Genomic DNA, 72,089 nt, shown 5'->3' on the forward strand with positions numbered 1-72,089 from the left:
TGAATCAACTCAGGACCGAGGATTTCTCTATCTTTAAGCTTGAACCAATTCAAGGGCGTGCGACATCTTCTTCCATAAAGAGCTTTATAGGGTGCCATTTTAATACTTGATTGATAACTATTGTAAGCGAACTCAGCAAGTGGCAAATACTTTTCCCACGATCCCTTTAATTATATTACGTAAGCTCTCAGCATGTCCTCCAGAATTTGGATAGTCCGTTCAGACTATCGATCTGTCTGAGGATGAAATGCGGTGCTAAAATTCAGTCGAGAGCCTAACGCTCCATGTAAGGTCTTCCAGAATCTCGAAGTAAATCGAGGGTCTCGATCATAAACTATAGAAATAGGCACTCCATGCAATCTAATGATCTCTCTAATATATAACTCAACATATTTATCCATGGAGAAATCAATCTGCACTGGAATGAAATGAGATGCCTTAGTCAATCTATCTACGATCACCCAGATTGAATACTTTTTGTTCAGAGTTAAAGGTAACCCCGTTACAAAATCCATTGTTACGTTCACAAATTTCCACTGAGGAATCAACATTGGTTGTAATAGTCCTGATAGAACCTGATGCTCAGTTTTGACTTGCTGACACGTCAAACACTTGGATACGAATTCCATAATGCCCCTATTCATTCCAGACCACCAATATCGATTCTTGAGATCCATATACATTTTGTTTCCTCCAGGATGATCGCCAATGGACTACAGTGAGCTTCCGTTAATAAATCCTTCTTCAATTAATCATTATCCAAAATCACTAGCCTTCCTCAATAATATAGTTTCCCATTAGCTTTGATTTCATAATCTTTTATCTCCTCGTTCTTTACTTGTTATAGCTTCTTCATATATTTTTCATATTTTGCTTGCAATTCTTTAATTCGATCTAACTATGATGGCTTGATAGTCAACTCTGCACATATTGCAACATCTCCCCTTAATGATAGTCTGGTATCCATAGCTCATAAGGCTAAAAATGTCTTTCGACTTAAGGCATCCGCTACCATATTTGCTTTCCCCGAATGGAAATCAATTACAACATCATAATCCTTGAGAAATTTCACCCATTTTATCTATCTTAAATTCAACTCCTTCTGAGTCATCAAGTACTTTAAACTCTTGTGATCGGTATATAAGTAGCAACGTTCACCATACAAGTAGTAATGCCAAATCTTAAGAGCGAACACTACTGCAGCCATCTCCAGATCGTGTGTCAGATAATTCTTCTCATACGGTTTTAATTGCCTTGAAGAATAGGCCACCACCTTGCCTTCTTGCATTAACACGCATCCCAAGCCATTATGGGATACATCACTATACACTACGAAGTTCTTGCCAGACTCAGGTTGGACTAACACTGGAGCTTCTATCAAAATCTTTTTTAACTTTTCAAAACACTCTTGGCATTCCGGAGTCCAAGAAAATTTTATTTCTTTTCTCAACAGCTTAGTTAGGGGTAATGCTATTATCGAAAAGTTTTTAATGAACCTTCGATAATAACCAGCTAACCCCAAAAAACTTCAAACTTCTAACACATTCTTTGGAACTTCCCACTCCATAATAGCTTTAATCTTCTGGGGATTCACTCGAATTCCTTCCGCAAAAATCACATGTCCAAGAAATATTACCTCATTTAACCAAAACTCACATTTCGATAATTTAGCATATAATTTCTTGTCTCGAAGAGTTTGCAAAACTATTCTCAAGTGTGTACTATGATCTTCATTCATTTTTTAATACACCAATATGTCATCGATGAACACCGCTATGAATTGATCCAAATAGGGTTGAAATATTTAGTTCATTAAATCCATGAGAGCAGCTGGTATATTTGTATCTCCGAACGATATCACGATAAACTCGTAGTGGCCATACCTCGTTCTAAATGTGGTCTTTAGAATATCTCTCTCCTGAACTTTCAACTGGTGATATCCAGATCGCAAGTCAATCTTAGAGAATACTGAAGCTCCTTTTAACTGATCAAATAAGTCATCCATCCTAGGAAGAGGATACTTATTCTTAATGGTCACTTTATTGAGCTGTTTTTAGTCGATACAAAGACGCATTGATCCATCCTTCTTTTTGATGAACAACACTGGAGCTCCCCATGGTGAGACACTCGGTCTTATGAATCCTTTGTCTAACAACTCCTGCAACTGTATCTTTAACTTTTGCAACTCTTTTGGAGCCATTCTATATGGAGCCATGGCAATAGGCGTAGTTCCCGACATTATTTTGATATGAAATTCTACCTCTCTGTCCGGAGGTAAGCCCGATAACTCTGCAGGAAATACATCGGGAAACTCTCTAACTATGGGAATTTCCTTAATCGTCTTCTCTTTGACCCTAACATCCAACACATTAGAAATAAAACCATGACATCCCTGCTATAGTTCTTCACCGACATCACTGAGATTACATTTGCCAATGGATTCCATCCTTCACTAAATACCACGTTATTCTTTTCAATCTATAATCAACATTAGCATAATAACGATATAACCAATCCATTCCCGGTATTACTTTAAATTCGTCGAAGGGTAATTCCATCAGATTAGCAGGGAATTCAATTCCCTAAATCCGTATGAGACACCCCTGACATGCCATATTGACCCAAGCACTGTGCCCTAAAGGATTAGTCACTATCACCTCACTTCTTGTAGCTTCTAACTGAATATTCAATTTTCTTATTAACTTGCTACTAATATAAGAATAGGTAGAACTAGAATCGATCAGTACCAAAACACTCTTGTCATACAATTGAAAGATACCTGCTATTATTTTCGAGTCATCTTGATCCTCATTCGTTTTGAGGTTGTACACTCGAGCTGTGGAGCGTATCTCTTGTTGAGCAGAGGACTCTGACTGGCTCCTTCCTCTGCCTCTACCTATTCCTCTCTGAGTAGCAGGAGCAGACCTCTCTGGCTGTACAGATTCATCATCTATCATGGGACAATCTCAAACAAAATGCCCGGTGTCCCCATATTTAAGCAGGCTCCAGAGATCATTCTGCATATCCCCAAGTGATTCCTTCCATAATGTGGACATTATCTGATTTGGCTCTGGTTAGCTCTCCCAGCTCCAGATCCCACTGACTGTGTCTGTCGTCCCCTAATCGAATTTGATCCTATCGCGGAGGATGCCACTAACTCTGATCTCTTGAATGACGCCCCTTTTCGATGGTGCAGAACTCGATGACGCACCTGTCCTTTTCGATGTCTGAGCTCTTGAATCTCCAAATCTCTCATTCTGAGCCCTTTCCAGAGCTTTTGCACGGTTCACTACTTCTTGAAATGAAGACAAATTCAATACAATCAATATTTCTTTTAACCTATAACGTAAGCCTTCCATAAACCATTCACAAGCATCATTCTCTGTCGAAATAAGCTCAGCAGCAAAATGACTCAATTTATTGAATTCACACTCGTATTTATATACGGTGCGATTCCACAGCTTCATGTTCATAAACTCTTATTTCATCTGTCGGGTGAATTGATCTTTAATGTATTTATGCTTGAATTTTTCTAAAAACAATGACCAATTTACTTGATCACCAGACATTCTCAATGTAACATTGGTTCACCAAATTCTGGCTTGCCCTCGAAGCAAGAAAACTACCCTATCCAGCTCCTCCGAATCGGAGCAATGAAGTCTCTCCAATACGATTTTCACATCATTGAGCCAAAGGTCCTCAGCAACAGGACCTTCTTCGGCTTTACCTCAAAACTCTGGAGCTCCTAAACCCTTTAACTTTTTCATAACATTCATTCTTAGTGTTGAAGTACCAGAAGGTTGGAAATGCACCAATACCATGTCCAGCATCCTAAAGAATACATCTTGGTTAGCTACAGGAACTCTAGAAGGTGCTTGTTCTTCACCTTGCCTAGCCAGGGCAGGTGAATTGTTGCTCTCAGCGGGCCTATCATCTCCCGCTTTACTTCTAGAACTATCATGTCTGGACATCTATAAAAACATAACCATATCGTTCTATTAGCAAAACAACATACTCATTATTCTATCAGATTAGAAGTTTTTGCTATTTTGTTGGCATGTACACATTATAAGACACTCTAGACCCTGGTTTATGACGAGAATCGACTAAATCGTTGCTCTGATACCATTAAATGTAACACCTCCAACCAGTACCCGACCCGGATACAAGTCTGAGGTGTCACATTGACTTTTCAACTTTGACTCTTAAAGAAAATCAAAGAAATTTTTAAAACTTTCATTACAATAAAAGTTGTTGACTTACAAAAGCTCAACTAGAACCATACAAAATCGATCAGAGCATTCGTAATTAACAATTTGAATACATGCCAACACATTAAATACAACAAAACACATACTTTGCCAATTACTTCTGATTTGATCTTCTAGTAATGATGTTGTTCTTGCCACCCCTATTTTTGATCTTCTCATTTCTTGGTACCTACGTGTAAATCACTTACACTCTAAGTCACAGACTTAGTGAGGCATAATATGAACACATAATAATAATAAAATCATGAACACGTACTACTATCAATTCATTATGACATTGCAATGTACATGTATATACTATACTATGACATATATAAATATGATATGCACAAATGAACATTAATGTCTTATAAGAGTTTTCATTCAATTTATCTTTGGATGCCCATGTACATTATTGAGAACAGGAGGTACGTGGGTACACTGAGGTTGTGCACAATGTTGTCAGCACAGCTCGAATAATTCCCACTAGGGGCATTGAATATTTGTCCCGAAAGACACTATGTCCCGAAGAACCACTACGTCCCAAAGGACCACTATGTCCCGAAGAACCACTATGTCCCGAAGGACCACTCATAATCCCTCGACACTTAGTATGCCAATTATACCTACAACTCTCATATCATATAACATGGGCTTAATTATAAGTATTTGTCACATTTCAAATCACTTCTATCTTTCTCATATAAACACATCACATGCACATATATGATTCTTTATATTTTCATACATAGCTTAGAATTATCCTTTGATGATATCATTCATCACACATATTGTCATATTATAACATGGATGACTTATGCATGTAATTACTATAACCAATATGTATATATATATATATATATATATGTATACATGTACATGAATATGAAATCATGAACTCAACTATAAGAGATAGACTTATCATAAGTCTTATCTCCATACCCTTTATCTAGCATGTGCACTCACCTTAGCCTTGCTTGCTTTGACTTGATCCTAATTCTTTGATTGTTCCAGAATAGGATTACGTTCTATATATACATAATAACACATTGATACATATCAGTATTCTAATTGGTATATTATAATCTTCTATTTCTTAAACTAAAAGAAAGACTACTTTCATATCTTATTTAAGGTAGGTATCAGTACACTCTCTAGTGTATCGATACATCCCTTGACGGGTGTATCGATACACTACCTATGTATCGGTACCCAAATTACATTCAAATTTTTCATTTTAAGGGGGTATCGATACACTCGTGAAGGTATCGGTACCCCTTTAAATATTTTTTTTTGCATTTTACTCATGATGTATCGATACCTGTTGAATGGGTACCGATACACCATAGCCCATAATTACATTTTAAGCACGAAAATTACTTCCTTCTAGCTCAATTATGTCATATTTCAACCCCTTTCATATCCTCAACTTACCTACACCTACTTAAACCAATTAATACTCATTCAATACCTCTTTAACTTCAAAATCCCATCATCCACATAGCATTCAAGAATCACACTAAAATTCCAACATATTTTAAATCTAATTCTAACACTTCATATTCTATAATTAGATTGATGACAAGTCAAATCCAACTTCCAATTCTAATTATGAACTATATTTCAAGATTTCATTCAAGAACTCTTAATCTTTAATCTCTCCTTACTCCATCATCTTTTGATTTTAAGATAACTTAAGCTTTCCTTAAGCTTAGTTATCATCTAATGATCATAAACCAACCTTGAATTCAACAAGAAACCAACTAACCAGAAAACTCACCTTTGTTTTGGCTCTCACGTATTAAGGAAGAAGAAGAGGAAGAGAACTCTAGAAGCTTGTTTTGCTTCCTTCACTTCCACATGGTTAATATATAACCATAACCCAATTAAATTATTTACTTGCCAATTACCATCTTGTCCTTCAATTCCATCTTCCATGTAATTAAACCCTATACCAAATTTACAATATAAGTCCTTACTCTATTCAATTATTATACTTTAGTCACCAAATTCTGAAGTTTAACAATTTAGTCACTAACCCGATATTGAGGATGTTACATCCAAGCTCCTAGATCGTTGGCTTTAATGAAGAGCACCATCCTATTCTTCCAATAGGCATAATTTTCTCCATTGAAGTAAGGTGGCTTGTTGACCGATTGTGAATCTTTAATGTAATAGGCACCGGAGGTTGAAGCCATTTCTTTATCGGTTGCGTCGGGAATCGATAGAGCTTCTTCAAGGATCGTTTCAAGGATGTGAAGCATTGTAACGAGTCAAGCTCTGATACTACTTGTTAGGATCGGAGAGGCTCAAATCAAACAACCGAAAAATGTGCAAAGGGGGTGAATTGATAAAAATTTGTTTAGAGAGTAAGGAGAGTAAAAGATAAGACAATAGACACAAGAATTTATAGTGGTTTGACTTCTCAACTAAGTATACCTCCACTATCTTAGCTCCTCACTAAGAATTTTCTAATAAATTCACTAATTTGTTCTTTCTTTTTCAAGGATCAAGAGTAACCTTTACAACTCACTATCTTTTCAATTGGCTAAGATAGAACCAATCCCCTTTTACAAAAGGAAAAAAAAGTAAACAATAAAACTTCTCAAAGGTAGGGTGTTTACAAATTTTAAGCTCACTAAAACACAATATTTACAAGAAAATAGAAAAATAAGAACGAAAATTTTTTCTCTTGTGTTTGATTGCTTGGATATGTGTTCTAACCCTTCTTCAAGTGTCTTGAACTTGTATTTATATGATGGAATGAAGTTGTGGCTGTTTCTAGCCGTTGGGGATAAAAACTCTACAAAATAAAACTACCCAGTACAGAGGGTATCGGTGCTCCTAAAGGGAGTATAGGTACTATGATAGGGAAGCGGTGGTGGATTGATGAACGTTGCTCTTGTTGAAGAATCAAACCTATAAAGCTCTAGACTCGATGAAGAACAAAGGTGATGAATATGGGAAGGTGGTGGCAGTCGCTAGGATTGTTTAGGGTTTCTTTTATGTGCTGGAATCAAGATAACACGATTAGAATAAAATAAACAAAAGATAAATAAATGAAAGATGAAATAAGATAATAAAGAAATCAAAATATCTCCCTTGTTAAGGTGAACGATAAAGATGATTGATGGTGCAGATGGATTTGTGGACAAATAGATGGATAAGTGTCCTATCGAGCCCTCCTAGTCGCAATGAAAAGGCAAACACAATAAATGGCTCTAACCAACCCTCCTAGTCGCGATGAAAAGGCAAATTGGAGTGTGAAGATTAATCTCCCTCACAAGAACTTGAAAGAACTCCAGGAGAAGAAGCTTCGAAGGCACAAGGCAATCAACACTTGTAAAAACAAACTCTCGTTGTATTATTGATCAAAGAAATCTGATTTACAAAGTAGAATGAAGCCTCCTTTATATAGGGGCTAAGTTCTAAAGGTCCTAAATAACTAATGAATAAAATAATAATAAACTAAACATGTCTTAACTCTAATTCCTAATAAAAATAATAATAAAGATAATATTTTAACCCAACCTTAATTCCTAATAAAATAATAAATCTAATCCTAAAAGATAATGCATCATCATATTAAGTTATATTACAAATAATCAATAAAATATTGAAAATTCGTAATATTTACAAAATCCCGTATTAATCCCGTATAGGATTTTCTGCATGCACTGTCTTCAGTAAAATGGCCATATCTTGAGTTCCCGATATCGGATTGATACGATTCAAGAACCGTTGGAAAGATAAGAGACAGACGGTTGTATCTATAGAAGATATGTTGACCAAATAAGATCAATATCCCATTCAAAAAGTCGTCTCAAGTCTGCTACTGTTCTGATCTTCTTTTCCAAAGCTTGGACGAGTGGATCATTTGGAAGAGTTATTACTTCTTCATTTGATGTGAGCCTTGTGATGCATGTATCATCCTCCCTTTCTTCAAAAAGATTCGACCTCGAATCTGAAACATTAAAGGGAGCAAAATTAGAATAGTTTAATAATTCATTCACATTATGCTTACCGAATAGATATGCTTTGAATCTTCGAGACTTTGTTCTTCTAATAGGTTCGAGTAGAAACATTAGTCCAAAGAAGCATGTATTATGGACTCTGGTGCATGTATCATTCCCCCACTCCTCAAAAGGATTCGTCCTCGAATCTGAAAATCCAAAAGAAAGAGATTTAGATGTGTTGAAAGAAAAACTTGTGAAACATTTACCAGGATCAATGTGATGTGTCTTATGCGTTTTAGTCGAGGTTTCTTCTTTGTAGGAACTGATTTCTTGTAATCTTGAATCCTCTTTCCATACAAGTCTTGCAATATGATGTTTTGGTTGAAATTCAACATGGCGCCGGCCACTGTTGGCTTTCTGTATGATTATTTCAGATAATTTCTCCATGGTTTTATTCGTGTGTGGTGAGAATGAGTGTTTAAAAACCATGTCAACTGGTTTGTTAAAGTAATCCCTTAAGTCTTCTAAGTGTGGTTCATGAATTAATGATTCCCAGGAGGATATTTGTGGACTGTAGAACCTATTTAGTTGGCAAGGAAACTCATATACAAGATAAAGCTCATTAAAAGCACTTTTAAAAGTATGGGTAGAAATATCAGAAATATCCGAGTTATCGTGATATACATCTTTGATATGTTCAATTCTCGGAATAGTAATATGAGTTTGATAGGTAAGAGTATACCTTCGTGGTAGTGTATCGTCAACTGTGTTTTGCTTACCTCGGTATGTTACGCACTTAAAGGAGTTGTGTTTAGTATGGATGACAACTTCACGAGCCTTACCTTGTAAGAAGGAGAAGAAGTACGTTACAATGTCATTAAAATGAGTAATAAAATACTTACCTTTGGACTCTCGTAAATCGTGACTCTTCATTAATATGACATAGTGATTAGGGCTTTCAGTTGGTAACCCGTCAGGAGGGTCACCTAGCACTATTCGACAACTCTTGGCGATGGAAGATGGTGTGGGCTAGTCTCGTGTTGCTTTTACTTTCTCATCATTTACATGGATTCCCTGTGCACGAACTATAAAGCATGTGGAGTTGTTCAAGTCATGTTTCGTCATTAAGATGACGTTACGACTAAGGCTTTCATGGATGTATCATTTTTGTAAAAAATCTAACTCTTTGGTTTCTTCGAGATTGTATGTTTGACGAGGTATGATGGAACCTTGAATTAGATTGGTTTGGTGTTGTTTTCCTTTTTCCAGTGGTAATCCGTCAGGTGGATCACCTAACACTTCTCGAAAATCCTGTAACAAAGATGAAAACACACTAGGCAAATCCTTGTTAATGTTAGAAATCGAAACAATTGATTCTCTAAAGCGAACAAGGATGAAAGGCTGTTTGTAAAGAAGGTTCTCTCTAAATTCTTTTGTGCTCACACGTAGATTTTGAGTCACTCTTTTCTTCTCACAATTAGGTTCACTCACCTCCCATGGGTCATTATGCTTTTGGCTTTTGTAACTAGTGACCTCTTTTTCTTTTGCCTCTTTCTCAACTTTTTCTTTTTTTGATTTCCCTACCTCCTCACAAATTTGATCTTTAGTGGCTGGAAGTGTGTCATTCTTTGCTGGTCGTTCTTTCTCCTTGTCAGGTTTGTCATCTCTTGGCTTTTTCAGAGAAGATGGAGCAGAAGATGAGGAAGGATTTGAATGATTACCTTGGTAAGAGGATGAAGTACCTTGGTAATGTTCTCGAAATCTCCTCTGGATTTGTGCTTCGATTGTCATTGCTTTCTTTAGTGTATCTTTAAGGTTTTCGTACCCATGGAGGTCAAGAATATCAGTGATGTTTGAGTTCAAGCCGACGACGAATCTTGACACGGTGACGTCTTCTTTTTCGGTTATGTTAGCCCTATTGAGTAAGGACTGCATCTCCTTGTAGTAGTCTTCAACTGAACTTCTACCTTGTCGAAGTTAGTGTAGTCGTAGTTTAACTTCTCGTGTATAATGTGTCAGTAGAAATCGCTTCCTCATGGTTTGTTTGAGGTCGGTCCAAGAAGTGATTGTTGGAATTTGGAAGTTCTGGATCTTTTTCCTTGTTTGCATCCACCAAGTTCGAGCATATCCTTCAAATTGTATGGTGATGAGGTGAACTTGTTTAACTTGGGGGCAGTCATGGTATGCGAACATGAGATCAACTTTTCCTTCCCATTCGATGTACCTGTCTAGATCGTTGTCTCCTTTGAAAGACGGGATCGTGAACTTTGGTTTTGTAAAGAGTTTGGGTGCTTGGAAACATGGTTGTTCTTTCCCGGGTACCAAAAGTTCAGCATTGTTTGGTCTTGGATTATGGTTTGGTAGATCCAGTTGTGGTTCTTGTCGTTCTCTCACGATTTCATCAAATCTTTCAACTTGAGTTATGAGTCGGGCAAGTGTGGCTAAGATAGCCGTAAGTGTCTTGTTGTTAGTGTCGCCCATTCTGAAATCATAACACTCAAAAGAAAATTTTAAAGTAAAATAAAAATAAAAGAAAGAAAATTCAACAAAGCAAGAAACCTCACAAGTCACTCCAAGAAAGTAACACAACGAGAGGCAAGTAAGCCGATCTTGTACTCTTTAAAACTCACTTTACCAAGTAGTCTTTCACAGTTCGTATCGGAGTTTGATTACTAGCAAAGGCGATAAGAAAAACCTAAAAGCTCTAAGAGGCCAAACAAAGGTTAGACTCCAAGAGAACAAGAATGCAAAGAAGGAAGAAGTATGCAAACTCTTTAGTCCTACTAACACAAGGAAGATAATGTGTTAGATAATGAAAAAGAAAAATAACAGGGAAAAACAAAATAACCTAAAGCACTAAGAGTTAAAGAAAAAAAGGGACCAAACCAGAAAACCTAGAAAACGCTAGATCAACTTGAGCAACATTTTTGAGGGGGTCACCGATGTCCAAAAATTCTGAAAAATTTCTTGAATGTTTTTCGATGCGTCAAGAAACCACCTGTAAAATTTCAGAACCAAATACCTTCAGTAGTATCCAGTAGACTCTGTTGAACGGTGAGTCCTCAAACAATCTATTTTTCTTGATCACTTTTTTCGAAGTTGTTCTTGATCTCCAAAAATTCTGATATTTTGTGTGAATGATCTCCAATATATGAAGTTTCAATCTGGAAATTTTCACCACAAAATTCCTCCTGTAAAATTTTCAAGAAATTCGACAAGATTCTAAACCGAATCTACCGATGAAACTTGAATGATGTATTTGAAGGCTCCAATGAACTCCGATTGGGGTGAAATTTGGACTGGGGATTACTCTTAGAATGAATATAATTTATGGATAAAATCAGTCCTAAATACATTCGTTTGCAAATTTTTTTAAAATTTTGGCTTTTTTTTGCCTTTTTTTTTTTGAAAAAAAAATAGCAAACTAACAAGAAGGATTTAAATCAAAATTAAAATTAAATAAAAAGAACCTGAAACGCTGAATCATTTGTGAACTAGCTCCGTTGGGATACCTTGACGGTTTTGTGTGCAAGAACAAGCAAGATTGCTTGTTTCTCTCCAAGAATCGGCCCAGCTCTGATACCAATTGATAGGGAAGCGGTGGCGGATTGATGAACGTTGCTCTTGTTGAAGAATCAAACCTAGAAAGCTCTAGACTCGATGAAGAACAAAGGTGATGAATATGGGAAGGTGGCGGCAATCGCTAGGATTATTTAGGGTTTCTTTTATGTGCTGGAATCAAGACAACACAATTAGAATAAAATAAACAAAAGATAAATAAATGAAAGATGAAATAAGATAATAAAGAAATCAAAATATCTCCCTTATGAAGGTGAACAGTAAAGATGATTGATGGTGCGGATGGATTTGTGGAAAAATTGATGGATAAGTGTCCTATCGAGCCCTCCTAGTCGCAATGAAAAGGCAAACACGATAAATGGCTCTAACCAACCCTCCTAGTCGCGATGAAAAAGGCAAATTGGAGTGTGAAGATTAATCTCCCTCACAAGAACTTGAAAGAACTCCAGGAGAAGAAGCTTCGAAGGCACAAGGCAATCAGCACTTGCAAAAACAAACTCTCGTTGTATTATTGATCAAAGAAATCTGATTTACAAAGTAGAATGAAGCCTCCTTTATATAGGGACTGAGTTCTAAAGGTCCTAAATAACTAATGAATAAAATAATAATAAACTAAACATGTCTTAACTCTAATTCCTAATAAAATAATAATAACTAAAGATAATATTTTAACCCAACCTTAATTCCTAATAAAATAATAAATCTAATCCTAAAAGATAATGCATCATCATATATTAAGTTATAATTACAAATAATCAATAAAAATATTGAAAATTCGTAATATTTACAAAATCCCGTATTAATCCCGTATAGGATTTTCTGCATACACCGTCTTCAGTAAAATGGCCATATCTTGAGTTCCCGATATCAGATTGATACGATTCAAGAACCGTTGGAAAGATAAGAGACAGAAGGTTGTATCTACAGAAGATATGTTGACCAAATAAGATCAGGATCCCATTCAAAAAGTCGTCTCAAGTCTGCTACTGTTCTGATCTTCTTTTCCAAAGCTTGGACGAGTGGATCATTTGGAAGAGTTATTACTTCTTCCTTTGATGTGAGCCTTGTGATGCATGTATCATACTACCTTTTTTATTTTTAAATCAACTAGCCGTTACTAGCCATTGGGGCCTGATGGTATCGATACTATGTATATGGTATCAATACTATTATACAAAGTAGTATCGGTACCCCTTTGGGTATCGGTACCATTTCTACATTCTGGAATTTGAGCAATGCTGGTAGTATTGATACTACCCAGTGAGTATCGGTACTTCCCTTACCTTGGTATCGGTACCATAAGAATAATATCGATACTGTTCATGAGGTATTAATACTGCTTGTCCAGAAAATTGTTTTGTGCTCAATTCCAAATTTTAAGGATTTTGAATTAGTTTTGAAAACTTTGAAAATCTTTGAATAAATTCAATTCAAGTCGAAAAACATTTTGCCTTAATTGTTATATCAAAATATAGTTCAACACTTTCCTTTTTTACATGGCACCATTTTGTCTTATCACATTTTTGTCACTTTTTTACCATTGATTATTCAAATAGCGGGTGCATTATTTGCCCTAATAGAGCAACATGAAATTTATTTTGGGATATATGACAAATGCTACAGTGCCCATAGAACTCGTCATGCCGACGGGACGAGTTTCATGGGATATATTTTTTAATGGGGTGTGTCACGTGGGTGCCACAACCCGAATTAATTTAATATATCTTAAGGGACTCATCATGTGGGCATGACGAGTCCCAATACAAAATAACTTTTTTTTGAAAATTTTAAAAGTATTGAAAAAAATATTATTTTATTACTGATGGAACTTGTCACGCCGATGTGACGAGTTCCAACAAGTATAATTTTGATTTTATTGACCGTTGGATTGACTGTTTTTGAATGAGCAATTTTTTTTTTAAATTCAATGGAACTCGTCACGCTGACTTGATGAGTTCCAACGGCTAAAAATTTAACATAGTACATAAAACACTCCTTTCATCTCTTACACACACAAAACACTCATTTCATCTTCAATATCTTACACAATAAACTCCTTTTTTCTAACTAAGTACATTTCAAATAATGAGCAACAAATTCTTCACAATTGTACATTATAATGGAGAATTTCTACAAACAGATGTTGGTGTTGTGTTTAAGTCACACATGCCCATCAATATGATGTTCCATGTAGATGTATCTAATCACCAAATGAAGCAAAAAATTGAGAGAAAACTTGGAGCTTATGTTTTATGTTAAAGTTATCGGCACCTGATCTCCTTAAATCCAATCACATATGGAAAAATCCAGCTTGATGATGACAATGATGTCGCTGTTATGGTTAGACTTCATCAATCATCAAATAATAATATGGTGGAGTTTTACGTTGAAACCACGATTACAACTGATATTTCGACCTCATCAGTACCAACTCGAAGAATAGAAGAAGCATGACCCTCTGAACCACATGGAAGTGATGCTGATGATAACCTTGTTGTACGGTTCGGTGAAAGCCTTGCTGAATTTAACGAGGATGATGAAGATATTGTTCCATTGTTAGACGATGATGATACACCATTAGTTGATGAGTCCGATGTTTTTGAGGCTGCTTCAGAGGGATAAGGTGTGGATGTTGAGGCTGATGTATGGGAGGCAGCTCGGTCAACGAAATATGAACATCATCAAGATGCAACATTTCTTCTCTTGAGGCCATTTCAACACAAAATCTTCAACACAAAAGTTTTTGCTCTCAATAGAATGTTTGATTCCAAGTGAAAAATCAATCCAACCCAAACATCTATTTATACTACTCTACCCAACGACTAGTTTTTTCAAATTGAAAATAGCCTTTGGAACTCGTCACACCTATTGATTTTTTTAAAAGTTGCCCGTTCAACAACGGTCATCCCAACAATAAAAAAATTCAAAATTATTCGAGTGACGAGTTCCATCAGTAATAAAAATAATATTTTTTCAATGCTTTTAAAAATTTCAAAAAAATATTTTTTTATTGGGACTCGTCATGTCTGCGTGACAAGTCCCTTAAGATATATTAAATTAATTCAGACTATAGGACCCATGTGACACGGCCCATTAAAAAAATATATGGAACTCATCACCCCCACCTGACGAGTTCCATGAGCACTGTAGCATTTATCGTAAATCTCAAAATAAATTTCTTATTGCCCTATTGGACCAAATAATCCACCTTATCTGCCCAATTCCACCTAATTAAAGCCTATGGTTTGCGTTTCTTAGGAAAACTGTAACTTTAAATGTTTAATGGGGAAATTTTGTTACCCTTATAATTCTATCCGACTTAACATGATCAGTCTTTACTTAAACTATTAAATATATAGGTGGATAACACTTATGATTTATATCAATAATATTAATATAAGTATTTATCGTCCCACCAAAATTATAATTTTTCTAGTAGTTAATTTTTAAAATTTTGACCATAAAACATTATAAATAATTAAATTTTATAAAATATATATTTAAAAATTATTCTATTAAAAGTTCATAAAATATATTTTTATACTTCTTGATAAAAAAATTAATAAGACACATCTTTAATGGAACAAAGGAATAATACTTCTCGTCGTGCCATTTACAATCTAAATCACTTACCTCATTTTTCATAATTAACTTTCAAATAACTGCACACGTTCATATTTATATATAAAAAAAGATTTATCATTGAAATTCTCATAAAAAAATAAAAATATATAAATAATTTTCATTAGTTTCAATTGGTATGATCATACAATATCTCTTATTTATTAATCGACTAATTCAGATTGAATACTGTAGACGTAAGAGTGATCATCCCAACTCAATTTATTTCATTCATAAATATCAAAATTCGAACATCTGATTATATTTAAAGGATCTAAGATATCATCCTATTAGACGTATTGATTATTGGTATAACTTTTATTAGTTGAAATCATAAATATAATGAAAAGGATTCATATAATATTTTGTCGTAATCTAATGGTGTCACGTATATGGAACTTGACGTTTTTACTTACAAATATCAAATTAGTTAACGGAGTGCGAGTATAAGTATTAAATTGAAACGAAGAAAAATTAGATACTAAATTAAGAGAAAATGCCATGTAAATGGGTCATACAGATATTTAAGCCACTTAAAAGTGTAATAGATGGGAGCACATTACATAAAAACCGGATATTTATGGAACTTTCCCAATTACGGGTCCGACCCGACACAGAAATTAAAAAGGGCTGTCCAGCAGCAAAGCGTAAGCGAGAGATAAAAGAGGTAAAGGGAAAAAGGAAGAGCCAAATTCGCAAGGTTTGAAAATTGGGAGGGAAGAGAACATCTGCAATGGCTAATACTACTAGTACTAGTAACAGTAGGAACCTGTCGAGCTTGGTTCACGAACTTCGTGAACGCATTGCAGCAACTTCTTCCACTCCTCCAAACAACACTGACAGTAGCTCCGACGATGATGCTTTGGAGACTAGATTCCGTGCTGTTCTTCCCAATCTTCTCCACGCTTACGTTGTTCCCTCTTCTTCTGGTACTCTCTCCTTCCCGAAACCCATTTTCCCTTCTTTTTTGGGCCTCTATGTCTGCATGAAATGTGGGTTTAACTTTCTGGGTTTTCTTCTTTCTTTTTGCCTTTTCTTTTTATGTTCTCTTGGCTAATAATTTAGTTTTTCTCTCGTATTTAGTGGGTTTTCATGAAATTGGCGACTTAAATTATAAATGGTTTTATTTTTGTTGCTGTTCCACATGTTGCAGCCAACGAACGAGAAGTCATAGCTGTGTTGAAGCTCATTTCTCACACAGCAAGGAATTTTCCTGGAGTTTTTTATCATGGAAAAGCCAGTGCTGTGCTGCCCGTGATTGGTCGGATATTGCCATTTTTTTCTGAACCTGCATTTAGGTTGACGATTCTATTAAATTCAGTTGTTCGATGCAATTTTTTTGGACGTCTCTTCGTCACGTATTTGTGTTTTGTTTAATTTTCAATTGCATTTTCATAGTTTTTCTTTATTTTATATATTTTCCTGTATTTTCAACGATTATCTGCATATTTCAGTTCTCGACATGGAGTAATTTTTGAAACAGTTGGACCTCTTCTATCAATGCTTCGTACTGGATCTCGAGATGCATATCGGATGCTTTTCATTGATGCCATGTGTGCCATTGAAGGTAAAAGGAGTTGTAAGGACTTCAAGTTATATTCTGTGGTGACTGCTTTCTTATGTAATTGACTAGTTCTATTTTATGATCTGCATTTGTTCTAATACATGGCGACTCCGTTATTTGGCAGCCTGACTATAATGTATGATGTATCTGAAAAAGTTAAAAGAAATCTAATTCAGCTTTGTGTTCATCCAGATATTTTGTATATAGCATCCTTTTCTTTGGTAAACTCAAGAATTACAGAAGCCACAAGATTAACTTTAAAGTGTTTCCAGCTGTCCTTTTCTGGAAATTTAAGTGATTCAACATGTCTTTGCGTTCTACCAACAAGCAATAAACCAATTGATGGCCCTGGCATTTTGATTAACCTCTTGGGAAGAAACAGGTGGCAACCTTTTGCAACTTGGATCATAAAGTTTCTTACCAAATGCTTAGCTGAAGGAACCCTATACGTGGAAGGACTCATGAATACATCATTTGTTTTTGCTGCATGCACCCTTTTATGCTATGGAGATGCTGATTTGCAAATGGTAGGTTACGTGTATGTTTGATATGAGCTTGAATGCAGTTTTTACATCTTGGTTTAGTTAGTTTTTTCACATGGTTTCTACCATCCACTTGTTACGGTGGCTGACAATTTAAATTTTTTGGAAGGCATGTTTTGACTTTGCACGTGTCATTGGATCAGTGATGAGTTATGATATTGTTCCACATGAGAATTTAATCCACTCAATGTGCACCATATTAGGTGAGGACAAAGAGGGACTACCTGTATTCAGGTTCGCATTCTGATTTCTGATTCTTTTTTGTAGAAAAGTATAATTGAAGAATAAAAGGTTCCTACGAAGCCTCAATCTAAATGTGTAGGAACCATGTGAATAATTATAAATTCTGATGCAATGATTAACTTCTAATTCTTGAGACTATAACCTTATCCTGTATCATATTAATTAGGCTTTAGAGCTTGATGAGTAACATATATTGTGTCCGTTATTTACTAACTTTGAATGGCAAACTTCCTACTAAGATGGTTTCTCTGTGACCTATTTTATCAGTTACAAGTATCTTGTTCGGAGTTGAGTGCTTATCGTTAATTAATGAGAATAATAAATTGTACTTTATCTGAAAGATTATACAAGGTAAATGGTCAATTCACATCGGCACCCCATGAACAACATGTAGATTTTGGTGTTATAATTGTACAAGGAATTCTGACTTTTGGCTCTTGTTTGGGAAATGATGATCACCTTTTTGAAGACTTGGACTGTGTAGAGGTTATAACTAGAGCTCTAGCAACAAGTAATTACATGTATGCTTGAATCTGATTATTTATTCTTCATGTAAAATTCTTATGCTAGTGACATTAGGTGCTGATAGTTTTTTATAGTTGTAATTCTTAGTGTTCTACTGTGATTCCTTTTCAGGAACACTGCATATGATTCCTGCTTAGGTGGTTGCCTTAGGACAGTGCACACTAGCTGTCCTGATGATGTTGTCAAGCTAACTGCTGAAAATTTAGTTAATGTTTTCCATCGCTCAATGTGGAGAACCAAAAGCATGGAGCTTAAGGTAAATTAAGTTTCAGGAATACAGTTATTATTTATAATCAAACAATATATGCATCCATACAACTATCTTCTGAGTACTCATAGATCTATATGCATTTGCAGGTTGCATTGTGCACTGCATATATAAGGATTTCAAGAACTTGCCCCCCACATATATGGAATCCTGAATCCCTTATTAATCTACTTTGTTGTCCAGAGCCATGCATTTTGTTGATTGATTGTCTTGAGGTTGCTCTATCCATTCTTTATCCCCATGTTGGGGGGAGAGCAGATCATAATAACTTGGTTTTATCAATCTCAAGTGATAAACTAATGGCAAGTCCAAAGGTTGGGGAGAAAAGATGTATCATTGATGCTGATGATTTCAACGTTAAACGCCAAAAGATGGATGGAGAAGTTAAGTTTTCTAACATTAATGTTCCAGGGGATATTAAAATTACTGATATAGTTTCTTATGGAGGAGAAGGATATGCAGACTCTATGCATGAGTCACTTCTTTTATTTGTTAAAACTTTAGACGCTCCTAGTGCAAAGAATGACGCTTTAAGACCAGAAGTTGCGTTAACAGCTCTTAGCCAGCTTTCCATTGCCTTCTGTAGACATCCTCAGACCAATATGTCACTCTACATCTTTCGTCAGATGCTGTCTTGGATACCTTGGATCTGTGTGCAGGTAACCTCAGATATGCAAAATGAAAAATTATTGTCAGCCTACTTGTTTTCTTGGTTTTCATTTTATTTTGTTGATGACATGCAGGCAAAGCAAGAGAGTGCCATCATGGTTGATATTTCCATGTACCTGGAAGGAATTCATAGTATGCTGCTTATAAAAGGTAAGACAGTGGATTGAGCTTTGTCAGAAGTTTCACTGAAACTTTAGTTAGGAATATGTTCTACTAACAAGCTTGAAAATTTAATGCGCCTTCTAAGTCTCTAAATGAAGAAAATAGCTTCCAATATATTTCAGTTTTGCTGAGTAAAACTCATACTCATATATCTCATATCTGAATGCACCAAGAATACACATCTCCAAAAATCAAGTTTATTATAGATATGCATATAATTGAAATTAAACCTTAATCATTTAAGTTCTCTGATTCTGTCCACTGGTATAGTTTCTGATAATCTCTCTTCTTCTCTGTACTAGTTCTTGTAACTCATTTCAATCCTACTAAGCTTAATCTCAATCAGATTTGTTGTGACATATGAAACTTGAATCACTTTCCCCTTTGTGAAAATGTACTTCAGTTGAAGCTTAATTATGGACATATAATTTGGTACTTAATGTGGTTTTTTTTTCTACTTTTCTTAATTTGGGTCCCTATTCTTTGAAGAAAATCTGTTGATGAGTGAGAATGATGAGGCAGACATAAATGTGGTGCTAAAACTTCCATGGACCCATGCTCGACTGGTCCCTAAGCTTCATCTTCTGTGGAAAGGAAAAATCATCTCTATTCAAGTTGCATCAAAGCTTGGTCCATCATTTAGTTCTAGAACTGGTTTTGAAGTTCTGGACTTAGCACTTCATGATGAAGTTGAAGAAGTAAGAAAAGAAGCTCTTGTTTCTATGCCAGTTATTGTGGTCTGGTCTGGTCTTGATACACTAGCAAACATGTTCAGAAGATTGGGGTAAGTAAGAAATGGGACTTTTTTCTTCATTTGCATATCTGGCAGCATTTGTATTGTTTGATTTTTATAATGAGGTTTGGTTATGTACTCTGAACTTTCATTCAAATGCTATATTAAAAACACAATTCATACTAATGATGATTTTTGCTGCAAGGAAGTCATATCATTTTATGCGTTATGTATAAAGGCTTACTGTTTCCAAAGTAACTAGATTCCTGCATCAAGAAGTTTGATAATTCTTCGTTAGACTATTATTAGCCTGTTCAACTTATTGTTGGACTATTAAATTTTTTTCATTTTGTTTGGAAAATTCATATATCAACCCATTTTTTATGATCTCTTTACATCTATTCGGTTGCATTCCTTTTTCTGCATGTAACACTCGTAATTGAAGTAGTTACTCTCTACTCGTGGCATGATCATTTGTTGTTCTAATTGGAAAGTTATCGATGCGGATTAGTTGTGTGCTACAAACTGTTGGTAATAGGATGTTGCATTGACATGTGAGTAATTTGAGATCAGTTAACACCAATGATAACCGATTTTCCAAATAGTTTAATATTAAACTCTCCTTTCCTTTGTAAGTTTTAGGATCCTGCCTATCATGTTAAGGAGTATGAGGGTCTCATGTTCTATAATTTGGCTTGTTCACTAGGAATCTGGATAAAATATTATAGGCCAATCAATTTTTTTATTTAGCGGGAGGGGTTGGTGAAGAGGGAAGATATCTTATTTTATGGATAATATTATTATTGCAAAGATCCCTAACCTGAATGCATTTGCTTGTTTCGTCCACCCTTTGAATAAACAGGTCCTTGGAGAAAGATGAGCATGAAAAGGTGAGGAAAGTGATTCCATACTGTCTTGGATTTTTATCATGCCTATATGGGTCTTCCCATGATGTTGATGGAATAGAAAAATGTTCCTGCAAACTATTTTTAAATATCAAATATGAGAAACAGGTTGAGACATCAGATTATTTGCTACAAGGATTTTGGTGTTCAAAGTGTGATAGAAGTGTTTTGCACAAGGATGAGCCAAATTCTAAAATCATACTCCCGCAGGAACCAAATAGTTTGGGGAGTGATCACAATTTTGGTTTTGTTTATCTTCATTCTTTATATATTAATCTACTTAACGATGAGTCTTCCGAAGATGTTCAGCTTGCCTGTGTTACAGCTATTCGAAGGATCCTTTTACACGGCCCTCGGGATGCTCTGCTTAAATTGAGAACAGAGTGGGTTAAATGCATTGATTTTCTGCTGCTTAACAGAAAGAAGTCCATAAGAGAAGCATTCTGCACTCAGATTAATTCATTCCTTAAAGATCCAATACTGAGTTTTCTATTTTCAGATGGGAATGCTTCATGTAAAAGCAGTGAGGAAAACTTCTTGGATATGATTAAAAATGCTCTGGCAACCACTGAAGATCCCCAAATAGTAGAGACTCTTCTGGATTCCGCTGCAGAAATTATGATGGCAGTTGATGTTTATAGTCAACTCTTCCTCTGTTCTCTTATCTTATTGGTTGATCAACTGGACAATCCATACTTGACTGTGAGAATGAATGCATCACGACTAATACACAAAACTTGTTGCTTTCATTTTAATGGAGGATTTGAAGCATTGCTTTCTAAAGCTGTTTATCTTCGCAACAAGGTATTTGATTATCTATCTACCAGGCTTGCAAGCCGTCCAAAAGTGGTGAAAGAGTTTGCAGAGGCAGTTCTTGGTGTTGAAACTAAAGAGCTACTTAACAAGATGATTCCAATTGTTCTTCCAAAGCTTGTAGTGTCACAGCAGGATAACAATCAAGCAGTTGAAACCTTAAACGAGCTGGCCAAGTGCTTAAACATTGATTTGGTACCTCTGATAGTAAATTGGCTACCAAAAGTTCTTGCCTTTGCTCTCCACCAAGCAGATGAGGAGTTGCTTTCTGCTTTACAATTTTACCATGCACAAACTGGTTCTAATAACCAAGAGATTTTTGCAGCTGCATTGCCTGCACTTTTGGATGAACTTATATGCTTCCTTGATGGTGGTGATTTGAATGAGATAAACAATAGGTATAAACGCTCCATTAAATCTTAGAATCTTATGAATAAAATTGCTAGATTTGTCAAATGTTTTTATTGATTAATTTTCTTCCTTAATTGAAATACCCTTTTATATCCCTTGCATGAACTTTGCTGAGTGTTTGTGATGGTGCATGTTGGCTTGACTTTGCATGGTCTGTTGTTTACTTCATTTCATTAGCTCTTTGCAAGTATCCTTTTTTTAACTCGGTTACATTGTATTATCTTTATGGATGACAGTCGGAATTTCAATGTTTTACTGATAAGACAAAAAGTGTTGGTGGGACTGTACTGATTTTGATTGCCTTCTATATAGGTTAGATAGAGTGCCGCATATGATAAAAAAGGTTGCTAGAGTGCTGACCGATGCTGAGGACCTTTCAGGCTTCTTGAGGAATCATTTTGTGGGCCTCCTTAACAGTATTGATAGAAAAATGCTCCATTCAGAGGATTTTTCACTGCAGAAGCAAGCTTTGAAACGTATTGAGATGCTAATCAAAATGATGGGCTCACACCTGAATACCTATGTGCCAAAGTTAATGGTGCTTCTCATGCATGCTATTGGTAAAGAATCACTCCAATCTGAAGGGCTCTCTGTATTGCATTATTTCATTGTGCAGTTGGCAATGGTATCACCATCTAGCACTAAACATGTAATTTCTCAAGTTTTTGCTGCTCTTATACCCTTGTTGGAGAAAGATACAGAAAATTCGTCTGCAAATTTGCATAAGGTGGTGGAAATTCTAGAAGGACTTGTATTAAAGAACAGGGTTATTTTGAAGGAGCATATTCATGAGTTTCCTCTTTTGCCCAGTATTCCAGCTTTAATGGAAGTGAACAAAGCAATACAAGAAGCACGTGGAGCAATGACTCTGAAAATTCAATTACGAGATGTTGTTGCTGGTCTGAATCATGAGAATCTGAATGTAAGATATATGGTAGTCAGTGAGTTGAGCAAGTTGCTGAAATTAAGAAAAGAAGATGTCGCAGCTCTGGTAAATGGTGAAGGTGGTTCAGACATGGATATTTTGAGCTCTATGATTACATCTTTGCTCAGAGGTTGTGCTGAGGAATCAAGGACTTTAGTAGGACAGCGGCTAAAATTAATGTGTGCCGATTGCCTTGGAGCTCTTGGTGCAGTAGACCCTGCAAAATTAAGGAACGTTTCATGCCAACGCTTTAAAATTCAATGCTCAGATGATGACCTTATATTTGAGTTGATTCATAAGCATCTAGCAAGGGCTTTCAGGGCGGCACCCGATACCGTTGTTCAGGACTCTGCTGCTTTGGCTATACAAGAGCTTTTAAAGATTGCAGGTTGTGAGGCATCACTGGATGAGAATGTTGCTTCCATATCACAGGCTAAGAAGGATAAAGAACCTTTAAAAACCAGTTCCTTGGGGATCAAGGCTTCTGATAGTAGCAGTGGGAACAATAGTAGGGGTCAGAAATTATGGGATCGGTTTTCTAATTATGTTAAAGAGATAATTGCACCTTGCTTGACCTCTAGATTTCAGCTTCCAAATGTGGCTGATTCTGCATCTGCGGGACCAATTTATAGACCTTCAATGTCATTCAGAAGGTGGATTTTCTCTTGGATAAAAAAGCTGACCGTACACGCAATCGGATCTCGTGCAAGCATATTTAATGCTTGTCGAGGTATAGTTCGCCATGATATGCAAACAGCAATGTATCTATTGCCATATTTAGTCCTCAATGCTGTCTGTCATGGCACGGAAGATGCACGGCATGGTATTACAGAAGAAATCCAATCAGTTCTTAATGCTGCAGCTTCAGAGAACAGTGGGGCAGCTGTTTATGGAGTAACTGGTGGACAGAGTGAAGTTTGCATTCAAGCAGTTTTTACTCTTCTTGATAATCTTGGTCAGTGGGTGGATGACATTAAACAAGAGCTTGCTCTCTCTCATTCTTTATCATCAGCATCAAGGCAGCAGGCATCCAAGTCTAAGGATCAAAGTTTGGCTTTATCTGCTAGTCAAGATCAACTACTTGTACAGTGTAAATATGTTTCTGAGCTTTTAAGTGCAATTCCAAAGGTTACCCTTGCTAGGGCTTCTTTCAGGTGTCAGGCCTATGCAAGATCTTTAATGTACTTTGAATCTTTTGTGAGAGGAAGATCAGGTTCCTTTAATCCGGCTGCCGAGAGAAGTGGCATTTTTGAAGATGAAGATATCTCATATCTAATGGAAATATACAGTTGTCTGGATGAACCTGATGGATTGTCAGGACTAGCATGCTTACGTAAGTCACTAAGTTTACAAGATCAACTCTTAATAAACAAAAAGGCTGGAAACTGGGCAGAAGTTTTGACAGTTTGTGAGCAGGCCTTGCAGATGGAACCGACCTCTGTTCAGAGGCATTCTGATGTTCTCAACTGTTTATTAAATATGTGCCATCTTCAGGCCATGGTTACTCATGTGGATGGCCTAATTTCAAGAATACCCAAATACAAGAAAACATGGTGCATGCAGGGTGTGCAGGCTGCATGGAGGCTTGGAAGGTGGGACCTGATGGATGAGTACCTTAGTGGGGCAGATGAAGAGGGCTTACTATGTAGCAGCTCTGAAAGTAATGCTTCTTTTGACCTGGATGTGGCAAAGATACTGCAGGCAATGATGAAGAAGGATCAGTTCTCTGTTGCTGAGAAAATTGCACTATCCAAACAATCTCTCATTGCACCTCTTTCTGCTGCAGGCATGGATTCTTATACACGGGCTTATCCAATTATTGTTAAGCTTCACTTGTTACGAGAGCTAGAGGACTTCCATACTCTTCTCATTGATGAATCTTTCCTGGAGAAATCATTTCATCTGGGTGATTTTGGATTCTCAATAGTCATGGGGAACTGGGAAAGTAGACTCAGGTTTACACAACCATCACTCTGGGCAAGGGAGCCATTGTTGGCTTTCAGGAGACTGGTTTTTGGTGCCAGTAGCCTTGGTGCTCAAGTTGGGAAATGTTGGCTTCAATATGCAAAGCTCTGTCGTTTGGCTGGCCATTATGAAACAGCCAACCAAGCAATTCTAGAGGCACAGGCTTCTGGGGCACCAAATGTTCACATGGAAAAGGCTAAGCTTCTATGGAGCACTAGACGCTCTGATGGTGCCATTGCTGAGTTGCAGCAATCTCTTCTGAACATGCCAGTGGAGGTTGTAGGTTCTGCAGCAATATCATCAATTACTAGCCTTTCACTGGTTCCGCTTAACCCACAACCTTTATCTTGTGATACTCAAGCTATGAATGAAAACCAAGAGATTGCGAAAATCCTCCTCCTATATTCTAGGTGGATTCATTACACCGGGCAGAAGCAGAAGGAGGATGTAATGAGCCTTTATTCCAGGGTGAGGGAACTGCAACCCAAGTGGGAGAAAGGATACTTTTATATGGCTAAATATTGTGATGAAGTACTTGTTGATGCCAGGAAGCGTCAAGAAGAGAATTTTGAGTTAGGTCCCAGGATAATTCCCTCAGCTTCTGCCATTGCTACTTCAAACTCAAACACTGAAAAACACTGGTGGTATTATCTTCCTGATGTACTTTTATTCTATGCTAAGGGGCTTCATCGAGGTCACAAAAATCTTTTTCAAGCACTTCCTAGGTTGTTAACATTGTGGTTTGACTTTGGGAGCATTTATCAGCGAAGTGCAGCTGCCTCTAATAAGGATTTGAAAAACGTCCAAGGGAAGGTAGGTTCAACAATTCAGTATGAACTTTTTCTGTTATTTCTTTTAAAAGCTGTGACACTTTTTTGAGCTATTCCTTAATGATGGACACTGTTTATGTGATTCATGTTTTGGCAGGTAACTAGTATAATGCGAGGCTGTTTGAAGGATTTGCCAACCTATCAGTGGTTAACAGTCCTACCTCAGCTGGTTTCTAGAATTTGCCACCAAAATGAAGATATTGTTAAATTGGTCAAGAACATCATCATTTCTGTTGTTCGGAAATATCCACAACAAGCACTATGGATTATGGCAGCAGTTTCAAAGTCCACAGTTCCTTCTAGGCGGGAAGCAGCTGCAGAAATCATTCAAGTTGCACGGAAAGGTTTTAGCCAAGGAACTAGTGGTAACAATTTGTTTGTGCAGTTTGCTAGCCTGATTGATCATCTTATCAAGCTGTGTTTCCATGCCGGCCAGTCAAAATCAAGGACTATTAATATCTCAACTGAATTTAGTGCATTGAAAAGGATGATGCCTCTTGGAATTATCATGCCAATTCAACAATCGCTTACTGTCAGTCTGCCAACCTATGATGTGGATCTCACTGAATCTCTTTCTTCTGATATCTTTTCTGGTGTGGAACTCCCTACGATATCTGGAATAGCTGATGAGGCTGAGATTCTTTCATCTCTTCAGCGACCTAAGAAAGTATGTAATTCCCACTTCCTGGTTCTTTTCCAAAAGAGGGATATATTTTTCCTTTAATTTATTTTCTTGTACTTGTTTAGTTTGGTTGGGTCAGCAATCACCTACCTATATCTCATGTCATAACTTTGTCTAGCTCCTGCATTTTAGGTAGTCTGAGAAAGCAACATGAAATTTAAAATAAATTTCCTATATTTGTATCGGGAATTTTATAGTGATTGAAATACCGTGTAAGCCACTTCCTCCTTTTTCTTATTGTTCTGATCTAAATTCAAGACTCTAAGTCAGGTAGATTTCTAAACTAGATAGTTACGTCATAGTTTTGTATAGTTTCTACGGTATGTCACTTTATAGTGAATGTGGTCTCCATTACATTCTCTAAATCAATTGTCCGAGGAGTCTATATAGTGAAACATTATATCATCTTTGTAAGCATGATGCCATTGTTGTACTTTCAGATTGTATTATTGGGCAGTGATGGCATTGAACGTCCATTCCTCTGCAAACCCAAAGATGATCTAAGGAAAGATGCCCGCATGATGGAGTTTACTGCAATGATAAACCGCTTACTGTCAAAGTACCCTGAAAGCCGTAGGAGGAAGCTATACATTCGTACGTTTGCAGTGATTCCTCTTACAGAGGACTGTGGCATGGTGGAATGGGTGCCTCATACTCGAGGTCTACGGCATATTCTTCAAGACATTTATATCACATGTAGCAAATTTGACAGGCAGAAGACGAATCCCCAGATTAAACGGATTTATGATCAATGCTCTGGCAAAATACCAGAAGATGAGATGTTGAAGAACAAGATTCTCCCAATGTTCCCACCAGTTTTCCACCAGTGGTTTTTGACTACTTTTTCAGAGCCTGCTGCTTGGTTTAGAGCTCGAGTTGCTTATGCTCACACAACAGCTGTTTGGTCCATGGTTGGGCATATTGTGGGCCTGGGTGATCGACATGGGGAGAACATTCTTTTCGATTCTACCACAGGTGACTGTGTTCATGTTGATTTTAGTTGCTTATTTGACAAGGGATTGCAGTTGGAGAAGCCTGAGCTGGTTCCTTTCAGGCTAACCCAGGTAAATACAAATGGATTCATGCAATTTTGCACTAAAACTGGTTATCCATGATTCGCTAAATTACTTGAATTCGTTGAATGGAAATCTTGGTCTTATTCCCAATCTCGGTTTTAGAGCATGTAGTACTGCATTGATAGTAATCTTTGAATCACATGCTTTTGACATGGAATGCACAGAACATGATTGATGGATTGGGAATCACTGGATATGAGGGCGTCTTTTTGAGGATTTGTGAAATAACACTTTCAGTTCTGAGGACACATAGGGAAACCTTGATGAGTGTTCTTGAAACTTTCATTCATGATCCTCTTGTTGAGTGGACAAAGTCTCACAAATCCAGTGGTGTAGAAGTTCAGAATCCGCATGCACAGGTTTGGATCATCTATTTTCTCTACATTTTTCTGCACATTCCAACTAGTTCAACACTCGTACAAAAGGTTTCATTATGCAATGAAATACTTTATAGCCTAACAACTAAAGCATGTGTTTGAGTGGTGCAGCGGGCCATAAGCAATATCGAGGCAAGGTTGCAAGGGGTGGTTGTCGGCGTTGGAGCCGCACCGTCTCTACCGCTAGCTGTAGAAGGTCAGGCCCGACGTTTGATTGCAGAGGCAGTCTCTCACAAGAACCTTGGGAAGATGTATATATGGTGGATGCCATGGTTCTAGGAACATGTAAATATCTTGGAAAGTTGTGTGCATGTGTTATCTATAGATGTGCATGTATACAAATGTCTGAACAAATTAATTATTAAAATTAAATGATGAAAAAATTGACTAAGTTATAATTATATATATATATATATATTGAAGAAGTGCTTATATGAGATCGAACTACCTTAAAATTAATAGCATGTAAATAGTATTATTATTTAAATTTAAAATAGTATTATCTAAATTATAAAAACAAAATCCATCACTTTAATTTAAGTTTAATTAAGAGGAAATAGATGGACTCAAATTAAGTCATTAAAACTAAAGCAATGGAGTATAAAAACATTTCGATTTGGGTTGGGTAAGAGAAGTTGCAAGACTTGAAGAACTCATCAATAACAAATTTTTAATGAGAACTTGAATAAAACATTAGACCCATATTGTGATAAACATATAGCTAAAGCAACAATTCTAACTACGTAGTCTTTTTTCACGTGTCTACTATTTTTATATCTATCCAAACCCGATATATAATACGTAGTCACTTGAAGGAGAAAATATGTATAACATAAATATATCAAGAGTCGGCCTCATCAATCTTTTTTTTTTTTAATCCTCGAAATACAACTTGCAATTTCTCTTTCACCGAATACGTTCATTGCAAAAGAAAATTACTCCCTCCTTAGAGGGTTTAGCCTTGCGTTAAATTTTAGGCTTGGCTTGAGTAATGGATTTCTCAGTCTTTATTTTTCTTAAAGCCTTTTAAATCATTAGAACATGACTAGACAGATTTAATATTCTGTTCAATAGTTTCAAGTATTGTGTGTAGTTCTAAAATTGATTTGTTCATCTCGTTATATTATAATTCATGACAAAATGATCATAACTTTTAGGTAATAAATATACCTCGCAAATTTGACCCATATCCGATTATCTGAACCAAAACCTTATATAGATCCGAATATGATAAACCAAAATTAGTTCAAAACCTAAGATAAACCGAATCGAACCGAAACCGACACGAATTATAGTATATATATATATATTTCAATTCATTTTCTGTCGTCACAATTGTACTGAAATAATAAAATTGAGTGATTGAACATGAACTTGAATATAATTTTTGAATGCTTTTTTGGCTTATTGAATATGATCTTAGATGATTTAACTAGAAAAACTATTACTAAATGTGGCAATGAACTAATTGTACAATATAAAATGAGAATAAAAAAATATAGTTAAATATGATAAATGATAATTGGTTATAATAAAAGTAAAAACAATTGTTGAAGGGTTAATACTACAATCAATCTTAAAATTTATTATGATTTATAAAGTTATTTTTTACTTCCAAATATTCTAATTTGATTTAATTCTTTTAAACTAAAACTTTTAACTCCAAATTTGGGATGTGACAAATATTTAGTGACATAAATTTTTTGAATTACAAGAGTAGCATCAATGATTAAGACGATAAAGAGTGAAGACTGTTGACCTAACCAGAAACAACCCGAATTAACTCTAAAATCTAAAGGTTGATCCGAACCGAAACCAAACCGACTTGACTTGAAAATCTAAAGTTTGACTTGAAATGAAATCAACAGATCCGATATTGACCCGACTCGAAACCAACCGATTCGAAATTAACCTGACCCAAATTCTAACCGATCTGATTTTGACCCGACCTAAAAACCAACCTACCCGATTTGACCTGACCCAATCCCAACCCGAACTAAACCCGAACCCGATCCGAACCGAACCAAATCCAAACCGTATGCAATCCTAACCCAAAATAACCCGATCTGAAATGACCCAACCCGACCCCGACCCGAATGACCCAACCCGACCCCGACCCGAATGACCCGATTGCCATCTCTAGTAATTAATTAGGTTTAAATTAGTTACCAACTCTTGGATCAATGGAAGGCTAAGTCTATCAAGGTGTTTAACATAACCTTTCGTCTTTAACAAATGAGCATTAAATGAAGTACACCATCATTTAACGATCTTTTTAACGATTATTACGGAATATGCACTTAAAATATAACCTTTATGATATTAAGTATATAAATTAATCGAAAGAGGTTTAAGTACTGAAATGAGAAAATATATAATACTAAAAACAAGTAATTATGTGTATTTATTGGATATTTGGATACACTTATAAATGATAGTTGACACACGTCTTTTTAAAGAGATATGTTTAAGTCCAAAATTAAGACACTAAATTAAATAAGCAACTCCAATGTATATTTCTTTTTGGATTAATATATGATGATTACAAAGTAATATATGCTCTAAATGCTCTCAATTATTTGACAATGAACGCTCAATCACTTTATTATAATCGTTAATGCTTGAACCTGTGACCTTTGGAAACAACGATTCTTTTAACCACTGAGATAAGTTAATTGATGCAACTCCAATGTATATTTTCAACTGTAAAGAAAATTACTCATTATCTAAAATTAAATTAATTTAGTTTAAAATAGTTTAGATTCAAAATAATTCTAATCAAATAATCTAATACCGATGAATTGAAAACAAACTACAGAGAAAAATATTGTGATGTAGGCTGATCTACACGCTTTGGGAGAAGAGAGTAGATAGCCTTATTGTGTCTCGATCTAGGATTGACAAGTACTGATGTCCTTGAATTATAAGCTTGGCTGCAACATAGATAAGAAAAGGGAAATGATTAATAAAGGAAGATTAATAAAATGATAAAGATAAGGAATGAAATGAAATAAATAAAGAATAGAGATGGCTGCAAAATTGATGGTCTTGATGGATGAAGATGATGGCGTTGATGATGAAATGGAGATGGTGTTGTATCTCAAACATGCCAAAGAAGAAATAATGCTAAGGAGCACAATCCCGGTCTTCACAAACTTGTTTGAGGGGTGGTGATAGTGTCTTCAACCCACTAGATATTAATCTAGGAATTTAGGAATCAAGATGGAAGGAATGATGCCACAAGTATAGGAATTATACTTGTTTAATCAATAAAGTTCACAAAGAACTTTGAAGAGAAATAACTCACAAGAGTAATTTTTATATATGAGATGAGATGAGTACAAATGATGGCAAGCAACTCTATTTATAGGAAATAAGAGGGCTTGGCCGAATGGTTACATGATGTTTCGGCTAGATATATGACTTTATGAAGATACATAATGCTTTAAAATGAAAGAACATCTCTATAAGCTTGGTGTTGGTTTGTCTATCCCTTCATAAAGGGTCTTGATGATTCGGCTAAAGATGGGAAGGCATCTCCCTTGGCCGAATGGGAATGCTTGTTCATCTTGGTGCCATTTGCTTCTCTTTGGCCGAATGGTGATGTGCCTCCTCATGTTGGCGCCAAATGCTCTCATGTGCATAGAATGTGTTGTGGCCGAATATGTATGAAGCTTTATATCATGTCCCATGGTGATATAAGCCTCCAATGATTACAAGGTCTTCACCAACATGCTCTTAGATGTAAAGACATCTTCATGGGCAGCAACATTCATGAAAGGTCACAATGTTTGAGAAAGGTAACCCTTCATGTTTGAGCTACTTATGGTGTGAATGAACTAAAGGTGAGCTGGCCATAGGTGACTTGTAGCATGGTGAACATGTTGAAAATAGGGCTAATGTAAAGTGAAGAAAAAAGAATTGGGTGGTGAAATAAATTAAATGACAAAGGTAAGAAAAAGTGAAAAACTTCACTGTCGTATATTCAAGTAACAATATATTACAAGTTTAATATGTATATATAGTAGGTGAGAACAAGTATTTAATTTAAATTAAACTACTTAGTAGTTATCCTTATCTAACTTTCTAAGAGTTAATTTAAACTAAACTACTTAGTAGTTATCTTTATCTAACTTTCTAAGAGTTAGTGTTATATTAAAATACTAATTAATTATCCTTATCTATCGCATAACCTACACTCCCCCCTCAAGTTAGGGATTAAATGTTGAAAAGACCCAACTTGGATATAATGTCATCAAAGGTAATTCTTGGAAGTGCTTTGGTGAGAATATCTGCTAACTGATTCTTCGTTGAAATATAATTGAGTTTAACCGTTCCACCATTCACCTTTTCAGAGATGAAATGTCTGTCAATCTCCACATGCTTCGTTTGGTCATGATGAACTGGATTCTTTGCAATACTTATTGCAGATTTACTGTCACTTTGAAGTTCAAACCATTTGTTGGCACATAACCCCGACTCAGTTAACATTCTTTAAATCCAAAATCCTTCGCAAATTCCAAGTACCATTGCTCTAAATTCTGCTTCTGCACTACTTCGAGACACCACCGCCTATTTTTTACTTCTCCAAGTAACCAGATTTCCCCAAACAAATGAACAATAACCAGTTGTAGATCTTCTATCCGTTAATTCACCTGCCCAGCTTGAATCCGAAAAAATTCTTACTGTTCTATCATCACTTTTTCTAAAAATTAACCCATGTTCTGGTGTCATTTTCAAGTATCTTAGAATTCTATTCAATGCCTCTAAATGTTCTTCTCTTGGATCATTCATATATTGACTCACTATACTGACAGGGAATGCAATATCAGTTCTAGTAAGTGATAAATAAATTAGTTTACCTACTTGATACATGCATCACAAGGCTCACATCAAAGGAAGAAGTAATAACTCTTCCAAATGATCCACTCGTCCAAGCATTGGAAAAGAAGATCAGAACAGAAGCAGACTTACGACGACTTTTTGAATGGGATCCTGATCTTATTTAGTCAATATGTCTTCTGGATATACAACCTTCCGTCTCTTATATTTCCAACGGTTATTGAATCACATCAATCCGATATCGGGAACTCAAGATATGGCTATTTTACTGAAGACAGTGCATGCAGAAAATCCTATACGGGATTAATACGGGATTTTGAAAATATTACGAATTTTCAATATTTTTATTGATTATTTGTAATATAACTTAATATAGGATGATGCATTATCTTTTAGGATTAGATTTATTATTTTATTAGGAATTAAGGTTGGGTTAAAAGTATTATCTTTAGTTATTATTATTTTATTAGGAATTAGAGTTAAGATATGTTTAGTTTATTATTATTTTATTCATTAGTTATTTAGGACCTTTAGAACTCAGCCCCTATATAAAGGAGGCTTCATTAAACTTTGTAATTCAAGATTTCTTTCATTAATAATACAACGAGAGTTCGTTTTTGCAAGTGCTGATTGCCTTGTGCCTTCGAAGCTTCTTCTCCTTGAGTTCTTTCAAGTTCTTGTGAGGGAGATTAATCTTCACACTCCAATTTGCCTTTTCATCGCGACTAGGAGAGTTGGTTAGAGCCATATTATCGTGTTTGCCTTTTCATTGCGACTAGGAGGGCTCGATAGGACATTATCCATCGATTTTCCACATATCCATCCACATCATCAATCATCTTTACCGTTCACCTTCATAAGGGAGATCTTTTGATTTATTGGTTATCTTATTTTATTTGCAATTCTTTTATCTTTTATTTATCTTGTTTTAATCTTATTTTTTATCTTGTTTCCAGCACCAAAAAGAAACCCTAAAGAACCCTATCTATTACCACCACCTTCCCCATTCATCCCTTATTATTCTTCATCGAGTCTAGATCTTTTCTAGGTTTGATTCTTCAACAAGAGTAACGTTCATCAATCCGCCACCGCTTCCCTATCACTACTAGCCTTTGGTACTGTTCTTTGTTCACATGACTTCCCAATTCTTCTCTCCTTAGCTTAATATTTGCTTCCATGGGTGTTTCTACCGGCTTACATCCCTTTATTCCAGTTTCTGATAGTAGATCAAGGATATATTTCCTTTGATTGATCACTATTCCTTCTTTTGACCTTGCAACCTCCATGCCTAAAAAATATCGTAAAGTTCCCAAGTCTTTGATTTCGAACTCCTTCGCCAGTAGTTTTTTTAATCTTTCTATCTCCATACAATCATCACCTGTTAGAATGATATCATCAACATAGACAATCAAAATTGCCTTTTTGTTGTTTGAAGCTGTCTTGACAAATAAAGTGTGATCCGACTGATATTGCTTGTAACCATCCTGAATAATCACCTTTGTAAATCTGTCAAACCAGGCTCTTGGAGATTGCTTAAGTCCATACAAGGACTTTAGTAATCTACATGCTTTTCCTGTATTGCTTTTCACACCCGGTGGAATTCGCATATATACTTCCTCCTCCAAGTTTCGTTTAGAAATGCGTTTTTGATGTCTAACTGATGAAGCACCCAATTCTCATTAACTGCTAATAACAATAACACTCTCACAGTGTTTAGTTTTGCTACCGGAGCAAACGTTTCATGATAATCAACTCCAAAAGATTGAGTGAATCCTTTCGCCACTAATCTCGCCTTATATCTTTCAATGCTACCATCAGCTTTGTATTTTACCGTGAATACCCATTTGCAACCGACTGGTTTTTTATCTTTAGGAAGATCAACTATAATCCAAGTATTGTTATTTTCCAGTGCTTTTAATTCCTCTTCTACTGCCTTTTTCCACTTGGGATCTTTCAATGCTTCTTCCACCGTATCTGGAATAGTAATGCTATCTACACTTGCTGTAAAGTTCTTAAAAAAGGCATTAGCTTTCCGTATGCAACAAATCTCTCAATTGGATAATTTCTGCATTTTCTTAATCATTTCCTTTGAGCAATCGACAAGTCATTATCATCAATTAAAGCATTTAATTCAGTGAAAGAACTCTGATTACCTTCTTTATTCTCTAAAGGATTCTTGTTCGGTTCCGGTTCATGACAGTGTCCATGCTGTGTGGGAGACTCAGAATTAGGTTCAGGGATTGATTTAGAAATTGGTTTTTGTCGTCTCTTGTAAATCTGCAACTCAGATTGAGGTATTTGAGGCGAAGTGATATACTGATCATGCCGAGGTAAATGTGTTTCGGTGGACTGGTTTGGCAAGTATACGTTTTCTGGGTTCGATAGTGTTGTTGGCTGTAGCGATTTTGTAGGCTTATTTGACTGGTTTAACTGGTTTGACGGTGTTGGTTGATCAAAAAGAGCTGGCTGCAAATCAAGTGACAATTGTTGTGAGTCAACAAACTGATATTCATTATATGACTCCCCCTGAATAGCATTTTTAAGGAAAAAAAGGTGTTTTTTCAAGGAAAGTAACGTCCATAGTAATAAATAATTTCTTTGTACGAGGATAATAACACCGAAAGCCCTTTTGAGTCGATGAATAACTCAGAAACACACACCAAAATGCTCGAGGATCTAATTTGGACCTGAAAGGAACATTGTTATGAACGAACACAATACAACCAAAAACTCTAAGGGGTAACAATGAAGTCATCGGTTTAAAATTGGGAAAAAACTGAAGAAAAACATCTCTCGGACACATAAATTGTAACGGTTTACTAGGGAGACGGCTAATCAAATAAATGGCAGTTAAAAGGGCTTTCCCCAAAAATAGTTAGGAACATTTGTGGAAAAAAGTAGAGACCGAGTAACCTCAAGATGTCTGTTTTTCCGCTCAGCAATCCCATTTTGTTGAGGAGAATTGACACACGAAGTAAGATGAACAATCCCGGTTTCCTGAAAGAAAGAACCCAATACATTGGCAAAATACTCACTACCATTGTCAGAATGAAACATTGGATTGAACACTAAAATTGGGTTTCAACCATCTTATGGAACCGTTTAAATATTTCACAAGCTTCATATTTGGTTTTCATGAGAAAGGTCCAGGTAGTACGAGCGTGATCATCAATAAATGAAATAAACCACCGAAACCCATGTAAAGATGTAACCCGAGATGGTCCTCAAATATCACTATGGATCATGGTAAATGGTTTGGACGGTTTATATAGAGAAGGTAGATAAACACTCTTATTTTGTTTAGCAAGTGGACAAATATCACAAGAAAAAGATTTCAGACTTTTATTGACAAACAAATATAGAAACAATTTTGCAAGATAAAAGAAACTAGGATATCCTAAATGAAAATGAAATAACATAACATCGGTTGAAGGTTCAAGTAAAGAAAATTGTTGTATAACATTGAAGGAAGTATATGGGTGGGAAAATAAAATTGCTGGAAGTAGGTAAAGACCCCCACAAAGCCTAGCACTGCCAATCACTTTCCCCGAGCTGGAATTCTGAAATTCACAAAAATCAGAGTTAAATTTTGTGGTATAATATAAATCGGCAAACAACTTGCTAATGGAGATAAGATTGCAAGTGAGATTAGGAACATAAAGAACACGAGATAACAAAATGTCCTGATTTATTCGAATAGATCCATGACCGGCAATACTAGATAGAGAACCCTCAGCTGTTCGAATATGAGAGATAGACGAGTCGGCATGAAAAGTGTGAAAGAGCCGAAGATCACCTGTCATATGATCACTTGCACCAGAATCCACAATCCAAGTAGGTGGTGGATATATTAGCCAAAGTAGCAGAAGGAATTCTACCTGCAGGTACTGATTGGGGATGAGTGTGCATCTGACTAAAAAACTGTTGTAACACTTCCATTTGTTTTTTAGTAAATGAACTTCCTTGTAATTCAGTATTCACAACACAATTTCCTTGAGTATCACGTTGTTGATGCTATTTTGAAAACTTCTCATCAGTAGGCTTGCCATGTAATTTTCAAAAGGAATCCCGCAGATGGCCAACCTTCTCACAATAGTCACACCAAGGTCTCCCTTTCTTTGGCCGAGTAGTAGTTTGAGAGCGAGTGAGAAATGCAGACCCTTCAGCGGGCTGCAAATCAGGAAGCATAACGGTACGTCGACTTTCTTCGCGTCGTATTGTAGAAAATATTTCCTAGATTGAAGGAAGAGGTTTGAGTCCTAATACTCGTCCTCGGACTTCATCAAGATCCTGATGCAAACCGAACAAAAACTAGAATATCCGGCTCTGTTCAACAATCTTCTTGAATAGAGCGACATCTTCTACACACCTCCATTCATGGGATTCGAACAAATCAAGTTGCTGCCAAAGGCGCGACATTAGAGTAAAATACTGATTCACGGTCATGTTGTCTTGTTTGAGATTGGCAAGTTGACACTCGATCCCAAATAAAGCAGCAAAATTTTCCAGATTCGAATACATCGCCTTTGCAACACTCCAAATTTCAGCCGCTGTTTTATACAGCAGAAAGTTTTCCCCCACAACAGGAATCATGGAATTGATGTGCCATGATATAATCATGGTATTCTCACTTAGCCAGGTTGAATATTCAGGATTCGTCAGAGCGGGAATTGGTGTGGTCTCTAAAAGATAATGTTGTTTGCGCCAACCAATTATATAAAGGCGAACAGATTGGGACCAAGCGATATAATTGTCACTATTCAATCGGTGACAGGTGATAGAGGTTGAAGAACATCAGAAAGGTTTGAATGGGGCGAATTAACGAGAATTCCGAAGTGAGCTACGATGAAGAAGTGGCGGAATTCATGATTGACAGCTATATTTAGGGTAAAAAGAAAAAAAATAGGCTATGTCGTAACCGTTTTCCGTCCGGGTACAATATTATTTACTTGGCGGGAAAAGTAATGTGAATAAATGGTTTTTAAAATGTTTAAGGAGTCGTCATCGATCTTTTGGGTCAGGTAGGTCGAATACCTAAAATGATATTTAAAAGAGTTTTTAAGAAAACATCAGTTAAAAGATAAATTGGTATGCGTTTTAACCAAAAATTTGTTCTTTTCAATAATAAAAAGGGATTCGTGGTCGATTACGTTTGAGGAAGGATTAGCACCCCCACAACGCCCAAAATTGGTACTAATTTAATTATAAATTGTCTCTATTATTGGAAATTTAAAAATTCAAAAAATATATTTAATTTATAATCTTGTTATTTCAAATTTATTAGTATCTATATTTTTAAATAAGATATTCATTTACTTAGAAATATCAGAAAAGAGCTTCTAGGTGATTTAAGACAGCTCTTTTCTTAATATTAAAATAAATAAATATTAATAAAACATTTATCTAAAAATAATAAAAAATTAAAAATAGATTAACATATATATAATTAATAAAAGTAAAATATTTATTTAGAAATATCAGAAAATGGACATCCAGTTGCTTTAAGACTGCCCTTTCTAATATTTAAATAAATATTAAAATAATAATTTTCCTTTATAAAATATTTTGGTTTTGAAAAGTAAGATATTTATTTATTTAAAATACCAGAACAGGAAATCTAGTTGCTTTAAGACTGTCCTTTTCTTTGATATTAAAAATAAATTATTATTATTTAAAAATATATATATATACACACATACATATATATATATATAAGACTAAAATAATAATAAAATAATAATTAAAGTATTAAAAGTAATAATAAAATAATATTACAAATAAATAATGAATAAATAAAATTAAAACTATAATATAAACACACTTTAACGTTAATAAAATACCATATATAAGCAATCTTTGTAAATGAATATAATAAATACTAAAAGAACTTTATATTTTAATAAATAGTAATATAATAAAGTCAAATAGTATTAATGTCTATTATAATTAAAATGGATGGAAGGGAAAGTAAATTTAAGATACCAATTATAAATAAATGCAAAGAAAATTAAAGTAAGGAAAAATAAAGTCAAAGATACAAACATCAAGGTCATAAGTAATTAAGGAAAATGAAACATTAAAGGTGAATTAATCTTTTATAAATAGTTAATTGACAACAAATTTGGGAAAGTATAAAAATAATTTAAATTAAAATAATTAAATCATATTCATAAATACATAAAATTCATAGTCAACGTTAAGAATTACAAAAATTAGTGATTAATTTATAAAAGATCAAAATTAAGGGACATTATTCGAAATACCATAAAACCTAAATATTATCAGTGTAATTTAACCTATATAATTATACGGGATTAAAATTAAATTTTTTAAAATTAAAAGGATTAATCATGGTATTGTACCTTATGCATATAAATATACAGATAAGACTAAAATAAATAAAATAAAATTCGAATATAATATTAATATGTTCATAAATTGATTTCAGTGGCTAAAACGGAATTTATAAACTTCAGGTGACTGTGCGTGTAGTTTAACTATTTTGAAATTACACCAGACCCTGCCGTTTTGATGAGGGTATAAATAGCCTAAAAACCGGCTCCCTTGAGCCATTTCTTTCATTTTTCCATTTCAGCTTCTCTCTCTAGGAGAGAGAAGCTCTGCCTTCTCTCTAAAACAGAGAGGGAGACCATCGGCCGGAAGCCGTGCTCCGGCACCGTCGACCACCGCCGGCCATCTTTGACGGTGGCTAGAAAACCCCAAAATACCCCCAAAATAGAACTCTAAACGTCCTAAGGCCCGGTCTAAGGTTATTTTAACCTAAAACCCCATAATATATCATAAATCTACGATTTTCACCTTCGACATTTTGGTTCTCCGGTGACGTTTGGGGCTCTCTGACGATAGAGTAAGTTCCTCTCTTCTCTTCTCTTTTATTTTTGTTTTTGGTGGTTGTTTCGTTCTGCTCTGTTGGTTGTTTGCTTGATCTTGGGTTCCTATCACTGTTGCTGTTCTATGTGTTTGGTTTTTTTTTCTGTTTTGCTCGGTATCTCTCAGTTGCTCTCGCCCTTTCTCTTTTGCAGGTTTGGTGGCTTTATAGCCACCATGGTGATGGCCTTAGACCAGTCCAAAAGGGGCTCTTTGGTGAGTCACCAGACTATGGTGGTGACTCACCATAGAGTTGTAGCGTGGAGGGGCAGCTGGATCTTCTGGAGCGTTCTGTTGAAGCGATTGCAGTAGCTTCCTGAGGCGGCTGGGTGGTGGCAGCAAGGGAAGCGGCGACGTGGCCCTAGGGTGATGATACCCCAGGGTTTCCTCTAGAGGCTTTTGTATCGTTGGATCTGGTAAGATCTAACGGTTGAGATTGAGGCGGTTGGCTGTTGAGGTGATGAAACCCTTGTTGGGTTTAGGGTTTCCTACTGTTGGGCCTCTGGGATTTGTAATTGGGTTGGGTTGTTTTTTTTGGCCTGTAAATATAATAATATCAATTAATAATAATAATAATTATTATTATTTTTATAATAATAATAAAAATAATAAAACGGGATAAAAATTTAGTGTCTTCAGTTGCCCCTCTTTGCCCATTCTTATGTTAACAAGAATAGGGCAAAGATGAAAAGACAATAAATTTTTATTCAGTTGACTTCTCTTAATTAAGATGGCAATGTTGAAAAAGTTCTTCTCATTATGAACTCTTCCACTGGGGATGACAATTCATCTCCTTCTGTGATGTAATCTAGCAAAAAGTTTGAACAAGTTCTTCTAATTATGAACTTCTTCTTCGTCAGATGAGTTTTTCTCATTTGAACTTCTTCTGGAAATGCTGATCCTTGAAGGAGGTGTCATTGATTCAACTTCATATGTGATAAATTAAGGTAAGGTTGAACAAATTCTTCTCATTATGAATTTCTTCTCCTTCTTCAGATGAGTTCTTCTCATTATGAACACTTCTGGAAATGTTGATGTTGATCTATCTTCTTCTGTGATAGAGTCAAACAAAGGTTGAACAAATTCTTCTTATTATGAACTTCTTCTTCCTCTTCAGATAAGTTCTTCTCATTATGAACTCTTCTCTGGAAAAGTTGATCCATCGAGTGATGAATTCAAACAAAAAGTTGAACAAATTCTTCTCATTATGAATTTCTTCTTCTTTCTTCATATGAGTTCTTCTCATTATGAACTCTACCTGGTAATGATGATCCATCAAATGATGAATTCAAATAAAAGGTTGAACAAGTTCTTCTCATTATGAACTTCTTCTTCCTTCTTCAGATAAGTTCTTCTCATTATGAACTTTCTCTGGCAATGCTAATCCATCGGGTGATGAATTAAAGCAAAAGGTTGAACAAGTTCTTCTTATTATGAACTTCTTCTTCCTTCTTTAGATGAGTTCTTCTCATTATGAACTCTACCTGGCATGTTGATCCATTGAGTAATGGATTCAAATCTTTGCTAAAAGCTTTGAAGTTCTTGTCAAATATTCAACATGGATAAAATGAATGAAAATGCCCCTATTTGCAAATGTCTAAATATGATGTATGAATGTTAAGTTCATCTTTATTTAATTTCAAAGTGGTGAACTTGGTCATCCTTCACTTGGTCAAAATGTCATTTCAAACTGCATTTATGATTTAGAATAGCAATCTTTGTGTCTTCGTTGCTTCATTTGCATTAAAGTCTCAGAAGAAAATGTTTCATTTATGGAACTCTTGCCGTAGTCAGAACTATGACCTTGATGCCCCATTTTGTTTGGATAAAACCGACTTTCTTTGTATAGACTTGTGTAGAAATCCAATAAAGCTTTTATCTTTGAAAATAGAATCTATCATCTTTGGAGAGAGAATATATCATCTTTGAAGAGTATAGATGTAGATATGTCTGACTCAGCAAATTAATTAGGAGAGTAGCGTCTGTTCTGATTTGACTCTTGAAACACCTCACAAGGAGGATTTATCCTAATTCATTTCATGTCTCCACATCTAATCAGATCTCGAACAAGGCAACTTGGATCATATTATGTCGAGATGCTTAACAACAACTTGTTGTTCAACCTTAGTTGGCTCCACTAGTTTCTTATTGTTAAATTTTTTGTTTCCCTTCTATGGAAAAAAAATCTTCATCATATCTCACTTCTAACCTTTGGGTTGAAGAATACAGACTTTATCTTCCATCAATAAATGGAAACCATATGATCACAACATTGGTTTAGCATCGGAATAACTGGTTCATAAAATGCTTGACAACACATTCATCCAGCTTGTGACTTTTGCACAGATGCTCGTAAAACATTTGAAAACACATTCATCCTTTCCTGTGGCTTCTGCACAGATGCTGGTCAGGGAAGCTCTTTCATAGTGTGTAAATTTTTTTATGATGTCACAAGACCACTTGAGAACAAAACTCGATGGGAATACAAGTGAGCTACTGGTATGACCAAAAAGTTGATCAAATTCATGAGATATGCTAGTGATGAATTGAATAAGAAATAACAACTGATCTTGATATCATCTTGAGCAAGGGCTAGTGTGATATCAATCACGTTTTCTTCCATAATGAATGTTTTAGGAAGTAGAAACACATCAATTATAGGAGCCATAGAATTTTTGTTGCTGCGGATGAAACACACATGATAAAACCCAATTGATTAAAACTCAGTTCATCCTGACTGGCAATGATAACTCCAGTAACAACGGGAATAAGGGTAACATACATAAGTCAAGCCTTTTTCTTCAATGTCATCAAGCAGGCAAAACTAATGTGTAAAACGATTTTGTAACCTCAACATCATAGTTAAGAAGATTGGGTATTTGAAACCATACTTGCTGAGTAAATGTTTGTTCAACAATAGGACCCTAATGCAACTTCCTGATGAATGAAGCAATTATGTATAGTCAGCTCAAATGCCACTGTTTCTCCATTTTCATTCTTCATACCTTTTTGACTTAATGGAAATATTTGCTCAAATCAATGATCTTTCTGTAAGATGATATGAGTTTCAGCATGCCCCAACAACATTGGCTAATACAAACGTTCAAAATGCGCCAACATTCTTGATTCTGATTGAAATGGGCTTTCAGCATGCCCCAGTATTTGCTGATTGTTGATGTGAACTTTCAAAATGCCCCACATGGATCTGTCTGAAGTAACCTTTACAGTGCCCCAATATTTGCTGATACAGATGTTAAAAGTGTGCTCAACCTTACTTCTTGTTGAGATGAGCCTCCAAGAATGCCCAAATATTCATATTGCCGTGAGCCTTCAAAATGCCCCAAATATTCATACTGACATGGGCCTTCAGGATGCCCCACATGAATAATTTATGTCTGAAATGGGCTTTTGAGATGCCCCCACATTTTGCTTTTGATTCACCCTCAATGTCTGTTTGACTTGAATATTATGATCTTTACGAGGTCCAATTTTATATGTGTTGCTCAAATGGTTAAAGCTGCTGACACACTTCTTCCAATAGAAGATAGGAAGCCTTTATGCAATGACCCCAATTACAAGAAAAGGCAAAACTTGGGCTATGATTTTCTTAGAAAAAGAAGAAGAAGGAGTAGCTTGAAAAGAAGCTTCTTAATGAAGACGATCATGCAGTTCATCATCCAAGAAGATGTTATTGAGCCTCTTTATCTCTACAAAGAGAACGTGGCACTTGCTCCAGTTGTATTTGGACTGAAATGTCACGGTACTTATATACTGTAGATCCAGAATTTGTAGATTCGAAGTATTTTTGAGTTGCTGGAAAAGGGGCTACATTCATAATCTGCCAATTGATAACAGATTTCCTCTTATTCCACTTCCTCCACGCACCATACATGATGCTTTTCCATTGACAACAAACTGGTGACATTCCTTCGAGTGTCCAAAAGTATGTTCTTGATGAATGCCGAAAATGGAATCTGGTATGGGGTTGGAAGGAATAAAGTTGTTCCACTTGAACCTGATGAGGTGGAAATGCTTCTAGGTTTCCCTAAAAACCATACATGAGGAAGAGGATCTGCTAGAGACATGTTCCATGATGGTATCAATGTCCTGTCTCTTTTCTCTGGGATTAGTGATGCAGAGGTTGCCTTCTACTATCTTGGCATACCTTTGAAAAAGATGCGCAAGAACTAAATGATGATCGGTTGGAGCAATTAATGAGTAGATTTGGTGAATTTAACCTTGTTGTTGGTGGCATCCAGTGTAACAACCTTACTGGAAGAAATAAACATCGTCTGGATGAACTATAATATTTTTATTGCTGTATTTTTTTACAATGACTTCTACAGCGACTGTCTCTTTTGCTGCTCCAAAACATGTACTGCCATATCCCATTCTTCCCGAACCATGGAAAGGTTTAGCTGAAATGGGCTTCCAGTATGTCCCTTTAGCACAAGGTAATCATTCTTGATGAGTTGCTAATAATGTCACAAGAGAGGGCATTATAAGTTTAATTCTCCAGACTTTCTGGCTTCTCAGACTCCTTGCCATCAAGAATGTGAAATGCTTCATCTTTTTGGCAGCACTTTCTTTTTCTACATTAGAAGTAGAATAAGCGGCAACTTGCTTCAAGGACCTTCCTCATTTGAGACTATCCTGTTTGAAAATGTTTTTTCTCCTTTCTTTATCAAAGAATGAAAGAAATTTTGTAAAGTATTGCCTATTTCAGGTTCACAATAGAATCCAATCATAAGACATGAAATTAATGAATATCAAATAAATCAACTACTCTTTTAAATCATTCAAAAATCATAGTCCTATGACAAATGTCAAAATTATTGACTGATTTAAGGTGTAGGTTGATTCTAGTAAAGTAAGGTCTCTCAGGTTAGTCCAGCATATATGTCTCTTTGGGCTTCCATTATCTTGAAGAAATGGTCGTTATGCTCATCTTATAAAGATACTTCTCGTTGTTATGCTCATCTCGTAGAGATACTTCTTGTGTCTGACTCTCATAAACATCTTTGGGATGTGTGGTGCTTCTTTAAGAGCTTAAGATCGTCTCTTATGTCATTGTTGCACCATTTAATATTCGATTCGCCTTTTCAGGTTTTCAACTCGAATCCTCCTTTGGTTTTAAGATGTTATTCAAAATTTACATCTTGAACCCCCCTTTTATCATTTTTCATATCATGCATTAAAGATATAATATTTCCTTTTTTTTACTTCTTGTTGAATATGAATCTTTGAATTAATTGTACTTGATCAATCTTGTAACTTGAGGCTCCATGAGTCACCCATCTTAGTTCAATTTTTTCCTTTTTTTTTCAAGTATAATATTTCTTGACAGAATCTGAGTTTATTTGGTTTCTCAGAACTTTCCCATTCATTTCTACAAAAATCAATGCTCCTCCAAAAAATGCCTATTTTTTACAATATTTGACCCTTCCAAATTAGACATCCATTTCTCACGGAAATCTTTATGTATAGGCAAGATCTTTTTAAACATTAGATCACCCTCTTGGAACTCTCTCGGATGTGATCTTTCATCATCTATTTCTGATGCATCTGCTGAGCTTGGATCCCTTCAGCCTCCTGTAATTTTAGCTCCTTTAAGATACAAAGTGATGGTATCTCAAATTGGTAAGACTAAACAATAAGGTGTTGCCCCAGTGATGTTTGAACAGTATTTTGATATGTATATAAAGAAAAAGGTAGCTTCTCATGCCAATCCTTGTAAGTTTCAGTGATCTTTGTAATGATCATCTTAATGTTCTTATTTGCTCCTTCAACTGCCTCATTCATCTTTGGGCGATATATCAATGAGTTTGCATACTTAAACTGTGCACAAAGTTCAGTCGTCTCATACATAGAAGTCTTTGTGAAAAGATGTATCTCCAGGGGGGTGAATATTCAAGATTAACTTTCATTTACATGAAAACAATGTAATTAATGCATGATATATTTACTTAAATCAATTTCTTCTTTGAGTATGCTCCAATCACTCGAAATTATCTTCGATAAGATGGTCCATAATGCCTCATCTCGTATCTTCTTGCAGGAAGATTCACGGATAATTGAAAGTTTGGTTCTTTTGAGGTCATTTGGTTTATGATGGTTTTGTATTTGGAAGGACAAAAGTGTGACTTTTGAAGTTGTGTATATGGTGAAAGGTAGTATCATAAACCAGTAAACATCTGGATTTGGTATCTCAAAAATAGGTAGAGATATTTCTTCAGAGTCTCAGATAATCGTAGTGTCAGGATTTGGTTTTGTATGGATCGAGTAATTGGCGTTGGATGGGATATGGAAGATATAATTTTACCACTTGCCAAAGATCTATAACTCTTGAAAAATTAAAAGAATATTTAATCTACTTGATACTAAAGAATTTCAAGATTAAAACTTAATTCCTTGCTCATAACCATAAAAGCAACACAAATTTATTTATTGCACAAAGGGCGGAGAAAAGGAACAAAAAACAAGTTCAAACAAGATGTTGAAAGTAGAAAGGTACTACAGTGGTAGATATCAACTTCCACTTGTTTATCTATCATGCCTCATTATAATGTTAGGTGTATAATAGGACTAAGGTTTTTGTCCTCATTTGCCCCCCATTTATTGATCATCTTTTGTGTCAACTTCTTTGGATAAACCCTCAAATGCATAAATCTTTGCTTCTTCCTGATCAGTCACTATCATCATCTTCTTCTTCCCCTAGTGGAAATTGGGCTCAATTTTATATTCAGAACAGTTTCCTTTGGTGATGAAAGTTTTGTTCTGATTCTGAATGCATCTTGTAGCTGTGATTAGAGTAGTATTCACCAGACTCTTTATATTGCCCACTGCTTCACTTGTCCTCAGAACATCTGATACAAATGTTTGAGGTTTCTTCAGAGTTACATTTTTCCCATTTATTCTTAAACCGGTGGGCCAATCTCGAATTACCTCTCTTTTCATTTATTTCTCATTCTTTAGTATCAGAGAAGTATCAGGAGTTGAATCTGTCATACATACTTCATATTCCTCAATTTTGCCTTTTTTCTTTTCAATATCTTTTGTTGTATGATCTTCATTTGCCTTGACCGTGTTAACTTCATTTTGGGGTTTGAATCCCGATTGTTTGATCAAAATGGATTGACTGTTAACATCCACTCTTATGATTTTATGAACCAAAAGGTCTTGAACTTGTCTTTTGAAGTTACCGCAATTCTCGATGGAGTGTCCTCGAATTCCAGCATGATATTCACAAAAGACTTTCTCATTATACCATCTCGGGTAAGGAGGCAACAAAGGCTTAGCCTGACATGGGCCAATAAGATGGGCTTTGAGTAACCCAGAATATAACTTGTTGCATGCAACTGAAGGAAACTTGGGTAGAATCTCCCCTTACATCACTGTCACATTACAATTGTTTTCTTTGCTTTCTTAAAGACCTTGTGACTGGTGATCTAGATGTTTGCTTTGTTTAGCTTTCTTCAATGGTACTGAAATTTCTTCTATGCTTCTCTTCAACTTGATCTTTGTCTCATCTTCTGGGGTCATACCCAATTTTTGGAGATTTATCGAATTTCCACATTCCCTGGCAAAGTTCTGGTCATTTGTTTCCATTGTATCATTTACATTATTCATAATCCCCTTCAAATCTTTCACAACAGGATCCTCTAAGGGTTTCTCTCTATGGATTACAATATTCACCAGGTCTATCAATTTGGTCAGTTGTTCCTTTGAATCCTCCTGGAACTTTTTTACTTGATCAATCATCTTTTTTTGTGTCTCGATAAATTGCTCTTGTAGTTTCTCGATTCTACCAACCCTTGCTAAAATCTCATTCATGGCTATTATCATTCTTTAGGAAGACCAAGTTAACTCCACTTTGATTCTGTCATGAAATTCTCCACGAATTATTCCACGTTGTCATGATTAAATGCATGTAGAATAGTTTGAAATAAAATGTAATTATGCAAATATGCAAATGCAAAAATGAAATATAAATATAAACGTAAAAAATGAAAAAAAATGCAAATGTAAATATGTGAATGTAACAATAAAAATGCAAATTGTGCAATACAAAAGAAAACATAAAAGTATAAATGAAAATGTAAAGATGCAAAATGCAAATGCATGTATGAAAAGGTATCACTCAAGAGTGATCATCTTAGAACAGATTTCATTGAACACAAAAGTTTCCGTACATCAAACAAAACTTTTACATATAGGGGACAACTTTTAGTCCTATTTTCAACAAAACTTTACATATAGGGGATAACATTCCCTCCTAACTTCTCTAAAGCCAAGTTAGTCTATCAGCTTATGGGCCATATTGCTTGTCTGGACTGCATCTTTTTCCATATTCTCTTTTTCCTTTATATTCTGTGTCACTTCTCGAAGTTGCTCATTTTCCCTTGTAAGAGAACTTTTATGTTCAAGAAGTTATTGGACAATATATTCATATATGTTGTAGTTCTTTTTCAGCTTGGTGACCCCTCTTATCTATTCTTCTGGAGTGTTTCCTATGCCAGTATTTTGAAAGGCTTGACTGATCTTTTGGAAATCTGCATGCATAATTTCCACTTCTGTGCTCAATTTCTTATTTTGTCCATTCAAGTCCTTCAAATAACATTCTTGAGCTTTATAAAAACCTCCTATACTCTGAATGCCCTGACTGATGCTCTTATTATAAACTGCTTTTGGTATCAATCTGGTAGGATCTTTGTGGAGTACTTTTGGTATTAATATAACGTGATCTTTATGTGCATTGCTCGCTTCTATCCTCAGAGTTTCTTCAGGATGCCTTTCCTTGGCCGCATCATATTTTGTTTGATCATAAAACTTTTTGTCCATTTACGATTTCTTTCCAATTTGATGAACAGTCTTTCAAGTCAACACCTTTTGGTTATGCCATGATCATGCAATGCAGACAAAAGAATATAAACAAATTTAGAGCAAACAATATGTATGAGAAAAATGAGAAATGAAAAAATAAATTGGTTAGTACCAACTGATGGAAAGAAAAATTCTATCTATAAAGGTATAAATCCTAACCTCATGCTTTCTAGTTCCATGCTTTGTTTAGAAAAATTAACCTAACTACATGATTTCTAATTCGCATGCATTTATTAAAAAAAGGGAAAAAATCAAATAAATTAAAAAACAAAAAATTAGAACTTATTTCTCCCTTGTGTACACCTACGGACAGAGGTTCAGTACTGTCTTAGATCGAGTGAATTTCTAGGGTTTATTATATGCAGGGTTTTAGTTCTAAGAGTAAATGTACCTGAATTTTCATTGTTAGTGCCCCCTTGGGCAGCTAACCCTCAATCCTAGTCCATCACAGACTAAAGTGGATTAAGTTTAATTCGAGGGAATACACTTCTCGATGCCTGACACGGAGAATAAATTCTCACAAAGACAGAGAGCATATGAACCCCGAAAGCTTGATTATAAAACTTATGTTATGCAATGCAAGTGTTGTGTGTGAGGAGAAATGTTCAAACCTCTAACAAACAAATAAATAATGAAATTTAACACTTGAAAATAAAATAAAGATATTAATAAAAAAATATATAAAATATTATGAAAATAATAAGTATATATATAAAAAATTTGAAAGGAAAGAGTTATAAATATATGAATTTTTAATTTCTAATTGATAGAGACAATTTATAATTAATTTCAAAGCTTGACCTTCATCCCCAGTGGAGTCGCCAAGCTGTCGTAACCGTTTTGTCCGGGTAAGAAATTATTTACTTGGCGGGAAAAGTAATGCGAATAAATGGTTTTTAAAATGTTTAAGGAGTCGCCATCGACCTTTTGGGTCAGGTAGGTCGAATACCTAAAATTATCTTTTAAAAGAGTTTTTAAGAAAACATCAGTTAAAAGATAAACTGGTCTGCGTTTTAACCAAAAATTCGTTCTTTTCAATAATAAAAAGGGATTCGTGGTCGATTACGTTTGAGGAAGGATTAGCACCCCCACAACGCCCAAAATTGGTACTCATTTAATTATAAATTGTCTCTATTATTGGAAATTTAAAAATTCAAAAAATATATTTAATTTATAATCTTGTTATTTCAAATTTATTAGTATCTATATTTTTAAATAAGATATTCATTTACTTAGAAATATCAGAAAATGGCTTCTAGGTGCTTTAAGACAGCTCTTTTCTTAATATTAAAATAAATAAATATTAATAAAACATTTATCTAAAAATAATAAAAATTTAAAAATAGATTAACATATATATAATTGATAAAAGTAAAATATTTATTTAGAAATATCAGAAAATGGAAATCCAATTACTTTAAGACTGTCCTTTCTTAATATTTAAATAAATATTAAAAATAATAATTTTCCTTTATAAAATATTTTGGTTTTGAAAAGTAAGATATTTATTTATTTAAAATACCAGAACATGACATCTAGTTGCTTTAAGACTGCCATTTTCTTTGATATTAAAATAATTATTATTATTTAAAATATATATATATATATATTTATAGACTAAAATATAATAAATATATTAAAGTATTAAAGTAATAATAAAATAATATTACAAATAAATAATGAATAAATAAAATTAAACTATAATATAAACACTTTAACGTTAATAAAATACCATATTAGCAATCTTTGTAAATGAATATAATAAATCTAAAAGAAATTTATATTTTAATAAATAGTAATATAATAAAGTCAAATAGTATTAATGTCTATTAAATTAAAATGGATGGAAGGGAAGTAAATTTAAGATACCAATTATAATAAATGCAAAGAAAATTAAAGTAAGGAAAAATAAAGTCAAAGATACAACTCAGGTCATAAGTAATTAAGGAAAATGAACATTAAAGGTGAATTAATCTTTATGAATAGTTAATTGACAACAAATTTGGGAAAGTATAAAAATAATTTAAATTAAAACAATTAATCATATTATAAATACATAAAATTCATAGTCAACGTTAAGAATTAAAAAATTAGTGATTAATTTATAAAAGATCAAAATTAAGGGACATTATTCGAAATACCATAAAACCTAAATATTATCAGTGTAATTTAACCTATATAATTATACGAGATTAAAATTAATTTTTTTAAAATTAAAAGGATTAATCATGGTATTTTACCTTAAACATATAAATATACAGATAAAGACTAAAATAGAATAAAATAAAATTTGAATATAATATTAATATGTTCATAAATTGATTTCAGTGGCTAAAATGGAAGTTTATAAACTTTAGGTGACTGTGTGTGTAGTTTAACTATTTTGGAATTACACCCAGACCCCGCCGTTTTGATGAGGGTATAAATAGCCTAAAAACTGACTCCCTTGAGCCATTTCTTTCATTTTTCCATTTCAGTTTCTCTCTCTAGGAGAGAGAAGCTCTGCCTTCTCTCTAAAACAGAGAGGGAGACCATCGGCCGGAAGCCGTGCTCCGGCACCGTCGACCACCGTCGGCCATCGTTGACGGTGGCCGGAAAACCCCAAAATACCCCCAAAATAGAGCTCTAAACGTCCTAAGGCCCAATATAAGGTTATTTTAACCTAAAACCCCATAATATATTGTAAATCTACGATTTTCACCTTCGACGTTTTGGTTCTCCGGTGACTTTTGGTGCTCTCCGACGACAGAGTAAGTTCCTCTCTTCTCTTCTCTTTTATTTTTGTTTTTGGTGGTTGTTTCGTTCTACTCTGTTGGTTGTTTGCTTGCTGTTGGGTTCCTCTCTCTGTTTCTGTTCTCTGTGGTTGGCTTTTTTTTCTGTTTTGCTCGGTATCTCTCGGTTGCTCTCGCCCTTTCTCTTTTGCAGGTTTGGTGGCTTTATAGCCACCATGGTGATGGCCTCGGACCAGTCCAAAAGGGGCTCTTTGGTGAGTCACCAGACTATGGTGGTGACTCACCCTAGAGTTGTAGCGTGGAGGGGGCAGCTGGATCTTCTGGAGCGTTCTGTTGAAGCGATGGCAGCAGCTTCCTGAGGCGGCGGGGTGGCAGCAGCAAGGGAAGCGGCGACGTGGCCCTAGGGTGATGATACCCTAGGGTTTCTCTGGAGACTTCTGGACCGTTGGATCTGGTAAGATCCAACGGTTGAGATTGAGGCAGCTGGCTGTTGAGGTGATGAAACCCTTTTTGGGTTTAGGGTTTCCTACTATTGAGCCTCTGGGATTTGTAATTGGGTTAGGTTTTTTTTGCCTGTAAATATAATAATATCAATTAATAATAATAATAATAATTATAATAATAATAAAAATAATAAAACGGGATAAAAATTTAGTGTCTTCAGGCTAGATTTAGGTGAAGGATCGGTCACCTAACTGATACCATATTGAAAATAGGGCTAATGTAAAGTGAAGTAAAAGGAATTGGGTGAGGAAATAAATTAAATGACAAAGGAAAGAAAAAGTGAAAAACTTCAGTGTCATATATTCAAGTAACAATAGATTGCAAGTTTAATATGTATATATAGTAGGTGAGAACAAGTATTTAATTTAAACTAAACTACTTAGTAGTTATCCTTATCTAACTTTCTAAGAGTTAATTTAAACTAAACTACTTAGTAGTTATCTTTATCTAACTTTCTAAGAGTTAGTGTTATATTAAAGTACTAATTAATTATCCTTATCTATTGCATAACCTACAGAACATTAAGGCAGCTCCTTGTGAAAAGGTACCTCTTGAGGTGGCAACTATTCGCGAAAAGGTACAATTTCACAAATTTTGACTTAGGACATAATTTGAAGTGTCCTAAGTGGTGATGATGATGGTGCAGCTCCCCAGCTATGAGCTCACGGCCTCTAGACAACTTCTCACCAATTTGATCCTTATGCTCTCTTAATCGTTCCCATGTAAGTATCCTTGCTGTTTCATGCTCCATTTAGCTCCAATGTAGCTCCCAAGTATTGGCCGAATGTGCCTATATGCATAACATAAAGAAATAAACTAAGTATATGAACTTATATAATGTATAATATAAGAATATGAACTATAGGTTATTTAATATTCAATATGTAACATATTAAACAACCTATTATCTAACGGTTCTTTCTCATTAAAAGATTTAAAAATATTAAGCACTTATGAGAAAATGCTTCCCTGAATTGTTTTGCCTTTGCACGAGTGATAGGTCTTTCAAGCATGACTTCAGGATCCATTTGTGTTGTTGTGATCACATCATATTGTCTGCATATGCAGACAATATTTACATTAGAACGATTACAAGAGCAACAAAATCTGCATAAAATGATAGAAAAATGAAAAAATAGACTTTATTTGTATCGACAAAATTTACTTTCACATATGCAATTAAATGCTTTAACCGGATGATTTTTATCATCCAAGTAGATGCCATAATCCTGCAATCAATCAATCGGAAATGATTAATTGCATTGAACAATAAAATAAAAATAAATAAAAAGGAAATAACTTTTTTTTTATGGAATACATTACACTAATCATCATTGAATTTTACTATCTTCTATCTTTTCTATTTCAATCAATTTACTTTAAATTCGTTCAATTTCTTTACTGAACTTAACAGTTAACATAATTAGCATTTTTGATTACTCACCCGTTTTCTCACTAAATTACGTTATAAATAAACTGTTATATAAATGTAAAACAACGTCCTTTTGGTAAAAATTTTATTTTTCTAAAACTATGTCGTTTTAATACTGTTAAATATTTAACCGCTGAATAATAAAAAATGCTAATTATGAGAAAATTAAATGAATTTAAAGTAAAATGAGTAGAATAAGATAGAGTAAATTCAGCGGTGATATGTATAATTTACCCTTTTTTATTTTACACAAGTCAATTCTTCAGCCGCTTCGATACCTCTGGCCGTTAAAAAAGCCAGCTGTTTTTCAGTAGAAAGAATATCAACAACTTGTAAAGCCGATGAAAATTAAAAAAAGAAAAAGAAGAATATAAGTTTAATTACTAAAATCACACATGATAATAATGATGATCAGGAATCTCGATCTCCACCAGAAACTCCACCAAATTAGAATCAACATACCTGAAATCATATTTAATATCCATTTCGGATTACGTTTTCTGGGGAAAAAAACATGCGAATATACCATAACAAATGGAATAATTGAACGAGTTACCTGTGGTTGATAAATCTGACCCAGTTGCCGTACTTGGTTGCATCCAAACAAAGAGCTTCTTCATCCTTGAGAACACGCTCAGAGCTCCAATCTGCATCCAATAACACAGGATACGTATGCTCTTCCTCTCCACTTCTCTGGTTATTTATCAAATGCAGCTCATGGTTGGTTACAATCTCCCCCACGCACTCGCGCACGAATGTCCCTTTCTTCAGTGCATTCACAGCTCGAAGCCCCCAGCCCTTCCCTTCTGGGGTGCTGAACACCTAAACACACCGACCAATTAGAGATATAGGACAGAATCGGCAACAACAAAGAAGAAACTAACCTGCAAAGAAGCTGTGATGCCTCTTTGAACCACACGGTTCCCACATCTCTTGCTGCAGCCGCACTTGTCCCAGCATTCTTTGATGAACTTCCTCATAAGGTGTCCCTTGCATGCCCTCTTCCTTTTGTACTTCTCCAAAGGATTTTTCTCCAGAGGGCAGTTTTCACAGAAATAAAAGTGCTGTCTTTTTAGCTTCCGTTACATAGTTATGGCTTCCTCTCATAGAGTAAAATAGTGGTTGTGGCATCTGTCGTGGTTGCGATTGCGGTGCCGCGGTTGCGGATGCTGGAACGTTACGTAACGTGTTGCGGCTGTCGCGGGCGTAATTTCTTCCTCAAAAATCACAATACTTCTAAAATATTATATTTATACATTTTACAACTACATTTTAATATAGTGTTATCATTTGACTCTCGTGCATGGTAGATAATAACAATAGGTAAGAGACATATAAATAATCTCATTAAAAAACATATCAAAGTTCTCATATTTTAACATAAGAAAATTCATTTTACATAACTTAAAAAGAAAAAAATAAATAAATACAAATACTAAGTTCTATTTTTTCACCACCAAAATGAATGGCGTGGTGGATCTAAAGCATTTTCATCTTCATCATTATTTTGGTTTTGATTCCTTCATATTCCATATGAAGACATCACATTGTGTGCATCATAAGATGCATCATTGGTAGGAAACATATTGTATGATAAATGATGATCAAAATATCCATAACTTGGATTTTGTTCAAGGTAAGGTGGATAATATGCATTTGGTTGGTTGGAATGAGAACCCTGAGATGATTCACTAATTTCATTATCATTTGTAGCTAAACTATATGATGATGAACCTGCAAATGAATCATAAAAGTGTTCTCTCGTCCTCCTATGAGTTCTATCATCCTTATCTCTTTTTTTTTTGCAAACCAATAGATGTATTTGTTCCATACAAACCTGAATCATCAACATAAGAATATCTGGACGTACGTTGATCTCCATAAAAAGTATTGGAATAAGTGTGTACTTATTCTGGTTGGTACATACCTTCATTATCACCACCATGATCATCACCACCACCACCATCACCATCATCACCACCACCACCACTTCATGTTGATAGTTGAACACTTTCATCATTAGATGGAGTAGGTGAAATGTCATGCATATCTTCACCTTGAGTTTCTTTATCTGTTTCATTAAGTAACTCTTTAGGAAACCATGAGAAATTTTGTTCACTATCGAGCGTAGCATCTTATATTTCTTCAACCCATGCATTAGTGGGTCATCTTCAAAAAATATTATCAAGATTGATTGGATTAAAACCAATTTCTAGCTCTTGTGCACTTTTTCTTTTCGTGTGTTTTAGCTTCAACCTCATATTATAATGGACATAAACCAATTTTTAAAGCTTTTTATGCTTGAGCCTATTTCTCTTCTTTGTATGGATCATACTAAATGTACTCCAATTGCGCTCACAATTTGAAGAAGAGGTTGTTTGACTCAAAACTCTGACAGTAATGCGTTGAAGTTGAGGTGCGCAATTTCCATAATTGATCCATCATTCACCTAAAAAACAAAAAGATTACGATATAATTCATAAAGTATTTATAAATATATCATCATTATCTACAAAACTATAAAGATTGAATTCTTTTTATTTACCAGGGTTAGTCTTCAAAATTGCAGCTTGAGCTAATGATGTTCCAAAAGAATCCATTTTATCTCGATATAACAATAACTATAAATAAATGAATTAGTAGTTAAAACATGATAATATATAAGTTCTCTCAACAATTTAAAGTATATAAAATACATATCTGGTTCATTTCCAAAATTTGATCATTCAAGTTGGGCTACATCCTTTGTATGACATTTCTCATCCCATTCACGGTTTCATAAATCACATCACTTGTGGAATTGCCTCCGTATAGAAATTGTGGATTAAGAAATATCATATATAAAAATAATATAATAAATATTTAAACAACATATCACAATTTAAATTTAAAAGTCTTATAATGTACCATAAGAATGCAAATCATTGTGAAGTTGATTGTTCCATCAACTTTCAATTACTTCCTAATATTTCTAGTAATATCGAAAATCTCTTCGAATCGCCAATTTTGTTATATCCATAGATTAATAAATAAAACCCATAGTCGGTTTTTAATCACCATCACACATCCTTAATACTTTAACCAACGGTTCTTGGATTTTTAAGACATCAATCGCCTTTTCCAAAACTGAGTGGAGTTAATGACTTCCATCATCTCTAATCTAACTGTTTTTCTTGCATACTTGGACCTTTTCCATTCTGAAGAAGTCACAATTTCTATGAGTGCTTGTTTGCATCTAACAATGCTCTCCAAAGCAATGAAATTGGTAGCAAATCTAGTAATCCTGGCCGTAAGAGTTCTATACCTTTGGTATACCTCTTCATATAATCAATTGTCCATGTATGATTGTATATGAAAGAAGTGATCCTTTTTGCTTGATCTAAGACATTTTTCACACCTTTTTTGTTACCAATTTCTTCCAAAATAAGATTCAAGCAATAAGCAGAACATGCTGACCTATACATGTGCCTTCTCTTTTGCATCAACATCTTACCACCAACTTTATTGCTGCTTCATTATCTCTAACAAATTGAACAATAAATTCTTCACAAATTTCATCCACCATTTTCTCAATTATATCAAAATAATACTTAGTAGTACGAGAGGTAACACTGCTAGCATCAATTGATTTTCTAAAGATGATACCTCTAGGACTATAAATCAAGAAATTGATTATATGTTGATTTCTAGTCCCTTTCCATCCATCACACATGATGGTCACACCTCTTTCTTCCCAGATAGGCTTAAACTCTTTCACCCATAAATGTATTTTTTTGTACTCTTCTTCTAAATACACTCCTGTCACCTCATAAGCTGAAGGACCCTAACTGATTTTCTAACTGCAGCTACAACTTGAAGTAGGAGCTGTTGAAATGGTGACTCTGTAATTATTGTCGGTAAAGCTTCATGCAATATTAATTTTGAAATTGCTTTTCCTAGCTTTTGTCTTGCATTTTTCAAAAAGCTTGCAGTGAGTTTTGGTTGCTTCGAACTCTTTGATTTTTCAAGAATGGGATCCATATTTGCCATTCTAGCTCCAGGAGAGTCATAATTACTACACTGATGTTCCCTCCAACTTCTTCTAGAATCAGTGGTACTGAATGATCTTCTGAATTCTCGAGATCCAGAAGTACTACCTCCCCTAGGTTCATTAACTGGGTCTTCACCAGTTCTTGCTCTTCGACGTTGTCTTTCTTCCCATTCCATTTTGGATCTTATACTTTCTTGTCTTGCAATAGTCAAGTCTTCATCATCAGAATCACTGTTATCATAATTTCCATGATCACCTAATCTTATTCTTTCCTCTAATTCTTCTTTCCTCTTATGCTTCAAAGCTTTTCATTGTGAAATTCCTGCAATTGTTGAGCAATGTTTTTTCTAACTTCGGCCGAGACATTTGGACAAGGTGTTACATTCCCTTTTTTTGCAGGCAAATGCTCTTTCAATCTCATTATTCCTCCTTTAATACTTTATCACAAAATATTTATTTAACATTATTACGATGACATTCCACAGGTTCTCCTCACCTCAAACCATAATCATCACTAGGAGCTTCACATTCTTTACTTTTTGAACGTGACATTTTTTCTTATACTTACACATAAACCAATTTGATAGAAAGTCTTAATGACCAATTAGACATTCTTTATATATTTTTAAACAAATAAAATAAATTTATGACTAACACCAAAAGATATAATAATTTCATAACAATCCTATAATAATCCTAAATTCAACTAATAAGATAAATTTAAATTTTAAACTAAATAATAAACAAAATAATGATAATATAACTTTCTTGTTTCACTTCAATGTTGAGTTAAGATGAACCACGAACAAGACTTAAAGTTGGAATGAAAGGGGAAAATTTGATCTCTTAAAATGGTGTAGAAAAAATAAATTTTTTGAAGAACTTATCTCTTGAAAATGTGGAGAAGATGAAGATGAAAAGTTTACACTATGAAAATAAAGTTTCTCCGGAGGTTTAGTTGTGAGGCGGTTAAAAACCGGCTAAAAAAAGACGTGACTGGTTAAACAAGTGACCAGTAACGATTAATAATGTAAACGGTTAAAAAAATAGGTGCTACCTATTACATTAAACTACCTACCAGTTTTTTTGAAGGTTACTAATAATGTAAACGGTAAAAAAAAATAGGCGTTACCTATTATATTAAAACACCTACCAGTTTTTTTAAAGATTACTAATAATGTAAACGGTAAAATAAAATAGGCGCTACCTATTACATTAAACTAACTACCGTTTTTTTAAGGTTGCTAATAATGTAAACGGTAAAAAAAATAGGCGCTACCTATTATATTAAAATACCTACCGATTTATTTAAAGATTACTAATAATATAAATGGTAAAATAAAATAGGCGCTACCTATTACATTAAACTGCCTATCGGTTTTTTTAAGGTTGCTAATAATGTAAACGGTAAAAAAAAGTAGGCGTTACCTATTACATTAAAATACCTACGGTTTTTTGAAGGTTGCTAATAATGTAAACGGTAAAAAAAATAAGCGCTACCTATTACATTAAAATACTTAACAATTTTTTGAAGGTTGCTAATAATGTAAACGGTAAAAAAAAATAGGTGCTACCTATTATATTAAACTACATATCGATTTTTTTTAAGGTTGCTAATAATGTAAATGGTTAAAAAAAGGCGCTACCTATTACATTAAAATACCTACCTGTTTGTTTAAATATTGTTAATAATGTAAACGATAAAATAAAATAGGTACTACCTATTACATTAAAATATCTACCGGTGTTTTTTAAGGTTGTTAATAATGTAAACGGTAAAAAAACTAAGCGTTACCTATTACATTAAAATACCTACTGATTTTTTTGAAAGTTGCTAATAATGTAAACGGTAAAAAAAAATAGGCGCTACCTATTACATTAAACTGCCTACCGGATATGTTGAAAGTATCGATACTTTTTAAATAAGTATCGACACTTTTGAAATTTAAAAGAAAAACAGTAATAGCACCTATAAAGTATAGATACTTTATAAAAATATATCGATACATAATAATATAACAGGTAAAAATATGACAAAACCAGTTTCATTATGACAAAACCGGTAAAGAGCTACCGGATATATTGAAAGTATCGATACTTTTTGTACATGTATCGAATCTTTGTTGAAAGTTATATAATTTATGTTTCAAAAATTTTTAATAGTGCTTCATGTTTTCCTCCTACAATATTAATTTAATAATTTCATTTACACAAAAAATTATTTGATTTTTTAGATATTTTATAAAATATTATTTGGAATTTAAATTTAAAAATTTTAACCAAAGATAATAATAAATATGTGATATCTATGTTTATTATTTTTAATTTAATAATAATGTATAGCGTAACATAAAAATAAATCATTATACGATTATAATTACTAAATTAATATCTTAAAACTCACTCAAAAGATAACCTTAAATTAATGATTTCAACAGTGAAATAATTATGGACACTTATATATATGTATCGATACTTACCGATAACCAAAGTTTACCGGTTACCAAATTTTTAAATAGTTTTTCATGTTTTCTACCTACAATATTATGAGTCTGTCAACATAATAGGTAACGCTTTACCGAATTTATTAATTATCTTATTAAGTTTTCGGTCACGCCATTTTTTAGCCGTATATTAGTTTGCATTTTTTGAGACAACCCCAAGTTTCTCGACTTCCTCTTGTTACCTTCTTTGCTTCTTACTTTGATTGTGATTTTTTTAATATTTTGATTGTGATTTTTTATTTATAATATTATTTTTTATTTACATTAATTTTTTTTATTTTATATTTTTTTTATTATGAATAGATATATCAATCCAACCCAACATTCTGGTTTTTATGGTTGAGCAATCCATTTTATAATATAGAATAAGAAGAAATATTTTTGTTACTTCTTTAAATTCAATTTAAAAATATAGTATCATAAAATGAAATTTTCTTTTATGCAAAATTTTTATAATAATAAATAAACATAAAATTATGATACTTAATGTTAATTTAAGAATTTAATTTAAAATTAACTCAATCAATTTTAATTATGAGAAATGATTCAATTTAAAGTAAAATTGGTTTAATTTTAAAATAACGTGAATAAATAATTTAAATGATGAGAAAATAACCTCAGTGACCAAAAATCCCATATAATATACGATTTTAACCAACTTTTTCCGGATTTGCCAAAATGACCAACAAAATCGCAATGCGATCGCTAATTCGCAACGCGATCTCCATTATCGCAAATTCGCGTTGTATTTTCGCAATGCGATAGTTGAAAATCGCGTTGCGATGGTCTACATTATCGTTGCGATTTTCCCAATTCGCAATGCGAATAAGTAAATCGCAATGCGAATTGGGAAAATCGCAATGCGAATAAGTAAATCGCAACGCGAATTGGGAAAATCGCAATGCGATACTTACTATCGCAATGCGATAATACAAAATCGCAACGAGATACTTACTTTTGCAACGCGATACTGACTTTCGCAACGCGATTTACATAATCGCAATGCGATTTTCAAAGCGCCATTAGTATCCTGGCCAAGTATTTTATTTTTAAATTCCAAACATGAATATTAATATATTGGAACACTGAACTGTCCACAGTATATCCCGTAATAGCAACTCATAACCTAAAACCTAAAATCACAACTCAGTCCCATCTCCATCTCTCACTCTCTCACCCATCTCCGACGAAATCCGTCCCCATCTCCGGCGAAATCCGTCTATCTAAATCTCTCAGAGCCACCCTCACAATCAGAAATGGAAAATCAACCAAATCAACCAACGAGGGTTAGTTTTTTTAATTATTTTCTTTTTGAAATTTTTGCATTATTATTAGGTTTTTCATATTGAAATTGATGATAAGTTTACTGGTAATTTCAATAATAGATTAACCATTTCACTTAGATTGCTTATTAAATCAACCAAGAATCGCAACGCGAAATACAAATCGCAACGCGATTTTAGTTTCGCGTTGCGATTCTCTCGTTGCGATAGTCATTTTCGTGTTGCGATTTTCATTTTGAGAAACTATTCTTCTTCTGCAAATTGAAACTTGAATGAATTGTATTACTTCAACCAAAAAACAAAGACAAATACGAAATTCACAGTGTTGCATATTTAAGTTTGAAGAATAAACTACTACTATTTATGTTTATTATTGTTTTTGGTATATCTTCACAGTGTAGTTTTTGGTATATCTAATTTAGTATGTTTATTGTTTTTGTAGAACTTTTATTCGGCTCAATTGACCTTGAGAAATAAAGTCAGCCTGGCCAAAACAATTGCGTCGAAGCTTTCACCTGCACAAAGAAAAATGTTTGAGGATACATGCTTCGGGTCATGGCTGAAAGTACAACATCCCGGTGGAGATGCGATGTTGACACACCTGTTTCTTCAAACCATGACTAGAGATCTACCAGAGACTATACAACGTCGTGATGAAGAGATATGGTTTGATTTTCCACCGGCGTATACGTGTTTTGGGCGGGAGGAGTTTTGCTTAATCACCGGTCTACGCTTCAGACACGATGATGTAGGTCGGTACACTAGACACATTACCCGCCCATCATGGCTATCCCGGGTTTTTCCTGAGCTGGAGAGGCCGAGTCTACACGTAGAAGACCTGACAAGATTTTTGAATAATAAGATGGTTTTACTCGGATGGATGACGTCGACGTTGTCCGGTATGCCTTCTAATTCTTTTGCATGCCGGCTTTTTAGGCAGAGAGGCCAGACAACCTATTCCAAATGATCTAATCAAATTGGTAGAAGACCTAAATGCGTGGAACCTGTTTCCGTGGGGCTCGTATTTATGGAAAGCTACATGGAATAAGTTATCGTCTGCCTTAGATGATCGAAAAAGTTTGCATGGCGATGGTTCCAAATACACTTTGACAGGCTTTATTTGGGCCTTTAAGGTAAGAATTTTTATATAATGTTTCCAAAATTATAAGTAATTATTTAACAATTACTAATGTTTGTTATTATATTGTTTGTAGATTTGGATATTTGAGGCCTTTCCCGCCATGAAGACATATGCAATAAAAACTTCAAATAATATTCCCAGGGCTATTCCTGGAAGAGGAAACGAACCTTGCAATGGGAAGATTTACTACGGTATACGACAATAAATAATGTAAGTTAACATAAATACTACCATATGTTTATAAACAAGTTATACTAGTACACATTTAACTTTGTTTGAGCTTTATATTGTTAGGAGGCCAACACTCCTCTACAGAGGCTGACACCACAGAAGCTGAGCTTGCCACTGATTGGTGGCAAGCTAGTAAGTGTTTTTTGATGGAACGGTTGATGAGCAGCCTCCACTTCGGGAGCCATCACCTCGCCCAGAGCTATCACCCCACCCAGATCCATCATCTGATCGACCCGGCTATACACCTCCACAACGACAGCCATCACCTATTCTGTCACATCATCGAGCCTCTTCTCCACCATCACCGCAAGATAGGCGACCGGCAAAGATGCCACGACGTTTATCTCCCTGTTCTCCACCTCCACCTCAACGGGATGAGTTAGGGGAGTTACGTGATGAGGTCAATGCCTTGCGTGAGGAGGTCGGTACTTTACGCAAAGACGATGGTGCATGGCGTGTTGAGGTGTCTACATTACGCGGTGAGGTAGCCGCTCTACGTGAGATGGTAGCATCGTTGCAGAATGAGGTTCATACTCTACGCAACGAGGTAAGTTTAAGATTTTTCATACTCGTAATTCATTCTGTTGCTGCCAATCTATTTTTGTTAGTATTTGTTTTTGGTTTTGTTTTTGTCTTTTGGTTGAAGTAATGCAATCCATTCAAGTTTCAATTTGCAGAAGAAGAATAGTTTACTTTCGCAACACGAAATGACTATCGCAACGTGGAAATGGCTATCGCAATGCGAAATGAAAATCGCAACGACAAAATCGTAACGCGAAATGAAATCGCAACGACAAAATCGCAACGCGAAATGAAAATCGCAATGCGATTGTGTTTCGCGTTGCGATTTTGTCGTTGCGATTTCATTTCGCGTTGCGATTTTGTCGTTGTGATTTTCATTTCGCATTGCGATAGCCATTTCCGCGTTGCGATAGTCATTTCGCGTTGCGATTTTAAGTTTCGTGTTGCGAAAGTAAACTATTCTTCTTCTGGAATGTTTATATATGTTGTCCTTTTAAATGTTTATATAAGTGCTTACTTCTGGAATGTTATCTGAGCATTTTGTGAACTATGATAGAATAATGATTTGGGTGAATACAATGCTAGTTTGAAACATATTTGTCTTTGTTTAATATCATGTCTGTTTATTTACTGATTTATGTATTAATTTTTTTTAGCGGCCCGATAAGGTGGATGCTTTACGTCGGGTTTTCCTTGCACGACGGAGTTCACGCATCAGACGGCGTGGATGTGCTATTACGTCTCCGTTCACCCCAATGGTACGAAGACTCCACAAGAAGAAGCCCGACTCACCGGTCATCCCTCAAGAGTCCCCTCCAATCATTCAAGAGGCCCCTATTCTCACTCAAGATTTCCCCCCCACCGTTCAAGAGGCCACTGTCATCGTTGAAGAGGTCCCTCCCACCATTCCAGAGCCTGATTCACATGGGGTAATATATCGAAGTATTGAGAAACCCCCACCGGTTCCGGACATGATGGATGAGAGTTGGCTCTCGTATGAGTTACCGGCTAGTACCCTTCCGGTATCTGAAGTGGAGAGGAGACAACTACCGGAAACAATTGTGGATAATACCCTTTGGGCTAAGACCGCAGTTGATTTTTATCTACATGAGCGGAGCCAAGGGTGTTACACTGACATCAGCAAACTCAATGATGAAATGTTTTTGTTGCTTGATCGGTCTTGGTGGGGTGTGCTATTAGGGGTTGAAGACAGTGGCTATTTGGATGGGGAGGTAAGACTATATTTGTCTATATATGATTTTGATTAATTTGTTTAAAAATTAATGTAATTCACTAATATATGTATTTTTTTGTAAAACAGCATATCGATGCGTGGGTGTCACGTCTACTAATAATAAGGAAGCTTAGGAAAAATAAAAAAAATTCGCTATATACAATAATGCCGACGGCTTTTCACGCAGTTCACTTGAAGAATCAACGAGATGAATCATTTTTGTTGGGCAATGGACAAGCTAAACTTTATCCTGCATGGTGGGAGGTCGATAAGGTTAGTGTTTATTTTTTAAATTTTTTAAAGGTGTTAATAAATAAGTGCGCAAATAAATGAATTATTACTTATGATCGCAGGTGTTTATCCCTGTTTTGGAACGTCGTCACTGGCTTCTCGTCCAACTTCAGCTCCCATCCTTGAAGATAATAGTGTATGACAACATGATCAATTACATATCACTGTCTGATTTGAGAGATATTTTCAAGGGATGGAGCTCTCATTTGGCTAAATTCTTGGATGGGATTAAGTATTGGAGTCATTCTGGACACAAGAAGCCAAAGAAGTTCAATGTCACAGTTGTCAGAGACGAGACCGTGCCACAGCAATCGCCGGGAGCCAGAGGGGATTGTGGTCCTCTCGTATGCCTTTGCTTGGCGCTTTTGACGACGGGAAGCACAGAGTTTTTACCTCCCACCGATAGAGATAAAGCTGCAGTAGGCTTGTGGTTTCGGCATTATATGGCTAGAGCAATATATTCGAGACGCTGCCTACCTGCATCCGCGTTATGAAAGTGTCCATTGTTAATTGGTAAGTCAAATGCAAGTTTTGTTAACATATATACTCCTTTTGGTTTGAAAATGTTTGGTTAAGTACCTAGAATTCAATAATTTGCTGTTTGTAGGTTTTAGATGTGTAGGAAGTCTTGTTTGAGCAAATGTTTGGTTTCTGCAGGTTAATCCTTAAGTGAGCTGCGTGAAATGGATGTACGGGGTAACAAAGTTGTTGATTCATTGATTCAATAATTGATGAAGAAATAAGAATAATTATTATTTTTTGATTGTTTAATTGATTTGTAAAAGATGATTTGTAAATCTTGATTTGTTTAATTGATGTGTACATAATTTGTGTTGAAATGTAATAGTTGATTTGTTGATTTTCAATCTGCTTTATGTTGAAGGCAAAACAGACTATCGCAACGCGAAATGGAAATCGCAATGCGAAATGAAAATCGCAATGCGAAATGAAAATCGCAATGCGAAATGAAAATCGCAATGCGAAATGAAAATCGCAACGAGAAAATCGCAATGCGAAATGAAAATCGCAATGCGAAATGAAAATCGCAACGAGAAAATCGCAATGCGATTTTCATTTCACATTGCGATTTTCTCGTTGCGATAACCATTTTCGCGTTGCGATAGCCATTTTCGCGTTGCGATAGTCAAATGAATGTCTAATAAGTGATGACAACTGAACAGATCATAGCAATGTTCAAACTCAAGTTACTAATACATGCCTAACTGAAAATGTTAAAAGTGCACACATGAAATACACATAATGCAAGTTTTGTTAACATATATACTCCTTTTTGGTTTGAAAATGTTTGGTTAAGTACCTAGAATTCAATAATAATTGTTAAAAGTTTATGCATGTTAATCCTCGTTGCCTTTTTCATTTCGCATTGCGATTCTATCGTTGCGATTTGCATTTCGCATTGCGATGGTCAAATGATTGCCTTTCGCAACGCGATTCTGACTTTCGCAACGAGATAATACAGAATCGCAATGCGAGTTTCAAAGTTCGCAACAGGTTTTAGTTTCGCAAGCCAAATTTTGAGTGTATATATATACGCAGCAGCAACAACTCATAACCTAAATCCCTAAATCGCAACTCATTCCATCTCCATCTATCACTCTCTCCGGCGACATTCGTTCAAATATCCAACGACATCCTTCCCCATCCGGAAACAGGTCTTAGTTTCGTATCTCGTTTGTTTAGTTACAACCATGAAATCATCTAATGTTGATCATGTTTGGATAGATTTGTGTTTTGGAGGGTCATGGGAGAATGTTCATGGTGTTTTACAATATATGCCTTTACCCATGAATCTTCAACTAAAACTGTCATTAAATAAGTTAACTTATGAAACCCTAATGTTACGTGTTTCAAAGAAATTGAATTTAGAGCCCCTAAGTGGATTTAGGCTATCTTATCAGAGAAATGGTAAAGTTTATTTGTTAACCGACAATGAAGATGTTGAACGATTCATTGCTTATATTAATGTTTCAAGTGATGATGTTACATTGTATGTTGTTGAACCTAGAAGTAGTATTGTTGGGTCAGTAGCGGGTAGTAATCAACTAAGTGGGTCAAAAAACCCACAGCCTTTCTCTAATCCAAATCCAAATAAACTTTCAGCACCAAATTCTGGTTTTCGTATTGACCAATTAGACGATGATGAGCCAAGAGAAAAAATTGTGAGTACTAGTCAGTATTCGAAATTTGATCTTGGTCAATACCCGGACTTTGATATTGGTCAATACACGGATTTTGATGATGTTTCAGAAGAAGAAACAGACCCTGCGTGTAATGATTTTGATATTGGTCAATACCCGGATTTTGATGATGAAACACCCGTTGCCGAGGAAGATGTTGTTGATGATAATGAGGAGGAAGTTACGACTGTGAATGAACATGTTGAACATCCATTCTGTAATTCATATAATCCTGAAGAAGAAAAAGAAAAAGAAAAAGTCCCCGAAGAAAAGAAAATGCCACGGGAGTATAACTGGAATATGCCAGAATTACTTCAGTTACCGGAAGAAGAGTTGGCAAAGAAAGCAGTTGATTGTTACACAAAAGTTATTCGTATCAAAAAAGATGATTGTTTTGATACAAAGGAAGACTTGAAGATAGCTTTGTATACGAAATGCGTGGAAGATGGCTATCAACTAAAAGTTAACAAATCAAGCAAAGATCGTTTCGAAACAAGGTGTACGATTGACAAAAACTGTACGTGGCGTATGATTGCAAAGAGGATAAAAGATTGCGCAATGTTTCAAGTTAGGACTTTTATTGATAAACATACATGTTCAAGAACCCAAGTTTTTCCTCACCATAGACAGGCAAACAAAAAGGTGTTGGGTGGTTTTCTGGCTGAGTTAATGTTTTTGAATGGTAGGGTATATCGGGGACATGAAATTATGACTGACATGAATGCTCGGTTCAAGATTAGTATATCATATTCTCAAGCTTGGAGAGCCAAATGTTATGCCTTGGAATTGTTGAGGGGTCGCCAGAAGCATCGTTTGCCCAACTGCCGGCTTATTGTCTCAATTAAAGCTGAAAAATCCTGGGTCGGTAACTCATATCAAAACAGATAGAGATGGACGCTTGAGTTGCTGTTTATCGCCATTGGTGCCGCGGTTAGTAAATCAATATAATTCTGTTGACTCATTTCTGTTAGTTACATGCATTTCACATTTAAATGATTATATTCTTGTGTATATTATTTTGTAGATTCGTTCGTTTATTACTTGCATGCGCCCAGTTATTATAGTTGACGGAGCACATTTGAAAGGTCGATACCTTGGAGTAAACTTATTAGCAGTAGCCATGGATGCTAACAATGGGATATGCCAATAGCTTACGGGGTTGGCAAATCTGAAACCTCTGATTCATGGACATGGTTTATGGGGCATCTTAGGGATTGCATAGGTCCTATTAGCAATCTGACAATCATGTCCGATAGGGCAAACTCAATTGACAACGCTGTTAGAAGATGTTTCCCAGATGCTTTTCATGGACTTTGTGGTGTTCATTTGTATAGAAATCTAAAATCAAGGTATGCTGGTATAAAAAAGCACAAATGGACATACTGGAAGGCTGTAAAGGCTTATCGGGAAGTGGATTTCAATAAGCATATAAACTGTTTAAGACGTGTTTTGCCTCAGTGTGCTCAAACACTAGAAGATGTCGGGTTTGAAAGATGGTCAAGAGTACATCAACTTGGAGCAAGATATGGTTTCATGACGTCTAATAGTGCAGAATCAATTAACGCTCTAAGTCGTCATTCCCGGAAATTACCCATTACTATGTTAATGGAGTTTTTTCGAGCCTCTATTCAACAGTGGTACTACAAGAAAAGAAACCATGCAGGTATTATTTCTTTGAATTCGTAACTTATCATATATTTTACTAAGTATTATTTATTTAAATTTACAGGAACATTGGAACATCGTGTTACACCATGGACTGAAAAAAAGATAACGAAACGTGTTGTGAAGTCAACGTCATGGAGAGTTGAACCATGTTCAAACACTTTGTTTGAAGTACTGGATAATAACTTAAATGGGCTTGTCGATCTAAATGCAAGGACGTGTAGTTGTATGAAATGGCAAACATCTGGTTATCCATGTGGCCATGTTATAAAAGTTGCTCTTCATCTAAACCAAGATGATTCAAGCACATACGCTATGGATTGCTACACTACAGAAGTATATCGACAGACTTATGCCGAGATTGTCTACCCTATTTCACATCCTTCTGAGTGGGACATACCAGATGACTTACAAACAGTTTTGCCACCAGCCATGGATAGAAGGCTACCTGGCCGACCAAAAAGTCACGATCGTATACCGTCTAAGGGTGAAGAGAAGAAGAGATCGACATGTAGTCGGTGCAAGGAAAGTGGTCATACAAGGTTGACATGTATATCACCAGTGCCATCACAATCATCTTTTCCTCTACCAAAATATGGATCATCATCAAAATCCAAAGCTCATATGGTGTCAAGAAAAAGGCAATCAAAATCACAATCATCTTTAAAATCCCAATCACAACTGGCTTCACCTTTTGGGACTGTTAACTTAGGTGATTTTTAAATGCAAACGTTGTATTATGTAGATTTTATGTGTGAACTTTTAACATTTTCAGTTAGGCATGTATTAGTAACTTGAGTTTGAAAATTGCTATGATCTGTTCCTTGTTATCACTTAATAGGCAATCATCTTAATGTCCATCGCAACGCGGAAATTACTATCGCAATGCGAAATGAAAATCGCAACGAGAGAATCGCAATGCGAAATGAAAATCGCAACGCTAATTTCACAATGCGAAATGAAAATCGCAACGAGGGAATCGCAATGCGAAATGAAAATCGCAACGCGAATTTAATTTCGCGTTGCGATTTTCATTTTCGCGTTGCGATTCTCTCGTTGCGATTTTCATTTCGCATTGCGATAGTACTTTTGCCTTCAAACATAATGCAGATTGAAATCAACAAAATCAACCATTACATTTCAATCAATTAAACAAGCACAAATAAGAATTATGTTAACATCAATTAAACAAATCAACTTTTACAAATCACCTTTTACAAATCAATTAAACAAAAAAAATAAGCAATAATTATTAGAGAAAATAACACTTATACTATTGAATCAACTTTTGCAGCCATACATCATTTTCACGCAGCTCACTTCTGAGATTAACCTGCATAAACCAAACATTTGCTCAAACAACACTTTCTACACATCTAAAACCTACAAACAGCAAATTATTGAATTCTAGGTACTTAACCAAACATTTTCAAACCACAAGCCTATAAACATACCAATTGTTTATGGACATTTTTATAATGCGGATGCAGGTAGGCAACGTCTCGTATATATCGATCTAGCCATATAATGTCGAAACCACAAGCCTACTGCAGCTCTATCTATATCGGTGGGAGGTAGATACTTTATACTTCCTGTGATCAAACGGTCCAACGCCAAGCATACGAGAGGACCACAATCCCCTCTGGGTCCTTTCGTTTGTTGTGGTGCGGTCTCGTCTCTGCTAACTGTAATATTGAGCTTCTTTGGCTTCTTGTTTCCAGAACGAGTCCAATAATTTATCGCATCCAAGTATTTAGCCAAATAAGAGCTCCATCCCTTAATAATATCTCTTAAATCAGCCAATGATATGTAATTTATCATGCTGTCATATACTATTGCCTTAAGGGATGGGATCTGAAGCTCGACGAGAAGCCAATGGTTACGTTCTAAAACAGGGATAAACACCTGCAATCATAAGTAATAATTTATTCATTTGCGCACTTATTTATGAATACCTTTAAACTCAATCTAAAATAAACACTAACCTTATCGACCTCCCACCATGCAGGATAAAGTTTAGCTTGTCCATTGCCCAACGCAAATGATTCATCTCGTTGATTCTTCAAGTGAACTGCGTTAAAAGCCGTCGGCATTATTGTATACCGTGTATTTCTTTTATTTTCCTTAAGTTTCCTAATTATTAGTAGACGTGACACCCACGCATCGATATGCTGTTTTACAAAAAAATACATATATTAGTGAATTACATTAATTTTTAAACAAATTAATCAAATGAAAATATAAGAAAAATATAAGACTTACCCCTCCATCGAAATAGCCATTGTCTTCGACCCCTAATAATACGCCCCACCAAGACCGATCAAGCAACAAATAGATATCATCATTGAGCTTGCATATGTCAGTGAAACACCCCTGGCTTCGCTCATGTAGATAAAAATCAACTGCGGTCTTAGCCCAAAGGGTGTTATCCAGAATTGTGTCCGGTAGTTGTTTCCTCTCCTCTTCAGATACCGGTATGGTACTGGTCGGTAACTCATACGAGAGCCAACTTGAATCCATCATGTCCGGCACGTCAGAGGGTTTCTCAAGAATCCTATATATGACGTCATGTGAATCGGGCTCTTGAATGGTGGGAGGGACCTCTTCAACGATGACAGTGGCCTCTTGAACGGTGGGAGGGGACTCTCGAGGAATGATAGGGGCCTCTTCAATGATAGGAGTGGACTCTTGAGGGATGATAGGCGAGTCGGGCTTCTTCTTGCGGTGTCTTCGCACTATTGGGGTATACGGAGACTTAATAGCACGTGCACGCCGTCTGATGCGTGAACTTTGTCGTGCAAGAAAAACCCGACGTAAAGCATCCACCTTATCGGTCCGCTAAATAAAAATACAAATATCAGTAAATAAACAGACATGATATTTAAACAGTGAAAACAAAGATAAATATATTTCAAACTTTCAACCAAAAGACAAAACAAAGACAAATACTAACTTCACAGTGTTAAAGTAAAAAGTTTAGCAGTTTTGACAGCAACCGAATAAATTTACTAAGCAATCTAAGTGAAATGGTTAATTTAAGTGAAATTACGAGTAAATTTATCATCAAGTTAAATATGGAAAATCTTAAACTTACCTCGTTGCGTAGAGTATGAACCTCATTCTGCAACGATACTACCATCTCACGTAGAGCGACAACCTCACCACGTAAAGTAGACACCTCCACACGCCATGCACCATCGTTATCGCGTAGAGTACCGATCTCCTCACGCAAGGCATTGACCTCATCACGTAACTCCCTTGACTCATCCCGTGGAGGTGGAGAACAGGGAGATAGAAGTCGTGGCATCTTTGTCGGTCGCCTATCATGAGGTGATGGTGGAGAAGAGACTCGATGATGTGACGGGATAGGTGATGGCTCTCGTTGTAGAGGTGTATAGTCGGGTCGATCAGGTGATGGCTCTGGGTGAGGTGATGGCTCTCGAAGTGGAGGAAGTGGAGGCTGCTCATCATTCGTGCCATCAAAAAAATGCTGACTAGCTTGCCACCAATCAGTGGCAAGCTCAGCCTCCGTGGGTGTCAGTCTCATTAATGGAGTGTTGTCCTCCTAAAAATATAAAAACTAAACAAAGTTAAATGTCTACTATTAATAAAT

The 72,089-nt window shown here is 35.2% G+C and overlaps 2 protein-coding genes across 2 annotated transcripts; one reads left to right on the forward strand and one right to left on the reverse strand.

Annotated features, from left to right (window-relative positions):
* The first annotated feature begins 16,085 nt into the window (after positions 1 to 16,085).
* Positions 16,086 to 28,420, forward strand: LOC120173574 (serine/threonine-protein kinase ATR). Its single transcript, XM_039180690.1, has 15 exons — positions 16,086 to 16,335; positions 16,560 to 16,704; positions 16,861 to 16,973; positions 17,163 to 17,497; positions 17,622 to 17,746; positions 18,392 to 18,536; positions 18,638 to 19,207; positions 19,292 to 19,367; positions 19,851 to 20,163; positions 20,975 to 22,228; positions 22,554 to 25,944; positions 26,059 to 26,628; positions 27,084 to 27,707; positions 27,884 to 28,078; positions 28,208 to 28,420. Exons 1-15 carry the CDS (start codon positions 16,140 to 16,142, stop codon positions 28,373 to 28,375), a joined length of 8,220 nt encoding a protein of 2,739 aa, XP_039036621.1. The 5' UTR covers positions 16,086 to 16,139; the 3' UTR covers positions 28,376 to 28,420.
* Positions 28,421 to 34,523: 6,103 nt separating this feature from the next.
* On the reverse strand, positions 34,524 to 37,126 carry LOC120173578. Its single transcript, XM_039180693.1, has 5 exons — positions 37,022 to 37,126; positions 36,436 to 36,816; positions 35,852 to 35,935; positions 35,092 to 35,464; positions 34,524 to 34,939 (listed from the first exon to the last, which is right to left on the reverse strand). The coding sequence occupies exons 1-5, from the start codon at positions 37,124 to 37,126 to the stop codon at positions 34,524 to 34,526; spliced, it is 1,359 nt and encodes a 452-aa protein (XP_039036624.1).
* Between the last annotated feature and the right edge of the window lie 34,963 nt (positions 37,127 to 72,089).

The sequence above is a fragment of the Hibiscus syriacus genome, unplaced genomic scaffold (assembly GCF_006381635.1).
Source record: "Hibiscus syriacus cultivar Baekdansim isolate YM2019G1 unplaced genomic scaffold, ASM638163v2 tig00111959_pilon, whole genome shotgun sequence".
Lineage (NCBI taxonomy): Eukaryota > Viridiplantae > Streptophyta > Magnoliopsida > Malvales > Malvaceae > Hibiscus > Hibiscus syriacus.

Bases quoted from the DNA above. Each gene is read 5' to 3' on its own strand.
- LOC120173578 (XM_039180693.1), bottom strand. From the start codon at position 37,126: ATGCTTCCTGATTTGCAGCCCGCTGAAGGGTCTGCATTTCTCACTCGC. The intron at 36,817-37,021 runs GTTGGCCATCTG...CAGTACCTGCAG, and splicing joins GGTGTGACTATTGTGAGAAG to GTAGAATTCCTTCTGCTACT. The intron at 34,940-35,091 runs GTAATCAGAGTT...AGAACTTTACAG, and splicing joins TCCTTTAGAGAATAAAGAAG to CAAGTGTAGATAGCATTACT.
- LOC120173574 (XM_039180690.1), top strand. From the start codon at position 16,140: ATGGCTAATACTACTAGTACTAGTAACAGTAGGAACCTGTCGAGCTTG. The intron at 16,974-17,162 runs GTAAAAGGAGTT...GTGTTCATCCAG, and splicing joins TGCCATGTGTGCCATTGAAG to ATATTTTGTATATAGCATCC. The intron at 19,208-19,291 runs GTAACCTCAGAT...GATGACATGCAG, and splicing joins TACCTTGGATCTGTGTGCAG to GCAAAGCAAGAGAGTGCCAT.